Raw genomic sequence first — 72,089 nt, 5'->3', positions numbered from 1 at the left:
TCCTGAAACTGAAACATTTGCAACTCGACGAAAAGTGCATTTGATTGAATTGATTTTCTCGTCCTTTTCAACTGATTCTTATGTCAAAAAGGCCGCTTGTATGTGTCGGTCTCAGTTCACTGAAATTTACATGTCTTTTTCGTTGTATGTAGAATAGATAAGGATTCTAACCAAATGATCTACGGCAGAAAATTTTGCAAATTTTTGCGAATTTACGATATGTTGGTATTTTCTGCCAAGGTAAATATTTCATTTTGCATATGCTTGCATACAATTTTTGAAAGTTCTGTTTATTGCATTCATTGTTTTAGAGTCTAGATCGTCGCATGTGAGAATATTAAGAGTATTTTTGTAATTGATGATGACATCATGTTGCAACATATTATATACATTTAGTTAGAAGCTGCTTAAAATCCAGTTTGACGTATGTTTCGTCATTGATCAAAGTGCAGCCCTTCTGTTTCGTCAAAACACGGTCGTACAACAGCCTTGCACGCTTTTTGGCCATGAAATTCTGCTTCATGTACCAGTTCGGATGTTTACTTGCTTTGTACGACTTGTATCCTTCCCTGGCAAGGATGTTTCGTACCGTTTGAAAGTTGGCGTTGTACCTTCTGGCCACATCTCCGATCGAAAGACGGGGGTTGGCTTTAACGCACCTCAACACCTTGTTGCGCAGCTGACGATCCCTGGTTCCAGTTTTTCCATAGATCCGCTGATTCCTTTCCACACTCAGGGTTTCCTTGTAGCTTTTGAGCACTCGACAAACTGTTGTTTTCGGCATCTTCAGCACTTAAGCCAGTTTGGAATTGTACCACTCCGGATTTTCCAAGTGTTTGTGCACAATATTTTTCTTCTTTCGAGTTCCATTTGACGTTATTTCTGAACGCGATCGACTACTTTGATCAAACTTACACCAGTTGTTTTCTATAAAAGTTTAAGCAAACCACTGTCAACGATTTTCGATTCCTAACACTAGAGAGGCGTGCTAACGGAACGTGAGGGGCGTACCAATTTACTTTTAGCCAGCCTTTATAGTTCAAGAACTATAACTGTAGTTGTTCACCGTTTCGGGGTAAGAGGGGCATAGTGAGTAGGTTGGGCACAATGAGCATCCCTAAATCCCTTTATCCAGTCCCAAAGCTCTAATTGTTTGAAACAAATTAGTTGGTAGTAGTTTCAATATCACCATTGCAATGATTAATGACCAATTAATTTGTTTCAAACCATAAAAAATCCAAGGCTAAAGCACAGGATGCTCACTATGCCCTACCTGTTCACTATGCCCCGCCTTCTCATACGACTTGACAGCTCGTATAACTTTTTTGTCACATACAGTCACCCTAGTATAATGGGCCAGCTAGTCCCTAAGGTCTGTATCCACATCAATCCGGACACCTTCAAATTACTGTAGCTTTTGAAATATTTCGCGTTGGAGTGAAAAATTTCGCTGAGGTATAGCTGGGAGTCATTGATGTATGAAAAACACGAGCGCGAAAAATTGATTTACCTAAATTCACTGTTTACGGTGTGCTCAAATCGTTTTCGGAATGTTTGACGGTCGAGAGGAAAACGAGAAGTGATAAAAAGATTGGACGTGCTGATCCTGTCATGAACCGAAAGGTGAAGACAGCATCAGCACGTTCGAACGGTGGCTCGTAAAATAGAAATGTCACCTGGTTTTGTCCAAAAATCAAAACAGCATTTGGGGTTGAAGTCGTATAAAGTCAAAACAGTTCCAAATCGCAACGACAAACACAATTTGACAGCAAAATCACGGGATCGGCGTTTGTACTGTGAATTTTTAACGAAGTTTTCATTCGTTGATATGTAAAGGGCGAACACGAAATTATTGCGACACCGAAAATGTCATGCCAATTTTCTTATAATGTTTAGAATTAAACCAAAATTTTAGGGTAGTTTTATACATATATTTACTTCAAAAATCAAAAGAAAAGTTAATCGATGGAGCCTTGAGTGTAAAATTGAACGCATTTTCGCTTGATGCCCTCCATCAAAGTCTTTACAGTGTCATCCGGTACCAGTTTCTCAGTTTTTTTTTTCCATTTTCTTAACATGTCCTTCTCGTCTTTGACTGTCTTCTTGCTCTTCCGAAGTTCCCGCTTCATTATTGCCCAGTAGTGCTCCACCGGGCGCAGCTCCGGACAGTTTGGCGGATTCATGTCCTTTGGAACAAAATGGACAGAATTGACCTCATACCACTCCAGGACACTTTTAGAATAGTGGCATGATGCCAAATCTGGCCAAAATAGCGGAGCTTCGTCGTGCTGCTGCAAGAACGGCAAAAGGCGCTTCTCGAGGCACTCAGATTTGCAGATCTCGCCATTTACTGTGCCCTTTGTCACGAAAGGCTCACTCCTCAGTCCGCAAGAGCAGATGGCCTGCCAAATGAGATATTTGGAGGCGAACTTCGACATTTTCTTCTTCTTAAATTTGTCGTCCACATCGAACTTGCTCTTGCCGGTGAAAAACTCCAACCCCGGAATTTGCTTAAAATCGGCTTTTATATACGTTTCGTCGTCCATCACACAGCAGCCATATTTTGTCAGCATCTTCTCGTAGAGCTTCCGTGCCCGAGTTTTAGCCGTCGATTGTTGCCGCTTATCGCGGTTTGGGAAGTTCTGTACCTTGTATGTATGTAGTCTAGCTCTCTTCTTTGCATTCTGGACGTAGCTCTGCGACATGCCGATTTTTTTAGCCAAATCACGGCTTGAGACGTTGGGATTTGCTTTAATCATCCACTTCACCTTTCCCTCCGTCTTTTTGTTCTCCGGTCCCGGTTTTCTTCCAGCTCCTTTGCCATGGTCCAACGTCAACCGCTCCTGGAACCGCTTCAACACTCTGGAGACGGTTGAATGGTGAATGTTCAACATTTTTCCCAACTGCCGGTGCGACAGGTCAGGAAATTCCAGGTGTTTGGAAAGAATTTGTTCTCTCAACTCGCGTTGGTTCACCTCCATTTTCGTTGAATCGAAAAACACGACTTCGAGTTTGACAGCATGTACACAATACACATCAATGAGAAAGTGTGCAAAATTTGGTTGATTTTTACCCAATGGTAAAAAAGTTATGCCCTGTTGAATGTGTCGCAATAATTTCGTGTTCGCCCTTTACGATGAAATTTATGTCCTGGAAGATTTCAAGCAGCTTCTAGGGCTGGTTTTCTATTCTGCTTTGCCAAAAAATGCTACAGCTGAGTTTTTCAGGACGAAGAAGGCATCTAAATTCCCCAAAAAAGTACCTTATTTGGTGAGCAATTATGTAGCACGTGTGGCCGAAAGAGTAAATCTTTCGTCACTACTATGGCAACCCGTGCGCCATATTATCATTTACATCGGGCCGTCACACTACGTCAATCTATCCAGTGGAACAAACTTAACGAATTTTAAAGTTGATACATGTTTTGGAATGTACCAATAGCGTATCATAGCGTACCTTCAAGGATTTTGAACGTACCTCAAAGCTTCCCGGAAAACTCGCGTCCCGGTGGATAGACATACGATTTCAGCAATGACCAAGTCGATCGACCAGATGTTTACGGAAATGTGACGTACCAAATACGTACTTTACGAATCTGTAATTCATTTTTAACGTACCTCTTATTTTCTTTTAAATGCTTATACTAAACTTTTTAAATCGGTTTTTGTATGAATTTTGGGCACGGAATTTGATTCCATGGAAAAGTTTTGCTGATTTCATATAAAAAAACATTATACTTAAGTGCATTCTAGCCAATTTGAGGACAAAAAACAGTTTTTTCATTTGAATACCTTAAAAATATACCAATAATTATGGAGACGCATGGTGCTGCTTGGAAAACTTCGAGAAATGCCTTGACTTTCTGATCGGTCATGACCAATGTAGCTAACTGAAATTCAATTTCTGATAGTATTTAGCAGTGATTTAAATAAGTATTAATATTATTTTAACAATGCGAAAAAAAGCGATGAAACATTAGAGAAAACCTGATCAAATGATCAGATATCCTTCGGGGGTGACCCCAGCGTAGTGGTTAGCATCCATATTACTCACGCCAAAGTCATGAGTTCAAATATCACCCCCGGATAAGTCACGAATGACCCAAGAGCGTTAAAGTGACTATAATAAAAAAAAATGAATTTTTAAAATAATATTAATTATAAATTCTATCAGAAAGTGAATGCCAGTTAGGTACGTTGGTCATGACCGTTCAAAAAGTAATCAAGGCATTTCTTATGATGGAGTTTGCCAAGCAGCACCATGCGTCTCCATTTATGAAATTAACGGTTTTGTTCGAAATTGGTATATTTTTAAGGGATTCAAATAAAAAAAACTGTTTTTGGTCCTCAAATTGGCTCGAATGCACTTAAGTATAATGAATGAATTTATACATAAACCGCTTTAAAAAGTTTAGTATAATCATTTAAGTGAAAATATGAGGTACGTTAAAAATGAATTACAGATTCGTAGTACGCATTTGGAACGTCACATTGAGGTACTTTCAAAATCCTTGAAGATACGCTTTGGTACGCTATTAGTACATTCCAAAACACGTATCAACTTTGAAATTCGTTAAGTTTGTCCGGCTGGATAGATTGACGTCGTAACATTGTTAAGTTTTTTGTATGCCACCCTAAAGGAATAGAACGCTGTTTCTTTGACAGCGCTTATTTCAAGTGCAAAGCGTTGTTTGTTCTACGGTGGCTTTTTTTTTAGCTCAAGTTCAGTGCGTAGTATTCGAGAAGGGTAGTATATAAATTTAATTATGAATAATAAAAGGGGCTCAGTGGATTTTTAACCGCCTCGATGGTAATCAGATGGCAATTTCAGTACCGCCGCGCGCACTAGTGGTGACAGCGGTGGGATTAGACACAATCAAAAAGGAGATTTACCAGAATGAGTGCCTGCAGAAGCGATTGCTACCCTTCATCAAAATTGTCATATCGTCATGCTAAAACTGTGATGGAGTGGTACGAAGTAAATCGAGTGAATATGGTGCCCAAAACTGCAAATCCAGCAAATTTGTCCAGAGTTATGTCCAATGGAGAGATATTGGGCTCCGATGAAGTGGTAGTTATCTGAAAAAAGCAGGAATCAAAGATATCAAAGACTTCCAACAAATTTAGACAAAGACGGCTACCACGGATCCGAGGAGTCTGTACAAACCCTAGTAGATGGAATTAAAGGGTGTCCACGATGAAATTGCCACACACAAAATTGATTCGCAAAATTCGAGTTTTCATCCGATTGCCATCAAATTTTCAGGGATTGAGAAATAACTATTAAACTTCATTTTACCATTTTACTCGTATTTTATTTACAGTCCATACGCAAATGCCCGCACCTTGGCCTTAACCCCGGCCATAAGATTCTGCACAACCTGTGAATCAACCGTTTTTTGCATGTAAACCCATACTTTCTTCAGTTCCTCGACTGTCTTCACTACCTTAGGTCGTTTAAGAAGGTGCTGCTTCATAATCGCCCAGTACTTCTCGATGGGGCGGAGCTCCGGAGTGTTGGGAGGGTTGAACATTTTCGGCACGAAATTGACCTTATTGTTCGCATACCACTTCAGAACGTCCTTGGAGTAGTGGCATGAGGCCAAATCCGGCCAGAAGATTGTTGGGACGTTGTGGGCCTTCAGGAGAGGAAGCAGCCGCTTCTGGAGGCACTCTTTTATGTACACCTGTCCGTTCATCGTGTCCTGGGTCACGAAAGGTGCATTCCGCTTCCCGCACGTGCAGATGGCTTGCCAAACCAGGAATTTCTTCGCAAATTTGGACATCTTCTGAGTGCGGACATGCTCCGGAACGCTGAACTTATCCTTGGCCGTGAAAAACAGGTTGCCGGGGATCTGTTTGAAGTCGGCCTTCACATATGTTTCGTCGTCCATGATGCAGCATTCAACTTTCGTCAGCATGTTGAGGTACAACTTCCTGGCACGGGTTTTGGCGGACTTGTTCTGCTTCTCGTCGCGATTAGGGGCCTTTTGTACCTTGAACGTTCGAAGCCCAGCCTTAGTTTTGGCCTTCTGGACAAAACTTCGGCTTAGGTTCAGCTTCTTAGCCACATCCCTAACGGAGGCGTTCGGATTTCGGTTGAAGGCCCCAACTACGCGGTTGTGATTTTTGGTGTTGTACGGAATACTTTTTCCTTCACTTCTGGGCTTCCGATCGGTGGTCAACCGTTCCTCGAACCGCTTAATCACTCGCGACACCGTGGAATTCGCGATTCCCAACGTTTTAGCGATGGAACGATGCGAGAGATCCTTGTTCTCGTGATGAATGCGCAAGATTTTATCACGCACGAGCTGTTCTTTCGACTCCATTTCCGCGAGTTTTGATCACAGAACTTGCAGGATGTAAATAATGCACTATGAACTAAATCCACCCTAATTTTCATTACATTCTACCCAACGGTTAAAAAGTTAGAGCAATTTCATAGTGTGGCAATTTCATCGTGGACACCCTTTAAGCGCAAAGGTCGAAAATTATATGCAAATACTTCGTGAATTTTTTAATCATATCCCATGATCCTTAAATAAACAACTACAATTGAAATATAATGCAAATTTTTTGTTTTACTTAAGTTTTTATGTGTCTGGATTATTGTGGATACAGACCTTAAAATAAAGTGTTCCGAGACTAAAAAGTTCGTTACGTCAGTCTCAGAGCACATACATTTATATAATGTTTTCTAAGTGTGGGATATTTTCTATTTCCATTAACACCGCTCTAACATTGGTTTTAGAAGTCCTATTTCTGTAAGAAATGGATTAGAGTGTTTGTTATGCACATCAGTTAACCATCATTTCAACCTATTGGTCAGTTTTACGCATTTATAATTCTATATCATACTAAATTTTGAATGTATTTCAACAACTTGAAGTACAGATCAAAACATCAACGAGGACGAGATTATGGTATCCTTTGACGTCACAGCTCTCACCATTTGGAGGACTGGCTAATAACATAACGAGAGGATGCAACATGGAGAAACAAGGTTCGGACGTACCTTAAGCTGACCCACCTTTGTATGGAAGATAATTGCTTCTCTGCACGGGGAAACTTCTACAAGTAGACGAAAAGTGTCCCAATAATTCCCTATTTCCCTTCCTGTGTGCACTTTTCATCAAGTTTGCAAATGCTCGTTACAACTAAAATGCTGTTTTTAGGATTTTTGAAGCTATGAAATATTTTAATGATAATTCTTATCTAAAACATGCAAGAAGAGAAGGTACAGTGTTTGTATGATACATAAAACCTGACAATTTAGCTTTCAGAGGTTCACCATAGCGATTAGCTGTAACGATGCGATCATAATGAGCAATTTCAAGCCTGCTTTTCATGACTTACTTGGAGACAATCTTGAAGGAGAAAGAACTATCACCAAACCGTTGATGGAGGATTGTCAACGATATATTTATCGTAGTTAAACGGGAAGCCCTTCCACAAATTTTATATGAGATCAACAGAATTCACAAGGATATAGAAAAAGGTAGAAGAAGACTGAAAAGTAGCATTTCTCGATCTTATTGTTTACAGAAAACCAACAAGCACCAAAAGAGTTATCCTCTATACTTCCAACCATTCGTTCCAGCATAAAATGGCCACTTTCCATCACATGGTTCATGGGATGCAGACTCTTCCACTCAGCGAAACAGGAAAGGTTAAGGAATTACAGTAGCTCTTCGAATCAACGAGACTCAATCGAGACCACAATCGATAAAAAAAGCGAAAATTCTACAAAGGAGATTATCTACAACCTTCACCGCAGCAAATGTACCCTTAAAACAAGTGTCCGTTAAATTTGATCACAGCACCACCAACTATCGACGGAGGACATCAAGATTTTACGAACCGTATCTACACTATGGAAATTGGATGTTGCAGAGAGCCTCGAGATCAACAAACATCGGAATTCAACTTTACTCAACAGGGATCAAGCAAACGGACACACATGGATTTTCAAGCCACTACCTAGGACCAAGCTTGGCATACAAAGTTTTGGTCACGAACTGCTCATTTGCTAATAACCTTGCACAAAGTTGACGAAACATAGTTCTTTTTGAAGCAGTTGATAGAATAGAGTTAGAGCTTGCTATAGATACGTAAAAAAGTAGATTTTGATTCTAGTAATAAACTGTATTTGTTTTTGCGTTGTAAAAATGAAGAGGGAAATGCTTGCCTCACATCTCGGACTTTAAGTGTAAAAATTCATTAGTGTTGATTCACAGTCCGCATCGTGCTCTCTTGCCGTGCGGATCTATTTGCTTTTTGCTTAAGGAAGTGTTACTACTACCTAAAGCTACAACAGATTTAAACAGCACTTTTCAGTGCTCAACCTGTAAAAAATTTTCTACCTTGTTCAACTCCTCTTATTCCTCTTCGATCCTTGTTTGGACCCTACCCGAGGTAATCCTTCTTGGATATCGATTTGGAAAATTCCTCTTCGATCCTTCAGATTCTTATAGTAATCTGCTTGGAAGTCGATTTGGATAAAAATTTACTGCCGCCATGGCGCCTAAACGCAAAAAAAAGGGGCAAACTCTTGACCCCCCTTCTTATGAAATTAATTTGAGTAATCAATTTGATTTGCTCACGGATGATGAGAATGATCTATCATCCAAGAAAAATTCTAGTAAACTTTCCCGGCTCAATGCCAAGAAGGAAAAGATTCCCCCTATTGTGATAACCACTACCGATTTCCATGCTCTTCGCATGGAACTTTTGAATTTCGTGAAAGTTAAGTTTTCACTACAAATTGGACGTCGGGGTGAATGCCGTGTATTGGCTGAAACCTTGGACGGATTTAAATGTCTTCTCAAGTATCTTACTGAGAAGAAGCACAAATTTTTTACTTACGACACCAAAACTGAACGTGTGTTCAAGGTTGTCATGAAAGGACTGCCCAGTGGTGAATCCCTGGATCAGATCAAAGATGAACTGGCAAAATTACTTGGAGTTGTGCCACTCCAAGTAATCAAAATGAAAATGAAATCCCGTCCTGGCGATTCGCGCAACGGGATTTCTTATGATTTTTATTTAGTTCACTTCAAGTCTAGTGAACTAAACAACCTTAAGGCCTTAGAAAAAGCTAGCCTTATGCTCCATGTCCGAGTGAAGTGGGAACACTTCAGGAAGACTGGAGGAAATTTCCAAAACCTCACTCAGTGCCGTAAGTGCCAGGGATGGGGTCACGGAACTAAAAATTGCTACATGCCAGCTAAATGCATGAATTGTGGTGATTCCTCTCACGCAAAGGACGACTGTCCTGTGAAGGAAGATCCTAAGAAATTTAAATGTTCAAATTGTGGTGAAAACCACAAATCCAATTTTTGGGAATGTAAGACTCGCAAAGCGATCCTACAATCTCGTTCTAACCGACAGGTAGGAAACGCTCCACGTTTCCGACCAGGTACAAATTCCACTGCTGTTAACAACGGTCAGCGAGGAACAAATTCTACATTCGTACCCGTAGGTACAAATATCACCCCTGCTTCAAATGTTTCATCTGTACCTACTCCCCTCGCTGCTAACAATGTTCAGCGAGTTAATGGAGCTACCTATGCTGCTATTGCAGCGGGTAGAAATCAAAATACTAACCAACGTTCTAACGGAAATTTTGACAATTTTGACTTAGGAAGCATTACTGCTCCTAAAATGGAATTTTTACAGAATTCATTAATTGACATGATTTCTGATATGCTTAAATCTAACTCCATGTTTGATGCTATTCAAACTGGAGTAAAATTTGCTAATAATATTGTCATGACTTTAAAATTCAGTAATGGATTTTAAAGCATTAAACATTTTAAATTGGAATGCTCGATCTCTTAAAGATAATGAAGACGAGCTATTTAATTTTTTGAGAGTTCATAACGTGCATATTGCCGTTATAACTGAAACGTTCCTTAAACCTGGCCATAAGGTTAAGAAGGACTCAAATTATTTAATTTATAAAAATGATCGTCTTGATGGACCCTGTGGTGGCGTTGCCATCATTATTCATAGACGAATCAAACACAAAATACTTTCTTCATTTGAAACCAAAGTTTTTGAAACTTTGGGAGTTTCTGTTGAAACAAAATTTGGACAACTTACGTTTATAGCTGCCTATTTGCCATTCCAATGCGTAGGCCAGCAAAAGAATTTTCTCAAGGGTGACCTCCAGAAACTTACCCGTCATAGGTCTAAATTCTTCATTATTGGTGATTTTAATGCAAAACACCGCTCATGGAATAATGCTCAAAGCAATTCCAATGGTAATATTCTGTTTGATGATTGTTCTGCAGGTTATTACACTATTCAATATCCAAACAGCCCAACATGCTTTTCTTCTGCAAGAAATCCCTCAACTATTGATTTGGCCTTAACTGATTCATGTCATCTTTGTAGCCAATTGGTTACCCATGCTGACTTCGGTTCTGATCACCTTCCAGTAACTTTTGAAATATCCCAAGAAATAATTTCTAATCCCAACAGCTTTACTTTCAATTACCATAGGGCTGATTGGGAGCAATATCGAACATTTATGGAATATAACTTCGATCCAAACATTCCTTTGCAAACCAAAGATGAAATTAATTATGCTCTTGAATCTCTGACTACTTCTATAGTTGAAGCAAGAGCTGCCTCAGTACCAAAATGCGAGGTTAAATTCGATTCAATTATAATAGACGATGATCTTCAGCTCTTGATCCGTCTTAAAAATGTCCGTAGGAGACAATTTCAAAGAACACGCGATCCTGCCATGAAAGTTATCTGGCGGGATTTGCAAAAACAAATTAAAAAGCGATTCTCTGCCCTGAGGAACAAAACTTTTGAAAATAATGTTTCTAAATTAGACCCGAGTTCCAAACCCTTTTGAAAACTCACAAAAATTTTGAAAAAACCTCAAAAGCCAATTCCAGCGCTTAAAGAAGGTGGTAAAATTTTGATAACAAATTTGGAAAAAGCTCAGAAACTTGCTAAGCAATTCGAGAGTTCCCATAATTTCAGTTTGGGTCTTACTAGTCCTATTGAGAATCAGGTTGCTGGGGATTTTCTGAATATTTTCTCTCGGGAAAATATTTTTGATGATTCCTGGGGGACTGATTTGGACGAAGTAAGGTCTATAACTAAAAAAATTCAAAATATGAAAGCTCCAGGTGATGATGGAATTTTCTATATCCTCATCAAAAAACTCCCAGAGAGTACCTTGTCTTTCTTGGTAAAATTATTTAACAGATGTTTCCATTTGGCATACTTTCCTGATAAATGGAAAAATGCAAAAGTTGTTCCAATTTTGAAGCCGGATAAAAATCCAGCTGAAGCTTCTAGCTACCGTCCAATAAGTTTGCTTTCTTCAATAAGTAAACTTTTTGAAAAGATAATTTTGAATAGAATGATGCTTCACATCAATACGAACTCAATTTTTGCAGATGAGCAGTTTGGATTTCGCCACGGGCATTCAACTACTCATCAACTCTTGAGAGTTACCAATTTAATTCGTTCAAACAAATCTGAAGGCCACTCAACTGGAGTTGCTCTTCTAGACATAGAAAAAGCATTCGACAGTGTTTGGCATGAAGGTTTGATTGCTAAATTGAAAAAGTTTAATTTTCCACTTTACATTATGAAATTAGTTCAAAATTATTTAACTGACAGAACTCTGCAGGTAAATTATCAAAATTCCAAATCTAATCGACTACCTGTTAAAGCAGGAGTTCCTCAGGGTAGCATTCTTGGGCCTATATTGTATAACATTTTCACTTCGGACCTCCCTGATTTGCCTCAGGGTTGCCACAAATCTTTGTTCGCTGATGACACAGGCATTTCCGCTAAAGGAAGAAGTCTTCGTGTTATTTGCAGCAGACTTCAGAAAAGTTTAGATATTTTCTCTTCTTATTTACAAAAATGGAAGATTTCTCCCAACGCTTCCAAAACTCAACTTATAATATTTCCACATAAGCCTAGGGCTTCCTTTTTGAAACCTAGTAGTAGTCACATAGTCACTATGAACGGAGTTCCAATTTCCTGGTCAAACCAAGTGAAATATCTTGGATTAGTTCTTGACCAAAAATTAACTTTTAAAGATCACATTGAGGGCATTCAAGCCAAATGTAACAAATATATAAAATGTTTGTATCCTCTTATAAACAGGAAATCCAAACTTTGCCTGACGAATAAACTTCTAATATTTAAACAAGTTTTTAGACCGGCCATGTTTACGCTGTGCCAATATGGTCTAGTTGTTGCACTACCAGGAAAAAAGCACTTCAAAGGATTCAGAACAAAATTCTGAAGATGATTTTGAAGTTGCCTCCTTGGTACAGTACTACCGAAGTACATAGAATTTCGAATGTTGAGACTTTAGCACAAATGTCCAACAAAATAATTAATAATTTCCGGCAAAAATCGTTACAATCCTCAATTGCAACGATTAATTCCCTTTATACTTAGATAAGATTTAGTTTTAGTTATTTAGTTTTAAGCTATCAATTGTTATACTGACATGCAGGTTTGAAAAACCTGTTTAAAATACTGAATTGCCAAGACAGGAACAATGTAAAAACACTTAGATACATATCATAACAATTAAGGCTGGTAAGTTACTGTAGTAACTGGAGCACCTAGGTTAAAAATGAAATGTAATTTATTTTGAATTTTGAACAAATAAAGAGTTAAAAAAAAATAAAATTAGTGTTGATTCAAATAATAAGATTTCCCTACTCTTTGCAAATCTATAATAAAGGGTGTGCAACATCAAATTGCATCACGGAAAAACGTTGTAGAAAATAACCTAGTTGACCGATCTTTTTTATACCTTCAGACAATAACATATAGCCCATTAGTAAGCTATTGGCATATTTATTTTATTCAACTTCAATACCACAGTCGGCGCCGCCGGGATGTTCTGAGGCATAACATCTCTGATCACGCCTTCCTTCAGATGGGAAGTAAAGCCGTTTGTCGCAGGTTCATGAGTTAATGGGTCGATAGGTAGGGTCCAGGTGTGGGAGCTGCCTTCCTGGCACGTCGGTAGCATTGGTGCTCAGCACGGAAAACAAGATCGACGGAAAAAAACAAAGCAAAGGAAAAAAAAAAAAAACTTCAATAGCATAACCGTACGCTTGCACCTTACGCAAAACTCCACGCATTAGTTTCTGTAAAACATCTGGTTGCAGCTTCTTCTGTACGAAAGCCCACTTTTTCTTCATGTTTTCCTCAGATTTGACCTCCTTGGGATGCTTTCGTTGTGCCTGCTTCATAATAGTCCAGTATTTTTCGATGGGCCTTAGTTCCGGTGCGTTGGGGGGGGGGGGGGGGGGGGGGGTTCATATCCTTGGGTACGAAAGTGACCCTGTTGGCTTCGACCACTCCAGGACAACATTTTAATAGTGACACGAAGCTAGATCTGGCTAGAAGATCGTATGGCCCTCGTGTTGCTTCAAACTTGTGCTGGGCGGTGATAAACAGTAGCTTCGGAAGCTGCCGGAAGTCCACCTCGACGTAAGTCAATTCCATGATGATGAGACAATGTGGCTTCGTCAGCATCTGGGTGTACAGTTTCCGGGCTCACGACTTTCCCACCGTATTTTGCCATTCGTCACGATTTGGAGCCTTCTGCACTTTGTACGTATGCAGTCTCTCCCGGTCCATGGCTCTCTTAACGAAGGACTAGGACAGATTCAACTTTTTGGTCACATCCTAGACCCATCTCAATGCTTAGATTTTGCTTAAACGCTTTCACGACACGCTTGTGATCCTGATCACTAATAGAACATCCATTTTGACCGCATTTCTCCTTCCGTTCGATGCTCAGAGTTCCGTAGTAACGTTTAATCACACGACTCACCGTTGACTGCACGATTCCGAGTTGTTTTCCGATGTCCCGATGAGAGAGTTGAGGATTTTCAAGGTGGTTGTGCAAAATCAATTCGCGACGTTACTTTTCGGGTGACGCCTTTTTTTCCTACTTTTGAAAAACTGACAGCGATAAAAATACAGTGTAAGCAATACACTCATAACTACTTATACCCAAATTTTCAAGACAAAATACCGGATGGGTAATTTTCTACAGCGTTTTTTCCGTGATGCAATTTGATGTGGGCACCATTTAAACTATGATCCTAATCTTTTAAATTACTTTAAAGAAAAATTAATTTCAACAACTGAGTGAAAAGTTATTAACAAATGAGCAGTTGGTGTGTACAACTGTGCATGCCAAGCATGCCTAAGACACATCAAAAAAATCGGAAAACAAATAAAAAAAATCGGGATGGATCGAGCAATTATTATGTGTGAAATTTAAAAACTTTTCATAGTAGTCCCCAAACAAACTTCAATAGGTATGTATGTATGTAAGTAGCCACCATCCTAGCTTGGGTCTTGCCCTGCATGCGGCTCCACTCAACAGCAAGATCAAATTCCGTCATCATTCTGAATTCAACATACTGCTGTATGAAGGGCCAAAAAGGGTTGGACGGGCCCATAAGCAGAGGCACTTACGCGAAACCCGCGGGAATAAGAGAATCTCCTTCCAAAAATATGATCCAACAAAATGAATAACGAAATTCGCAATACATGTTAAGCTTTCCACGGGATGGTTTGTTAAAGAAGAGCGCGTCAAATTCATTGCAACTGTTGGAGTGAAATGTAACTATCTAAAATGAAAGTACACATTCCCTCCTAGACTCCGGTTGGCACTCCACTCCATTGTCCAGTTACAACTTCAATGATGCCCTGATGCTCCCTCCCCTCCCAGTATTTATTGGAATTTACATTATGAATTTATATATAATCATGTAATATATAATGAATATAAAATATGTAGTAAAATGAAAAATATAATAAAAAATAAAGATGTTTTACAAAATACAAATAACCTAGATTATTGGGTCCTATACACACACTTTTTGCTTTATGTGCCATGAAATGACATAATGCATCATTGTATGTTTTGAAAATATAATACTAAAGTATTGAATCAATAGACCGAAAATCGAGTTTCTTTGGACATGAGACATTATATTTAAAAGGATACTACCAAACCGACCATCAAACGCACTGCCCACAAGAGCAGACACGTCCCTTCGAAAATGCAATCGAGAAATGTACAAGAACAATCCTCAACTGGAACGTACTAACCAAATCAATATATCCCGGAGCGCATTCCCGATGTCGTCGAACGGCAAAAAAAAGGGAACTCGGTGAGAAAATTTGTGATACGGAATTTTCACTGAAAACAACCGCGAATTTCACCACCCAACTGCGAAACACGTTCAGAAGCACTTTTGTTACACTCTCAATATCAATTTCTTTCGAAAAAACTATTTTTTTTTTGCAAAAATAGTTGCAAGTGAACCAACATCAACACCAATCGTGCCAAGCTCTTTCACGCACCTTGCAAGTGCGTACATAAACTTTTAATTATATACCTACATGTAATTGTAATTGTAATTGTTCAGTGCATAGGCTGTGCCTTCCGCTAAGAAGGCTTATCTAGGGACCAACCCCCTAGTCTATACACCTACTGTCCTTCCCGTTGCACTCGTCAGCTCGTGCGATACTCTAGACACACATGGGTGGTCGTATCCGGGTCCTCCCCTGGGTAGGCTCGTGTCCGTCCAGGTTCTGGTACATTAACTTATCTATATGCATGGTAATTATACTTTTAAAACTCACCTTTTGATTATAATGTCGAAAATGCTGAAACTAAATAAAGGTTGGCGATCCATATAAGGTGTGTGCTGCGACGGAGTAGTAATTGAAGGAAATGAGGTTCTGATGTGAAGTATAGGTAATTCTAAAATAGGTAAATCAATTAATCATTAGCTGCTAACAGTTACTAATAAATGGGTACGATAAATCACTCATCGATGAGTATTGCCACTCCCACTGAAAAATGGGCAAAACCTTAATCATAAATGGATATTCGATTCCTACCGTGTATTTAAAGTTAAGTTAGAATCTTATCAAGCAAGCACACACCTTTTACGATTCTTATCCTACTTACGGTTTCCTGCACATTCGACTTTTCCTAGACACAAGCTTCGTCCAGTATACATTGGCTGTCTCCAACCGGCATGATCCTTTCTGTCTGCTTCCTCTTGCCGGTGCAAGTTTAATTCTTCTTTTCTTGTTCGAATTTTCTTTTTCTCCTATTGATCTTCTGGTCGTGTTCCCATTTGTCCTCAGGCAGTTAATATTAGTACATGATAGGAAGAAAGAAAAAATAGAACAAGTTAAGTGTGAGCCGCATGCATTGGTTACTTATTTGGGTCATGGTGTTGTCTTCCCTATTTATTTGCCTCTATTCGCTCTCATATCGCAACGTTTAACTCTGGATCAACAATAGAAAAGGGCCCATCAGCATTTGTAAACAAACCGCTCCAAAGCCCCCCACTCACAAAGCGAAGGCCACCCACGCAAACCAACACCATCATCGGATAGGGGAAACTTCCACCTACACGAAGATGGTGTTGGCCTGCGTGAGCAGCCCCCGATCTGTGAGGAATGGGCTTTGGACGGTCTGCCCACAAATGCCGATGGCCCCCCCTCCATTGTTGATCCAGAACTCACCCCCTTCCCTCACACTATTATGGTCGGAAAAGAGAACCCATATTTAGGAATCTATCGCGAACTGCGATGCAGAAGATATTAATAGCAAACTAATCTGGAACTGGTCTAAGACATATGACCCAGTGAGTATTGACACCTCACACTGTTGTGAATGAGCACGGACGCGAGATTTACTAGAGTATTAAATGCAAAACGCAAATTCAAAATAAAACTTGACAAGTCATCGTCAATCCCCTTATTCTTGGGCAGGGTCTGACGATGTGAATCTGATTTTGATCAGTGAACGGGCCCCATATGGTACATTTTCTCACTATGAACATGTCATTTCCAGCCTATCTGAACTATTTAATAAATGGAAACCATAACATGGGTTACGCTTCCCCTAAGCGGGCCCTCCGCATCCTATCTCTGTCTTATCTCAAATGCCAATGGTTTGAATGTATCAATATATACATTGGAAATGACGTTCAATCAAATAAACTCATACCCCACTCACTTGGCCAGGCTTCAGAATCGTCCAGTGGGCAGTGCGCTCTACACTCCAAGTTCTCTTTCTTTCAAATTCACCCCAAATTTGATATTTTACCCCTTTGAGTGTTGATTAATCACAATGAAACATTGTGACAGAGCATGGACTTGAGGTTACTAGAGTATTAAATAATCTAGGTCCTATTTAGGATTATATCTAAAAAATCCAAATTTGGCCAACGCCCACCATATCCCCAAACAAACTTCAATAGGATAGATTAAAGGCACCGACTAGGATTGAGCCCAGGCCTGCTGGGGTGAGAGGTAATCACGCTTACCACTACACCACCGGCACCACTAATTAATTAGTTTCCATAGTATTGGCGCATCAATATTTGAAGGCTAAGATTGCGTCGAATTCTAAGAACTTAATCTAAACCGGTCCGCAAACAAGTGCAAGTATCTCAATTTTCCATATGGAGCAAAACAAAGTTCAACCAGATCCTTTTAAACTATTTCACCATGTGAACGGATGTCTATCTCCATAAATCGCATGTAACCGGTCGTCATCGTCGCCGTTGTCATCGCCGTGTAGTCGAAAAGTATCCGACTGGCGCGTGCCTCAGTAGCTCGTGCGCTCTGCCTCTCTGTCTCTCTGGCTCCGGTAGTTGCATATGGTGCTCGGTCCAGCTCTTGCTCCTGCCCTTGCCGTTGTATATAAACTTATGTTTTAAGGTTACAACATTCAGTTGCTTTTTTGAAATTCTCACAACTTATTTTCGATTTCATTTGCGAAAACGACACCAGGAATCTCGTACGCGTTTTGTGCTGACGAACCGAATAGTCTCAGGCCCAGCCACCAGCCACCAGCCACTCGAGTGACATTTTATGTAGTTGGTCCAACCCCCGCGGAGGAGATCTCTCAATTATATACCACTACACTGCCAAGAGCGCGACAAGTGCCGAAAGGAAAACTCCGGTGCGCAGAGCAAGGAAATTCGCGTATCTAATCGGAACGTTCAGTTTGTTCTCGTCGTTCGGAAGGTTCGCGTCTTGAATTGCGTTTGAGTCGCTGTCTTTGCCGTCGTCGCCCGTGAGCATTGTGAAAGGGTCGTTTGTGCTAAATTCCCTAAAGAAAAATATTCCGAATAAACAAAAGGTGAGCAATTTTAAAAAACAAAAAAATCTTTCGGCTTTTGGTCAATGCCAAGTTCAGTCCAGCTTCCTGGGTTGCTGGCTGCACTGGAAACCAGCTTTCGAAGCAAGTGCAATTTTCGACGGTGTGCAATCGTTGAGGAATGGAGAGAGAGAAAAGCAATTCGCGCGCACAGTTGAACTAAATATAACTGTCGGACAGTGTGGAAGAATAAAGATGCTGGTGAAAGGATTCGTGTGAACGGCTACTGGATTTATCTATTGGATGGCAGAAGGACCTTGGGAAAATAAACAAGTCGCGTTCCATTCGGCACTCGGCCACATGGACGATGCTTGTGAATGTTCAAGTGATAGGTAAAATATGCAACTGTTGTCTTTGCAAAATGCGTCGCTGCAAGGTTGAAAGCTGAAGTCGGATCCGGATGTTGGTGCAAGCGCTGTTGTTAGTGGCATTCAGTGGAAGTTTGGACGGGAGGTTTTCGTAGTATGACTGAATAAGCAATTTTTTTTGTTTCAACATTTTGTCGGTGCTGCCATTAGATAATAGCATCTTTCATAAACATTATTCAACACGACATTGAACCTAGGGACGTTACTTTGTCTATATTAATCGTTGATTTTGTTATGAAATGCTTTAAACTAATCCTATTCACTTTGTTAACAGTCATAGTGATAAGCACAGAACAGATAGGTAACTCAGAGCAAACGGTTTCATCTGAAACTGAGTTCATGCTTTTCATGTAAATTTTGCTATTCTTTTCTATTTTCATTTCGCAGTGCACATGATGATTTTAAATCTTGTATAAATTGGTATAATTACCGTTAAAACATTTTGCCTACAGTACGCTCCTAATTGTTTGAACATGCAAAAATTAAATTTTCTTTTTAATTTCAATGCTTGGCAAAAACAATCATTTTTGACGTAATTCTAGCGGATTTGTATGAATACGTGAATAGGGTATTACATTGCTTTGCATAAAATCACTATTAGTATCACAATTTGTTTGAACCAATTATAAACATATTTGATGGGATGTTGGTGAAATGTCTCGTTTTTAAATATGGTGATTGCAAATGTGTTTGTGTAGCAACTATGTATGTATGTATAACTAAGCTACCTGCTGTTATGACTCTGCATTATAATTATAAGGTTCGATGCCTCCGCCATTTAACCATTCATGGTCAAGCAATTGGTGTATCTTTTGTTCAATTCAATTAACAACGAAAACGCAACGTAAAAGTTTAAAGTGCGCGATCAAAATGATATGGTTCAAAAGATCTGTCTGCAGGTTTGTGCCAAAGAGGAGTCTCAGAATTTTTTAGAAACTTTGCTGACAACGGATTTTTACATTCATCACTTGCTTTGCAATTTTGCCAGTATTGTAAAAATAATGTCTTATATTCAAATTTTCAATAAGCTACATTTTTTATCTTAACACAAAAAAGGTAAGATAATCCATCCTGCCGTAATACGTGATTTTATCATATACCGTAAGTGGGGGTGACATTGGGCCAAAAATTAAACATGTTTAGTTTTGAAAATATCTGGAATGTTAGGAAATGATGACTAAATTATGTTGCTTGCACTCCTGTGGTAAAGCGTATATAACATTATCATGTTGTTTTGTTTAAATAGTGTTCAAAAGTTAAGTGCCATAAATACCTTAAAAAAAGCGTTGTTTAAAATTGTCCATTGGTAATTACATATTTTAACACACTTTTATGTGGATAGACATGGATTAAACGTGATCCTTATTCATGTATATGATTGACATTATGATCATTTCCAAATGTACTCCTAATAGTTACATTGAATCTACTTATTTTGAAATTTATGGTCTCATGTATTTTTTGGCCCAAAGTCACTTCAATGGTCCAGTTTTTATAGATTTTTAGTAAAATGAGATTTTGATTTAAATCAATCATCTCTTCAACAGTCGTAAATATATTATTGATGAATATATTCGCATGCTTAAAACTAATTTCCTTGCTAAAATGTGAATTTTATAAGGAACGGAACTTAAAATTGTGTGTTTTTGGCCCAATTTACCCCCCAACTTACGGTACTATCTTCTTTTTTGCACGTTCGTCAAGTGCACCAGTGTGACTGTTGGAAGCTTAAAAATTTGCTGGTTACGACTGCGTGTATTATATGTAATTTATGTCATGTTAAATAGCCCACAAATATAAACTATTAAAACAAAACTTAAATCTGACTGCATTGACACCCTCTTGTGAGCAATATATAATTTAAAATACTTTTTGATGAATTTCTACTAATATTTATTCCTTAAATTAAAAAATCCACTAATAAGCTAAAGCTATACAAATATGCTAATAAAGATCATGTGTCAAATAAGCTGTGCATGCATAACATAGTTATAATCCGTTGCGTTTGGCTTTTCAATACTAGCAATCTTAAGTAAAAAAATAATTTAACGTTCTTTAACAAAACGGTAAAGTTTTCATTTGAGTCACATGATCAAAATATTAGGATAGTACTGTACGATTCTTGTTGTCAATTATACCAGTACCAGCAATGCCAGATTGAAAGAAAAATATTAAATCCTAGTACACAACTAACCTTGGATTAAAAACTGCTTAAGCCACTATTTACTGATGAGCATACAAATGTTACATGTAAAAGTAACATGATAACATTTATTTAATTGTCTCATTGAATTTTTCGATTAAAAAATCAAAGGCATTAAGCAAAGGAATGCAAAAATTATTATCACACACGAAAGGAATCGAAAAGTCTGGGAAAACTGGCAACAAGGCGCCACTGATTTGTTTTTCATGATAGGAGTAAAGAGTTACAGAGCTCTCGTCAACGCCAATTCCTATGTCGAGTGTGGTGGGACTAACTGCTACCAGAAGGACTGAAAGAACAAAAAAGACGGCAAGTTACTATATGCTACATGACAGAATCTGATAAGCTCGTATTCGCTTTCCCTCTCATAAATCGTAAACAGTGGTGAATGGAACGATTTTTTTCTACGACGAAATGCATTGTCATTTCGCTTTTTCTGGACGACGGTTTTTACGCATAAAAAGTGAAAGAAGGAAGATGTTTTGCTTTTTAACACAAACGCACACGACCATGAGAAATTCCATTGGAGTAAAGAAAGTTTCCCTGCCATTCCTTCGACATATCCTCTGACAACCCAAGATATTTTCAAATCCTACAGGTAGAGCGATCTGCATGTGTATTGAATATAGTTTTGAGAATTCAGGACGAATGAAACTTTGGAATTTTTTAATTAGGGGAAATGTCGGCTTCGGCAGTTCTTTCCCTTTTATCGCCAGGGGAGTAAATGAAGTCTTAGAGCATAGACTTAGAGTGTTAATTTTTTGCAGAACAATGCATTGGAACATGATGCAAATAAATACCCGCTGATGATAATAGGTAAAGAAGTGCTTAATCTGACATTCCCCCTATTTTATATCGTTAAACTTTGAATATGTTTTATTCTAAATGTGTTTTTGAACATCAAAGTTTACGGAGTTATGAAAATCGACTAGAATTAGCAGAAAAATCATCAATACAGTTTTTCTTTGATGTGATCAAAGAGACAACTCCACAATTAGCATTTTACCTTTAGAGGCTTGAAATGTAAAATATTTTACGTAGTGTGATTTGAAAGCGTTAGATTTTTCGAACATCTAGGATTGAGATTCAGATGTGTCGCCCCTCGATAATGTCACTATAACTAAACAAAAAAATGCTCATACCAAGAAGCAATGTTTGAAGAGAAATTGCAAATTTTTCTAAAATCTCCATACTGCAAAACAGCTTTATCCACGGCAGTTTGTTTGGGTTGCGAATGTTTTGGTAATAGAGCTAATAAACAATAAAGGCAGAATAAGCGCAGCGCTACAGTAACTCTCCTGGATTCTGGTAAAGTTGCCAGTCTTTTTGATATGATGTCTTCGGTATAATTGTACTTGCCATACAATTATGCTAATGTATAATAATACCGGCATTGAAAGCTCTCAATAAAAAACTGTTGAAGTGCATCTAGAACACTAAGCTTAGAGCACGCAATAAGCTTATATGCGATAAGCAATAAATCTAAATGCGAAGTAGAAGAAGATGGAGATGAATTCAAAACAAGTATATAATCTAACAAATGAATAAGATGTTCTCATCTTTCCTACAGACATTCTATACATAAGCACCAAAAGAAGTGTTCACACCTTTCAATATATGAATCTTGGGTATGTTTGAATTGTATATACCAGTAAAGCTGGTATAAATGGTAAAAGGTGGTATAAGTGTAAATAAATTTTGAGTGTAAAAAGCGTTCTCTCCAACGCTAGGTGTCACTACCAATTGAAATTTAAATGCCTCCGGTTCTGATTACCATGTTACCTATCTGTTCTGTGGTGATAAGTGACAACGGAATTTAATAATTTAATAGGTATTTGGATGTTTTCGAGTGCTCTCATATTTTTTTCTTCTTCAAGCAATTTATCAGTTTATTGATAGCATTGTTTGTATGCATTCGTATGTTGTGAACAGAACTGTAAAACACTATGCCCAAGAAAGTCGAGATGTTTTTCAACCCGAAAAATGTCTAGACCGGTCCTCGGTCTTGCTTCGTATCGGGAGGCATCTGAATTTTAATAATTCCCCATGTTCTTGGCGAAGCAGCATTGGCGTAACCATAACTGATTATATGCATACTATTTTAATGTTTGATTGAAATCGAGTTCATTTAATAAAAGTGATATCTAGGCTTGGCATGTAAAGTTTTGACTACGAAGTGCTTATTTGTTCATTTGCTTTCAGTTTATGAAAAGTGGTTTTCCGTGAAGCAGTCGATGGAATAGAGTTCCAGCTTACTATAGATTCCCAAAAAAAAAAAAAAAGATTTGCACTTAAGCGAAAAGCGGCTCCTATTTTTTTTACACTCAAAGAGAAAAAAACTTAACTTGGTGTGGATTCAAATGTTAAGATTTCTCAACTTCTTGCGAGCCTAAATTGCTTCAAATAATACCAAATTTCTACAACTCTTTATTGAACAAAATGTGCAAGTGGTGTGAAGACTGTGCATGCCAAGTATGGTGCTATATATTATTCTGGTAATAATGTGGGAACCACGAGGAGTGCGCACGTACTTTTGGTTGCACTATGAATCCATATCCAAACGATTGCTATAGACGAAATAGCGGGTTCATTTATCGAATCTAAATTTCGAGGGGTAAGAGGCGATCCGCTGGAATCTAATACAAAAGTTGTTTCAACAAGTTAACTTGCTCACCCCTAGAATGATAGATTAGGCTGTTATAAATAATAGCTACACAACACAAAATAAATTTTAATAATACATTCAAGAGACATCCAATTATGTCGAAAATCTCATAAAATTTGTATGGCCTCAAAAATAAACAAATGCAGTAAAAGCAGCGTAATATCAGTTCATGCACTGTATAAATGATAATTTTGTCCTTTTTGGCAAGTAATATTACACCATATTTTTGACACGATTGAAGTGCATCCACTTTGATGTGATATCAAAATTATATTTTTGCTGTGTACATACGTGACAAATCTCTAAAAAAAACACAGGTTGTAGGCTTTTAATTGTAAAAATAGATAATATCAAGCTGAACATTGCATTAGGTCCTAAGTAACATTGATCGAATCTCTTCTAATCTAATCTAATCTAATCTAATCTAATACAAACGCAGTCAGTACGAGAAAGCTGACTACCTATTTACCTATATAGGCTACCTTCAAATAGTATCTGTGAAGCAGGTAACTGCCTATCCCCTCGGCGGTATAAGAAATATATTTATTTACCTATGTATATTCTACCGCTTTACACAAAGAGGTAGCAAGCAAGTACGTGGTAAGAGTACCACACATTTTTGGAAATTGTTCTGAAAAAAAAAGTTCTTTTTTCAGAAAATTTAAGCGAGCAACCTGTTAACATTTGTTATAAGAGTTTTCATGTAAGTAGCAGTTTCTAATGCCTATTCTATCATTCAGTGAGCAACTTAACTTTTTGACTCCCTACTCTATGAGAAAAAACTCAACATCGAGGGGCACCAAGAAGTTATGATTGTTTTTTTATATAATAAACGTGTCGTACCGTAATCCGGGGCAAATTGATCAATAGTTAACGTAAATATCTAAATAAATTACTACAATAAACTAAACACTACTGGCATTTAATTCAATAGTTATGAGAACTTCATCGTCCTGCATGATTTCTTATAATATTGGATGTTTTGTTAATTTTTAGGAAATTTTAGAAATCTTAAATTTGAAAATATCGATATGGGGTGAAATTGTTCAAGCCTTCAAATGGCTTCCCAGTGCATTACTAGTAATTGTTCTTATTAGATGTGGGTTCCATGAATCCGATGCAGATGCTAAAATCTTTGTATAAAAAGTATGTTCAGCATACTATGCGTTTGTCTCCTTTCTGAAAACAGGCAACATAGTAGAGCGTTTCCATAGTGCGCGTAATTTCTGTTGACGAAGTGACAGGTTGAAGAGCAAGGACAACGGAGCAGCTAAGATATCGGAGCATTTGTTTAAGACAGCAGATGGAATAACACTCGGACCTGGTGAAAATGATGATTTGGTTTTACTCATCACAGAGAGAACCATTTGTACATCTACGGCAAAAACATCCATGTTTACGACGTCGGTTGGCACATCACGGACGGCTCGCTCAATTTCTCCTTGCGATGGGGAGTCATTCGAGAAGACGCTTAAGAAGTGCCTAGCAAATAGGCTGCATTTGTCCTCAGTTGTCAATGCTACGTCATTGCCGAGAAACATTTTTGACGGCAGCCCAGTTTCCCTCCTCTTCGTATTCACAAACGACCAGAATTACATACCTCTTGTAAAGAAGCTTGTTGTACTGGCGATAATCATTGCTGGCAATTGAAAAATTTCGCTGGGTAAGGGTACATCGTCGTTGAGTGAGAGCACGGAGAGCTCTAGATCGCACTCGTTTCAGGTTGCGGAGAGTAGCGTTAGACCAAGGCGGTTTTCTTAGAGATAAGCACTTCGGTACTGAAACACAAACACAGTCGCGCAAAAGGCTATTATAGCGAGCGGCTGCTGTATCGATATCAAGGTCATTCAACACGTTCCAGTTGATCCGGGACACGGAACGCGTCAGCAAACGGAAATCGGTCTTCTGGAAACTGACCCGAGTGGCAGTCATGGTTTCATCAAAACGAATTTGAGATCCGTTCGCGATAGATATTTCCAAAGCAGGGTGGAAATTGTCAAGAGGAACGATGACGTCAGGCGCTTCAGCGACGACACAGTCCAGAAGTGCTTTTTCGCTAACAAAAACCAAGTCAAGAAAACGAGACTGGAAATTGGGAACAAGGTTTATCTGGCTCAGTCCATGAAAAGTCGTGCCGTCAACAAGCAAGCAGCTGGCAGGAGTAGTTGAAGATGCAATCGGATCTGGAAACGCATAACCCTGGCCAGAGGGTGACCAGCTAAGCCCAGGCTGATTAAAATCACCAAGCAGAAGAAGCACATCCGTTATATCAGCCATGGACGATGCAAATTCTGTAGCATCCAGATGAAGCTGCATTGTGCTGCAGTCATGTCGACGTTCAGGGGGAATATACACCTCTCCAATGAGGATGTTCCGCGAAGTGAGGCTGACCTTAACCCAAACCGCTTCAATTGTAGTAAATAGTTCGTTGGCGATTACGCAGGAGGCGAATGCGTTGGAAACAGCGATGAGGACACCACCACCGCGAGTACGAATGCTGTTGGATGAATTACGATCTAATCTGTAGACAGTAAAAGAGTCACCAAACAGTTGCACTGAATTGATCCTCCCATCGAGCCAAGTTTCCGTGAATACATAAACGTCATATTCCCCTTCAAGCGCAGCGAGATAAACAATGTTCAATTTAGTCATCATGGGCCCCCTGGTGTTCTGATAGTAGACTCGTAAACCGCTAGAGGGTTCGGTGCGAGGCGTGTCAATGGTAACTTGTCCAGGATCCGAACGAGAGAACGGTGAACTATCAGGCAGCGAAAGATCACCTGGCGTAGAAAGGCTCGAAGTGGTGGCTATAAGCGAAGATGAACTGAAACCAAGTGGCGGATCAACAGTTGAATTCACATGGACGAGTTCATACTTGCCGTAAACGAGTGGTTGGAAGACCCCTTCACTAGGCCCGCACACAGGGCCGAGACGGCTGCAGGTCGCTGGCGGGAATGGCTCGACTGTGGTGGGGGCTCGGGGGCTTCCATGATGCCAACAGCAGTGCGTCCCAGTAAACAAACAGAAGTTGATTCATCATAATGGTGTAAGTCGTCAATCTTCGGCAGGACTAGATCAGAGGATCTGGATGCTTCTTCCGGTGAATTTTCTGTGGATCGTCTCGGTTTCTGGTATGGTGGGGCTGGTATACTGTTAATGTCATCTTCAGACCACAATTGTCGAGGAGCAGACATATACAATGGCACTCTGGAAACCAAGAATTTTTCAGACAGAGCAGTTGTTGCTTGCTGATTGTACTTGCCTACAGTTGGAGTTTGGAAGACCCCCTCTCCTGACTCAAACGCAGGGCTGGGACGACTGTTGAACGCTGGCTCGACTGCGATGATAGGATCAGGGACTTCCACAAGGCTAGTTGCAAGTGTGCGTCCGAGTGTCGAGTTGAATAAAGCAGGTTGTGCGTTTATAGGAAATGATCGGCTGTAGGCATAATACATTTCAGGAAGTGGATTGTTCGAAATAATGTCTTACTTGCCTGAGATAGGGTTTTGGAAGACCCCTTCTTTAAATCCAAATACAGGACAGGGACGGCTGGAGGTCGCTGGCAGGAATAACTCGACTGTGATGGATGCATTAGGGGCTTCCATAACACATATGACAGGCGTCCGTCCCGGTGTCTAACTTGGGTCAATCACGAAGGAGTTTATTGTTGAAGTTCGATTAGAAGTGATAATCGTTTCAGGGACAGAATTATTCAGAAAGCGATCATACTTGCCTGCGGTTGAATTTTGGAAGACCCCGTTTCCGGACGACTGCAGGTCGATGGCGGGAGAGGCCCGACTGTGATGAGGGGATCAGGGGCTTCCAAATTGCTAGTGGCAAGTGAGCGTCCCGGTAATCGGTTGATAAAAATGCGGTGTTGAGGTTCAAGTTTCTGACCCGGCAATATCACTCCGTCAAAGATGATTGATGACTGGAATTGGCGGACTTTAGAGTTGTTTGCGGTATGTTCATTTGTAACAATCCTTGAGGCTTCCAAAAAAATTCGACTCTGCGGTTGTCCACGAATTTACGAAATAGCATTCCTTTGGGCCATGTAGAGGACGAAAGTGCTTTCGAAGTCAAATCTGCTGACACACCGACTTTGAAAGAAATGAAAGACATGGTGCTGACGTCTTTGTTCTTTGAAACCAGTCGGATAACTTCAACATCGTCGGTTGACAAACGATTTTTGGCCAGCTCACCAATTTGCTCAGGAGTAACATCGAGAGGGATCCGAGATAGGTAAATCCAAAACTTTTCTATCGGGACAGGCACATTGAAGTGGCCTAGGCTTGGAGATACAGATTCACCAGTAGCACGCCGGCTTCCTATGGTTCTTGACATAAAACCAGACCGTCTGGAGGAAACTGGAGTGATGGAAGCAGTATTGGTCAACTTCGTGAAATTGGACCGAATTTCAATTTTCAAGTCCTCCAGAATCTCTTGTTTCAATTTCCCCAGCAACTCCGTATGAGTACTCAGCTGTTTCTCCAGACCAGCATCATATGCAGCCTTTATGTTCTTACTATGCCGAATGTCTGACATTATGCTCGCACAAGATTTACACATCCAGAATAATTGCCTGTTCTGGTTAACTTCATCCAACAGTTCACTCGGCAAGTGACAGCATTTTGGGTGAAATATCACATTACAGAACCCACGACAGGCAATGGTTTTTTTTTTATGGATGTCATTGGCGCAAGCATAGCAAATTACACTCATTTTGCAGGAACAAGACGGCACTGCAACAATCACTGGAAAGCAATGAAATTTCAAGGTAGGGCAATACAACGGTAGAGCCCAGACGACAGCAATTACACAATATGCGTCCATTTACGTCATATCGAGCATACGCATGAAATATATCAATAGTTTTGACTTGAAAAATTATATAAATTATTAATGGACCTGTGGGATGCGATCTAAACAAAGCTAAAAATAATGATGTTTCAACATGTTTTTAATATTGCTAATGTAAGTGGAAGACGTCACTTATGTGTAGAACAAGTAAACATTTTTCACTGATTCTCTGAAAATGTATGGCTAACATCACATTGCCACTTAGTATCAAAATCCAATGTTATGCAAGTGCTAAGTGATTTTGGGTGTCATTCAGAATGCAGAACATGAATACGGTCAAAAGTTACAATTGAACATGGTGGCACCTACGCAACTTTCTCATCGCACGGCAATGAAGTTTCCGCAATTTGTTTACAGCGTTAGGAAGCTACTTATGTTTCAACAATTTCCTGAAGTTCTCGAAACTTTTTCTAAAATGTATTTTATTTCTCTACAGTTTATGGAACTGTCCTAAGGTTCTATGTTCTTTCCTGAAATTCTAGAAACCTCTCTAACGTGTTTGAAATTCTTGTGAAACTTGTTGTACTGCCATCAATTTAACTAAACTATCCTAAAAATGTCTTAGCTTCTGTGGAGTTCACTAAGCTTATGTGAAGAACTGAAACAATTTCTTAACATCTCTGCAGTTCTATGAAAACCTAGAAATTTACCTAAAAATTTGGGATATTCTAAATATGTCCCGCTAATTTTTTGAAATCCATGGAACTTTTCTTGAGTTCCAGAATTGTTGGAGCTTACGAAACTTCTTTGCAATTTTTCCCACATTTTTCTAATGTTCTGTAGTCAGCCCGGGCGATCCGTTTCTAAAAAAACGTGTGGCTTAAGCGCCACTCCACAAGGTAGACCACACGCCCAATGTATATTTGCCCGGTTGAGACTCTCCTAAGGGCGAGCCCATCAAAACTCCTAGAAAGGATTAACGGATCAGGCAAGCTGGTGTTCAATTAAACGTCCAAACGGGAAAACCCTATTATCTCCATCAAATCACAAACACGATAATCACTCAGAGAGTCGGTGATAGCTCACCCATACCCAGGCATGGAAAATCATTTGCATTCATTTCGTGCTTTCATTTACATTCATTTGCCCCTAACTTTTTTCATCAACAGAATTCTGCAAAATAATGCAGAGAACGTTTTGTAGGTTTTGTTATTAGCTACAACTTTTGTTAAAAGCTCAAATACGTATCTCTTATGCATGATGAACCAGAGCGAACAGAAGTCACTACTGTTTTTCATTGAATGTATTTTGAGTTCCGGAAAAGCGTGTCACGAAAACTCGGCGCTTTTCGCTCATCAGTCTTAGACTGGCAAAAAATGTCACTCCGTGGCGCCCTCGCCGGACGTCACACTCTAAATTAAAAAAAGGCTTGACGTGACGATGATCGTTGGCTTACTTGATGGCCATAGTCGATGACCTATCGACGGTTTCGACGCACTCGCTTGTGATCGTCGATGGTGATCCGATGAATGGAGCTCGCTACAATGGCGTTTCATACGCCGGTGCGATGGCGGTTACTCTGCCGTGGTAGGTTGACGAACCGATGGGTGGACCGTGTCCACGTGGAGATCCCGCTTCCGGCCGGTTGGCGATTGTCGGAGAAATTCCGTCAGTCGGGGAGAAGTATCTGCGCTTGGGTACGGAGATTTGCTGCGAACGATTTAAAGAAATACGGCTACACCAGAACAGTGAGCATAAGCACGAGCACGGACATGGACAGCATATATTGAACACAAAATCACCTGTAATTCACTAGCCTGTCTCCTGATCGCACACAATTTTCTACACGCACACTTATTGTACAGTTCATAAAATGTTTGTGGAAATCTCGGATCTTCCCTAAAGTTCCATGGACTTCTATGAAGTTTTTAAAGTTTTTTTTTCTGTATATCTCTGGACTTCTGTGAAGCTTTTGAAGTTTTCCTGAAATGCCTTTACTTCCATGAATTGTATGAAACTTTTTTGAGTTCCTTCTATTTTTCTGGAATCAAAACGGTATTATTAATATAGTCCTAAGAATTTCAACGAAGCTCTCACTACTCGGATAAAATTAAAATTGTCATCAATTGCATGTTACTAAAGAAAGGAAGCTCATCTCTGCTTCGAAAAGTAAAAAAAATCGATATACTTCAGAGTACCACCAAGCGGTGAAGAGTACGCTTTTTACACGAAAAATATAGCGGAAACTGTGACGATCCATTCAAAATTTTCTGGGTTGAAATTTTCAATTTCTGTGTGAAATTTTCAATGGATCTTACCGAGGGGAGGATTTACTCATAATTACTCTGGATAACTCTGGTTTGCTGCGAGAACACATACAGTTTTGGTTCCTAGCATTGCAGCTGACAGTTCATCGACGAAAAGAAAGCACAATGAAAACAAAACCCTAGCTGATCACAAACATCTTTAAAGAATCAAGAATGATTTTTCAAAGCGATGAATGTGTTTATATGTAAAAAAATCGAACGGCGCATCGACGAAACTCTCAGTACTAACTACCACGCAAACCAACACCACCTCTCTCATCACCGCAGCTCATCAGTTCAATGATATCACTTAGTTCTAAAGCACTTAAAAAATTTCAAAACAGGACTCATTACTCCACTTACGAATTTAACAGCTACCGCGTAAACCACACACGTAATAACATGTACCTACTAGACTGATGCAAAATTTGAAATTTTTGCTCCACAGTGCTTAAACGGTTCCAAATTGGGTCCTGCTTAGCCGCCCAAAATTTGAACTGCTTTAGTAAGAAACTGACTTGGCACAAACCATTTCAGGCTTTTATGGGAATTACTATGGGAAAACTTATGTTTTTGTTCATATCTATCTAAAAAATCACCATATCACTATGCTTTTAAAAATGATAGCAAATTTTCTCAGCTGCAACTTTGTTCAAAACTACTTTTCGATCAAATGTAAGGAATAAAAGTTATTAACGATTCAAGTCACTGATGTCTTATGATTATGCTCATTCAACTGTTAGGCAGGCAACATGGGTGTTTCTGGTGCGAAGAATAAATATCATGCCTACTATGTCACACTGCAGAATACAGTGTTGTCCTCAGAACAGCTGCTTGATCATGCCATTTTGATCCATTTTGAGAGTACGAAACGTCAACGTACTGATTTAAAATGTAAATATGTTTGTTTTCAAGCGAAGACGAACATTTCATGGTGCTGGGGGAAAAGGAGGCGGCTTAAATCATTTCACTTTTGGCTACGCTCCAGTGTATTTTTTGGGTGTCCAATCATCTATTTCAGTTTTTTAGCTTCTGCATGTTTTGTTATTAGTTATTTTTATATCGAAATTCAATGATTTAAGCAAACCAAATTCATACACTCATCCTCGAAATGAAGGATCCTATTGCAAATTTTCATGCAAAAGTATGCAGAATTGTAATATCTCGTGACATGAACAGATTATGTAATGTGGTCGCCGGAAGGTTTTTTAAATTGTTTTGTAATTTGCATGTTACCTTATTTTTCGAAAAAAGTTTTTTCCCAAATGCATTGCGTCTAGAAAATCATCTAGTGAAGGAAAAATATAACACAATTTATGACCGGGCGACTCTTAGACATGGACAAATAAACGATTGAGATTTTGACGAACGGTTATGTGAGAGTCAAATCTTCCAGTGACAATGCCACAAATAATCTGTCTCTAATACGTTGAATCACGTAAATTCGCATTTTTCAGCCAAACGTCTACCCCAGTCTTGATGTCAAATGTACACACTTAGAAATAACTAATTTTACACGTGACGAAATCCATCAGTGTCATAAAAGATCAGACGTAAACAAATATGTAATGTAAAATTAAGTCCCCCGAGACTTGAAAGTTCGTTACTCGACGAAAAGTACGTTCTAATTGATTTGAATTTCACGTCTGTTATGACTCAATTTTATGTCAAAATTGACGCTCGTAAATGTCAGTCTCAGAGCACCTAAATTTACATCAAATTTTCTAAGTGTGTATATTTGCCAACCGTCCATATTCCAAACGTCCCCCTCTTCAGTGGGCTCCCCCCACCGCTCCGAAAAAAATAATTACGTTTTGATTTTTCTAAAAAATATTAAAAAAAAGGTATCAAATATCTAAAAAATCACATTTTTTATAATTTTTCAAAGAAAATTCTCATAAAAACATTTTTTGTAAGTCATTATAGCGTAAAGTTGGACTCAAAAAAATCACAAAACATCAACTTTTCAGTTTTGCTGAGGGTCCAATTTTTTTCATGATGAGATAGAAAAAAATATTTTTGCATGTAATTTTTTACAAAAATTTAAGGAAGAAACTGATTTCTTGGATTTTTGATAAGTTTTTCCAATATTTTTAGAAAAATAAAAATGTACTGAAAATAGTTTTTTTTTTCGGGCCGGTAATCCTCCCCTTAATGAAAAAATGAACTGTAAAAAAGTAAGGCAGAATCAAATTGACTCTCAGTTCATCAAAAATGTCAAATATCATTTCTAGAAAATGCCTCGAAAACCACACATATATTAAAGAAGAAAAATCTTCTACAGAAAATCTTTCTCGAAATGTCTTCAGAGTTGGTTTGATTTAAGTTAATAAGTTTTTTTTTTATTAAAGTCCCTTTAACGCTCTTGGGTCATTCGTGACTTGTTCGGGGGTGAGATTTGAACTCGTGGGATTTAACTCGTGAGAGGTATGGTTGCTAACCACTACGCCGAGGTCGCCCCCAAAGTTGATAAATTTTCATTCACTTGAATTAGCAACTCGAGCATCTTTATCGATGACAAGACAGTAAAGAACCTTCAATATTCACCACCTTGACGGTCCCCAGATGAAACCTTGCCAGTGCGTGTGGGTATATCATCAAAGCTTATGCTAAAACCGTTAACCACAGGTTGTTCGATTCTGCTTATTTATGACGCACACTCACACTATCAACTGCTGCCAATGTGCAAAACCAAACGGCTAACTATTTGTTCAAGGTTTGTCACACCAGGGTGCATTAAACCTGCGATGATCTCGCTCGCAGTCGTTCTGATACCCAGTTGCAGCCACACGATTAGAGATGTAGTGCACCGCCTTTGCTGTCGCCTGTCTCTCGACGAAGGGCCTTGGGTTGGTTTCCATTTTTTTTCAGCTACTACTGCTATTCTTAGATCAGTTGAGAAATTCACGCTTAATGTCAGTCTTGTCAGCGTACCAAGATTGGAAAATTATCTTTCTTGGAATAGCACGTTCAGTCAGATTCGGTTTCGCGTACATGGAAAGTGTTGCAAATGTGGACGTTTCACAAGTTTGACCATCAAACCGGCTTCCCTCGCTTTCGTTTCGTTGTTTGTTTGTTTCATTTATCAGTATGTCTCCTCATTAGTTGAGTGCGGGGTCACCCTTGAATGGTTATAATGGACGACTCCGAAGCGAGTACTAATTGTCAGGTGTCAAGGGTTCGCTCCAAGATCGAGGTCATTGGCATTTCCGGTTAAAAGTTTACAGCTATCGAATTATAACTGGAAATCAGAGGGTTCGACAATCATATCAAGGAAAGACCTACTTCTACTTAATTGCAACTTTATTTGTTGGAGACTTTCAGGCTAATAAACGCTTGACCTAGGCTGATTCGTGCGTCTAGCTATAAACCGGTCCAGAATGTCCGATTGCAGAAAAGAAAGAACCGAACCAATATCGAGGCCTTTCAAACTTGAAAAAATCACGATGTTATTGCTAATGGTATAGAGATAGGGTAAACGCTCCTATTATTGTGGGTGTTCCTATAGCATTTGAACTAAAGTATCGTACCAAAAGCATAATTTCCCTGTTAAAATGAAATAATGGATTTATTTGATGTTTTTTGCTTGATAGGCCCAAAATGGGCGCTTGCCGAAGTAGTTCTCTATCCTATTCAAAGCGATCAAGAGTTAATTAATAATCAACAAAGCATCCTAATACACTAGCCACCCCACAATTTTATCTTTTTCTTCTTCACATTTCAAGATTATTGCTTAGTAGTGCCGGTGGTGTAGTGGTAAGCGTGATTACCGCTCACCCCAGCAGGCCTGGGTTCAATCTCAGTCGGCGCAGCCGGGATGTTCTGAGGCATAACATCTCTGATCACGCCTTCCTTAGGAAGGGAAGTAAAGCAGTTGGTCCCCGGTTCATGAGTTGATGGGTCGATAGGTAGGGTCCAGGCAAATATATCATATTAACAATATGATCCATTCATGCCTTTTTCAAATGTTGCAATGGCAACCCGCAAAATATTGCTTCACGCACCATCTAGCGTTGAAAAAGGTCAGCAACAATCATTCAATTACAATCGAGGGGTGGGAATATAGCACTTATTACAGAAGTAAGAGTCAAATTATTTTCATTAATTACATTGTGTATATTGCTTTAACATTTATCTGACATGTCACTGTTGTCATCAAATAAAATAAAATGCTGAAATACCTACATTCATTTGAAAAATTAAACAAATTTTCATTTGGTTTACCCCTCGTGACGATAAACAAATACATTGGTAGCCTTTTTGGCCACAGAGGTGCTTTCATCGCTAAAAATTCGGTTCGCCAGCCAAGTGAAAGAGTGGATCATATTGTTAATATAATATATTTGGTCCAGGTGTGGGAGCTGCCTCCATAGCGTCGGTAGCATTGGTGCTCAGCATGGAAAACAAGACCGACGGAAAACAAATCAAAGGAAAAAAAGGTTATTTCTTATCGTATATTAGTCTATTGCGTGCTCCCCGCATTTTATGATGATATCACCATTTTCAAATTAAAAAATAATCGTAATGACAGCTATTCATACAAAATAATCCGCTAGAGATAACTTCATCAAGATTCATAATTTGTTTGTTCATAAAAAAAATCACTGGATAACTGTTCAAAACACAGTTTTAACGTACGAAATGCAATACCTCTTAAATTCTGCTAGTGTTGTTGCACGTTTATTAAGTCTAGGCATCGAATTGAAAACATATAAAAATACAATTAATTCTGTGAAGCACAAGTCAAAAATGCGGTGTTCTTATTTCATCCGCGTTCCTAGTATTATATCTTTGTAAATTACTTCCTTTTTCAACTCGATCACACAAATATCGAGACATGGAAGCATGGAGAGAGAGAGCAGTGGAGAAAGCTCAGGTCAGATAATCGAAACGTTCGTGCTTTGAGTCCTGTCGGCAACCTTTTTTCATTTTTTTTTTTCGTAATATTTAATTTCACTCACTAATACACTCAACATTATTTTGGTCTCCAATTTTGTTGCATTGGACCACAGCTCAGTATATCGCATCCTCCGTTCATGATGTCTCCATTAACATTCTGTGGTAATGAATCACACATTATTATAAGCAAATGTTACATCCCTCGTTGGGTGTATATATTGCTTTTTTGAGGTCAGTTCTGGAACATTGTAGCATTAATTATACTATATTATATAAGAGCCATTCCAGCTCAAGTGGGTACACCACCTGTGGTCGATGTCACCAAGTTGAGCCAAACTTGGCCAAACGCTTATTTTGGCATTTTTAACAAATGCCTTTTTTTGATTTTTCTCTGAAGTGCCTAGATCCTTCTCGACTACAACCCTGGATTTTCGAGATTTAAAAAAAAATATCTATCAGAAGAGATTACTCCACAACCAAATAAGCTATTCTTAATATTAGAACCACAGACAAACAGACATAACTCTCGTAAGTTGTTCATCGAACAAGCATTTAACGGTCAATTTAAAAGTATCGTAGTTGGTAGTACCGCCACCTGTGGCGCGCATAGTCAATTCCCTTGCGTTTGACGTTTACACACTACCGCCATCTGTTCAGCGTACTACCCACCACAGTGTATTCAACAGATGGCGGTAATGTTTTAGCGACGATGTTTTACAGTGATAAATATTCAATATGTTATGTCTGTTTGTCTGTGTTAGAACGTTAATTTGAAGTTTGTTTAACGTAGATTCACATAGGTGTACATAGGTCCACCAGAAAACCTCAAAACTACCACTCACTCATCTGGTCATATCTCAAAAACTATTTGTCCAAATCATTTGCCCTTGGAAACAAATCTAGTAGAAGAGTTTTCCAAAGCGTGATGAAAATTGGAGCCCAAAATATTAAGAAATAAAAAATGCCGCCCATGGTGAAAATATGCTATTTTTTGATAATTTTGATACCTGCCGGTAATCAGGCTGTTTATTGTAGTTACTATAACAAAAACAAAATGTGAGTACACCTTTGTGAATTTGCATTAAAAAAAACCTTCAAATTGACGTTCTAAGACTACGAATAGCTTATTTGGTTGTGGAGCAATCTCTTCTGAAAGATGCAATTTTTAAAAATCTCGAAAATTCAGGTTGTAGCCCAGAAGGATCTAGGCACTTCAGAGTAAAATCAAAAAAAGGCATTTGTTCAGAATGCCAAAATAAGTGTTTTTGACAAGTTTGGCTCAAATCGGTGACATTGACCACAACTTTTTAAAATTCGGTACTCACTTGAGCTGGAATAACCCATAAACCATTCATTACATCACATATGATTGTTAAACTCACTCTTACATAGCTCGTTTGGTACGGTATGTCCACGCATCCTTCTAACCTAACGCGTTATCTAACCTAATAATTTTCCAGGATGCTTTCTCGTACTGGCTGCGTTTGTGTTAGATTAGATTAGATTAGAGTATATTCAGATTGCTGTCGATCTCTTATCTTAAATTTTTTATTAAACAGGCTTTCTGCTCACTGTCGATCTCGATGGAACCTTAAAGGCACCTCAGCGGGAGTTCTGCAATGCCATCTTTCGAACATGCCATCTATCATCTTGAATCTACAATTATGATTCAAGTTGAAAAGACATAGAGGTTTTGGGCCTACAGGAGAAGAAGTAGTAAAATTATTTTCACTTCTGCGGGTTTTCCCTTAGCTCAGTCTCAGTGGCAGGCGCAGCTACAAAGCAAGACCATGCTGGAAGTGGCTGGGGGGGGGGGGAATTTTTCAGGTTGGAACATTCTCGACTTCCCTGGGCATAGAGTATGATTGTACTTGCCACACAATTATGCTAATGCAAAAATGGTACTTGCATCGAAAGCTCTCAATTAATAACTGTGGAAGTGCATCTAGAACACTAAGTTGAGAGCACACAATAAATTAATATGTGATATGCAATAAGCTTGAAATGCGAAGAAGAAGAAGAAGGGTTTTCCCCTCTATCAATAAAAAATGTTAATACACAACATAATTCCTTCCTTTTAATCAGCTACGGGTGTGACAACGATGGTGAGTTCACTATGTTATATCTTCATTTTAATTTCAACAATCTTATCTTCCAGCAAGAGCGTTTGCTAGAGCGAACAGTAATTTCAACATTTATAAAAAAAATCTAAAGAAATCGTTTCTTTCAGTCAAAATTCATATCACAAAAATCATCTTATTTTTCTTTTAGTAGTTCAATTCATATATTTAATGGAAAAAGTGTTCGTTTATTTTTTTGGTTTGCCGTCCCTTCCGCTTAACCCCTTCCATTAAATTTTGCACAGTGGTCTCATCGACCTTATTTGCCGCCGAACGCCAGTTAGATTTAAACTACTGCCCGTTTTCCATGGATTTATTAGTTTTCTTGAGATTCCGTTTGACCAAGGCCCAATTCCCTTCGATAGGGCGGAGTTCTGGGCTGTTGGGAGGGTTGTGGTCTTTAGGTACCACAACCACGTTGTTCGCATCGTACCACTCGATTGCCTTTTTCCCATAGTGACAGCTCACAGGTCTATTTTGTTGCTTTAGGAATGGTAGCAGACGCTTTTCCAGGCACTCCTGGACGTAGATCTCTTGATTGATGGTTCCTGTAGTAAAGAAAATGCCGCATTTTAGACCACACATGCGTATGGCCTGCCAGACGAGATATTTTCTCGGGAACTTCGATAGTTTGATGGTTTTGAAAATTTAAGCCATCTTCACTTTTCCTGATGCGGTATAAAATCCTGTCCCGGAAGCTGCTTGAAATCCGCCTTCACAGAAGTTTCGTCGTCCATGACAACACAGTCGAACTTTGTGAGCAGATTCGTATACAGTATTCGGGACCACTGCTTTGACGAGACGACGTGTTTTGTTTGTAATCTCGGTTCGCCACCTTCACCTTCTTAAACGTCGACAACCCGGCTCATTTATTGGCCCGCTGCACAGTAGTATGGGAGACATTGAGCTTGCCAGTGACGTCTTGCATGGAGAGGTTAGGATTCCGCTTATATTTCACCGCCACCTTCTTCGTCGTCGCTGCCACTTCCGGATTACGATTGCCGCCACTTCCAGGCTTCCTGGCGGTCAACAGATGCTCTTCGAATACTTTTAAAACGTTTGTCACGGTCGATTTTGCCATATCCAGCAATTTAACCAACTTGGCGTGTAAGAATCTCTTGTTGCGTGAGCAAAATTTTGAAACGCTGCTCCTCTTGCTTGGACGTCATTTTGAAAACTGGAGAGCAACCGGTGAAAACTCATCATAGCAACCATTGTATATACACTTAACTTCCAAATGCAGCATTTCAGTTTTTTTTTTAATGCGTTTTAACAGAAATACACCAATTTGAAGTTGACTAGTTTTTGCGCGTTCCAGACTTTACATTTGCTAGCAACACTGACTGGGTGTATCCTATGGCTTACCTTCCCTACTAACATAATTCCTTCACGGCGAATGAGAACGACCCAAATTTCAGTTTAGTTCACTCATAATCGCCAAAAGTGCAGGAACTCAGTGATGAGTTAAATTTGTCTCATGGTTTCTTGTGGAAAACCTAACAAATCTGCCGGAAAATGAGGAAATTGACGAAAATTTTATTCAGTCTCGGAGTAATACCAATAGACTGAGTGAATCTGAAAAAAAAACCTGGGAAAACATGAGGCAAATTTACTCATCGCTGAGTTCCTGCACTTTTGGCGATTATGAGTGAACTAAACTCAAATTTGGGTCGTTCTCATTCGCCGTGAGAGTGCTTGGCAATGAGCTCGGCAAATAAATTGTTGGCATTAAATATTTAAAAATCAATGCTTCGATGGCTGAAGCAAAATATGCAAAAACGTATTGAAATTATACTTACCGAAGATTTCGTACAATGCACAGTGGTGCAGAATGCAGATTTAGGTGGAATGATATGTTTTGAGACTGAAATTTAAACTTTAGACTAAAAGTCTCTTCTACAAAGTTGTTCCTTATAGATATGCCCTCATTTTTATGACAATGAATTCTAGGGTGGTTCCTATTATCATTAAAATCAAAAATCTAACTTATTTGTTTGAGTAAATTAAGGTATACATGCTGAGCTAATTTCAAGCAACTTTGTTGAAAACAACTTTTTTGTATCCCTTCAATTGGCCGATTTAGAGCTATTTTCTTGAATTGAGTTTTGGTGGCTCTTTTGCTTATTTTGCTCTAGTTCTCTTATTTCGAATTTCTCAGCAAAGGTGTCTTCAAATAACTATTAGATCTTAAGAAGGCGCAAATTTGAAAGTTAAGAGATAGAAGAAAAAAAATTCGGCAATGTTGCTCACAATAAACAAAGCAACAACTTTTTCAAACAACACATGTTTTTATTTTATAAAACAAAAAAGTTAGTTTTGAAAATTCCCTAATTTGAGGACCACCCTGACGTTTGCAAACACCAAAAGAAAGGAATTTTTAAGAACAAAAACTTCTTCGAAGACACTAAATGTCCAACTATTGAAACAAATGTACTAGCACATTTTATTTAAATTTGTCATTAGAGTGTTTTTATGAAATCCATCTTTTGTCAATAACTTTTTTATTTGAAATTTCTCATGAAAGTCATCTCCTAGAGACTTTTAAAACTCTTTAAGACGAATGTTTTATACCCAAATTTGTTGCCTGTATCTCTTCTAACAAAAAAGATGTACCCGAATATAGTAAAAAATATGAATAAATTCAAATTGATTTTATACGAGTTTAAAAAATAACATGCCTCCAATTTTTTCATATTATTGAGAATAACATACGCCCTTTCAAATGCCGTAGAAAAACTTTTTCTTTTGTTTGCCCCAACCAGAGATATTAACATTTGAAAAGTGCATATATTTAGTATAAAAACGTCAATAACTCTTGATCGGCGAAAGGTATTGACAAGCTTTGTGCAGCGAAAATTTGCGCCTTAAGATCTAAAAGTTATTTGAAGACACCTTTGCTGAGAAATTCGAAATAAGAAAACTAGAGCAAAACAACTGTTTTTTTTTTAGAGCCACCCTAACTCAATTGAAGAAAATAGCTCTAAATCGGCCAATTTAAGAGATACAAAAAAGTTGTTTTCAACAAAGTTGCTTGAAATTAGCTCAGCTATACATCTTTGCCGAAGAATGTATACCTTAATTTATTCAAACAAATAAGTTAGATTTTTGATTTTAATGATAATAGGAACCACCCAGGAATATTGTCATAAAAATGAGGGCATAACTATAAGGAACAACTTTGTAGAAGAGACTTTTAGTCTAAAGTTTCAATTTCAGGCTCAAAACATATCATTCCACCTAAATCTGCATTCTGGACCACTGTGCAATGTTACATCATCCTGCTGAAGCGCTCAAAGGATCGGTTCCATATGTTGAGCCACTTGCACTGTACACAACAGACACTACACAGTTTTATTTTTTTTTCAAGAGGCTTCCGAACTCTCAAATATTTTTAGCGCTTTGGAAATGGCGGATGAAAACTGAAATACTGAATCTCGGTACACAATCGATGCTAAAACGAAATCTCGGCATATCACATTACCGAGATCAGCGAAATCATCGTTTGCGGTTACGTGTAGCCGAATTTCGGAAAATATATGAAGTATGCCAAGATTTCAGTTCGCAGTGGTGCTGGATCTCGACTAAAACTGTTTTTTTTTTTGCTGAATTCTCAGTAAATTATGATGATGCCGTGTTGGCTCGGTTATAAATATTGCCGAGCTCGAGAATAATTTTTAAGTGCGAACGAGTGCAGGAAAGCAATCACCTTAGCAATCTGTCGAAAGATCCAACAATCCAGCTTCTCGGTAATTACGAGGTTGTGGATTTCCATCACAACCTACCTGCTAGAATTTGTCGTGCTCGAGCCAATCGAGCCAATGTTGACAATATTTGGATACTTCACGTGCGTCGACAGGTACACTTTTATCGGAATTTTCCGCTTCTCCTCGGTCTTAATCATAAACTGCGACACAAGCTTCTCCTTCAGTATGAACTTCGATATCATCCGAGTTGCGGTAGCTCAGCTTCAGATACCCGTACGCGCCCTTTCCGATGTGCTACACCAGCGTGTAATATTATCTGTACTCTTCTTCTTCTTCTTCTTCTTCGCATTTTCAAGCTTATTGCGTATGGCATTATTAGCTTATTGCGTGCTCTCAACTTATAGCGAATTCGTTTATTATTCAGTTCCAACCTGGATCGGGTATCAAGATTGGGCCTGCTTGTTTTTTGACAAACGTCAGTTCGATCGTTTGTTTTTAAAACCCAGCTCAGGTTGAGTTTCGCACTGATAAAAAGTTCGGTTTCGCACTGGGTTGGAACTAGTTCCCACCCCGATAATAAACGAATTCGCTATTAGTGTTCTAGATGCACTTCCACAGTTATTAATTGAGAGCTTTCGATGTCTGTACCATTTTTGCATTAGTATAATTGTGTGGCATGTACAATCATACTCTATGCCCAGGGCAGTCGAGAAATTTTCCAAACCGAAAAATTCCTAGACCGGACCGGACCGAATGCCGACTGAGCTAAGGGAGGCCCCAATTATCTGTACTCTTCGTGGATCAAATCTTCATCGCAATGCGACACAAGAGAGACGAAACGGGCCGATCCGAGTGCTGCGCAGCAACAGTATCCTTGCTGGCCTGCCAAAACAAAATGTCCACCGTACTAATCACGTCAAAAACGTCAACGTCAGATTCTGATGCCAATCCGCATCCTCCAGATTTTTGTACGATTAATCCGTATTCCGGCTTTCCCAGATGCCGTAAACCAGGCCTGCCCAACCTTTCCAAACAGTTTTTTTTTTTAAATGGCTGTATCTACATTCGATGGACATGTTTAAAGCTGTATTTTGTATATGTTTCATTAATTGTGAGCTAAAAATCATAATAATGAATACAATTAGGCCAGAATGATATCATTGCTGTCGTTGGGCAGCACTGCAGTAGACCTTCCTCCCGCACGGAAGCGTCTGATTCTAAATTGCGTACATTATGTCGATCACGTTGCCATCGCAATGAATCCAGTCCACACGGAATCGGAAACGTTCCAATGGCCGAATGTCGTGACTGTTGATCTGGCGTTGACCTGACCATTGTCTTCCTTGGTTTGACATACTAAAACAAGAAAAGTACCGGGTTGCCAAACATACAATTATTCACAAACAAAGTCAGTCCGATGATTGGCACTCTCGACACAGCGCGGCTCACTTGAGGCACACTGAGATAAATGTTGGCGCAAAATAATTGTGTAGAGTGACCACCCCTTGGTCGGTACAGCAGCTTTAGGAACACTAAGTATCAAATATAGCAACTATAGAAATACCGTTAAATAAAAAGTAAATGTAAGTAGTTGGATTGCTGATTTGCTAGGAGGAATGCTTATTTGATCTGATATAAATAAACCAAGTTAGTTCCTTCACTATTGGGTAACTTACCCGACAGCCATCAATATTGCAATTTCAATGCGTTTCCGTGGTGAATGACTTTCTTAAAATCGGCCCAACCTTACTTCCATGTTAACTACGTCTTTCCTTCCAATATCCTTCTCTCAGATCGCAACATGTGGACATCACCGTTATCCTGGACCCTGATGGTGTTATTCTCCATAGACACTGTACGATCACTGGATCTTCGTAAGTTGCATCTAATCAAGCCGTTGTAAAATCAAGAAAGAGAAATTTAACCCAACTGCTTCCTTCAAACCAACTTCAGCCGAATACCTACACGTCTGTCACCGGGACGACCCGAAGCTAACCGAGTGCATGAAGGAATCGATCGAAACACTGCGACCGTACCTGGCCCGTGGCATTCCGGAGCTGGACATTCCCGCCATCGAACCGATCAACCTGGGCGATCTGATTGTGGCTGAAAGCGTTCCTGGTCAGGGAATTAGCATCACCGCCAAGGACATCAAAGCCTATGGGCCGGGCAACTTCCGACTGAAGAAACTTAAGTGAATACCGAATCACTACTTGTTGCTTTAATTCCCTTCTCCTCTGTTCTTCTGTTGCACAACTCTAAGGCCCCATACTAACGATTACAACCCATTGCAGTGTTGTCGAGTACGGCAAAGTGTACACCTTCGAGCTGGAACTTCCCCACCTGTACGTCGAGGGTCGATACGTAGTGGACGGCAGAATCCTACTGCTACCGGTGAAGGGAGCCGGAAAGTTCACCGGAAACTTCAGTAATTATTTTGAAAAATGGTTTCCCTTCATCATTTAAAGCTCTAACCCTAACTAATTCATAACCGCAGCCCAGGGATTCGGCAACGTGCGCATCAAGGGAGACCGAAAGGTGATCAATGGTAGGAACCATCTCTCGCTTGCCAAGCTGGACATCAAGATCAAGGTTGGTGACGGTAAAATCAAGCTGGAAAACCTGTTCGGTGGAGATCGAGTTCTAGGTGAGAAAGTAGCATTTGTTGTTTGAATGGAAGAGGCACAAACTAAAATGGGTTCCAATTGTACATTTTAGGCGAAATCATCAATCAGACAATCAATCAAAACTTCGCCCTGCTGAGCCACGAGCTGATCCCGCTGATCGAAAAAGCCCTGCAGAGGATATTCAAGACGACGGGAAATAAGATCCTGGAAAGGTTCCCCGAGGAGGTGTTATTCCCGTGATAGGGTGAATGCAAATAAGCGCTAAAACAACAGGAAATTGGAGTTTTACTGATAGTAGGAGGGAAATCTGATACAAATGTGTGACATAAAAATTAAGGTTAAAAATGAGCAAAATGGTGATCAAATGTAAACTTTTGTAATTTATGACGCCGGATGGGTTGACTCGTTCGGCGAGAATGCTTTCGAGAGGTGTAAATACAGTTAAAATTGCGACTTTTTTTTAATAAATGTAATAAGAAATTATTATACTAAAATTTGGTTCTATGATCTTCTGGTGAAGCACAATGAAATTCTTTAGAGGTTCCGTTGATGTTTTCTGCAGCTTCGAGAATTTCAACTCACTTTCCTGTTATGGTCGTCTGTTTCGACCATTTGGTTTGTTTATTATAATTATTTTATAATTTTCTTGATTATATTAATGTTAATAATAGTTATTTTTACTGAGTGGTGACTGCTTGCTGATAGCCAGCAACTTTCTACTATCTTCCGTTCTTTTTCTCTTCAATACATTGATGATGTAATCTTCCGTAATCAAACACAAGTTCTTGACTTCTGTTCTGTCTGGCCTCCTGGGGTCATCACGATAATTGTCATCACTTCTTCATTGAGCACTTCAATCGCTTTCGCTAAAGCACCTTCAGCTACCACACCTGAGTACGTACTGCTAGTCATCTCCGATATTCATCCTGGTCGTATTTTTGGAATGTTCTGCTTCGTGCACCGTCCTGTTGTTGTTTCTCTGGCTGCTTTCGGTCCTTCTACTTGGGGCAGGGCTTCATCCAGTGCTTCTCCATCGTATATAAAAATCCCGTCATAGAATCTATTCCCCTTCCGTTTGAGTAAATGCAGTGCCCACAAAAAGGCATCGACCGTTTCTGATTTGAACCAACATTGGTAAGTCTACTTATTACTGTATTAAATTTGTGATATCCTATAGTGGAAACATTTGATGTCAGTCCCGTGATACAAACGCAGCCTCATTTGAATTTGTCTGTTTAACCGCAATTATCAAAAAGCTTGCTTATTGCGCTTTTTGCAATCTAAGGCTGATATATTAGCTAAATTAGTGCTTCTGATTTCATACTAAACGTATGTTACGTTTCTGAGCGAGAGTCGCGAAGAGAGAAAAATTGAACGTCAAATGCAGCCAGACGGCTGCTGTCACGAACTATCATTGGGAGCCAAGCAATTTTATGATGCTTTTCTTACAGTTGAACAAGAATACACAAGGCGATATTGAAATCTTGCGTACAGTAATTTTTGACTTACTGTCGTTTCCAGCTATTTTATTCAATGGGACACCGTTTCTTTTTAATTGATTCAAAATACACACAAGTTAATATTGTAAGATACTATTAACCAAGGTTTTGTCAAAACATCTAGTGGCATAATGAAAAACCAAACACAAAAGAACAGTTTTTCACTGCACACTGAACAATCTCAAACAATCACTACACGCTCAAAGCAAAACACGCTATTTTCCTACGGCTGTTTTGATTTGATTTCAATGGCACAAATTTTCAGGGCAAGAAGAACAAGTATACAATGAATTCCATGTGTGCTATCTGCTTCTCTCTCCCAGGTACGTATGATATACGTATATTACAAAAACGGCGAGTAGAGCACTTGATTGTTATTTGGATTTTCCTCTTTAGTTTACATTCCCTAACTGAGTATTTAACACTACCAAGCTTACTTCGACTTGCTTGCTATAAAAAATGATTTTTCAGAATTTTGTAATTCGCTTTCAGATAGTCAAAATCAACGATTTTAGAACTCGCGAGTGTTCACTCTGAGTGAATCATAAAATCGCTGATTGTGACTCTCTGAAAGCGAAATTGACAGGTTCCATGTGCCAAACACATACTTTACAACCTTTTATTTTAACTTACAAGAACAAACTAACATAATGACATTAAATGATTTTATAATTCCGAAAAACGTTTTTTGATAGCACGTGAGTGGAAGCAACCCTGAACCTTACTAATGCATTTGAACCAGTGTTGGCAAAATCAGAAATCAATTGATATTTTTCCGCTCTCATGTGCACGCAATATCACGCGTGATATTGGAACAAAATATCATGCTTGTTGATATTGATTTTACAAGCTCCTATGATATTGCGAGACTATTCACAACGTGCAAAAATCAAGCTGAGAGTTGCCTCGACACAAAAATGATTTCGTTGCACATCGTTTACTTAGAAAGAGAAAGTATAGTATGCTATCTTTTTTACTCTTCACCGATGACAGACACGAAGCGACTGCTGCCAGCCGTTATGGAAGTTTCGGTTGCATTCGGGTGTAAAGCAAAAATTATGAAACTCAATCTCACCACAGTTTGCTGAGATTTGCAGCTGGTGAGTTTTGTTAGCTTGATATTCCGAGCTGCGATATCACAGCTTGCAAAATCAACCGCAGTTATTTGCTTGTTGATTTTTGTCCACGAAAATCAAGCGTGATCTTGGGCGTTGGTGAGATATTTTTCCAACACTGATTTGAACAAATTTACACTGTGCTTCCAGGCTAAAAATGACCCCAATTCACTAGAAAGATTAAATTCTGATAAATTATTCATTGCATGAATATCTTCTTTCCATAAACAAATAGGAGGAATATCAATTGGACACATATTTTTTACAAATTCTTATCTTAATGACAAAGCCACATAGGCAGCTACACATCTGCCTCCTCAGAACTACCATAGCGTAGAATACCATTAAGTTTCTTACAAACACTATAAGGGTCTGTTCAGTAAACTACTTACTTTTAGGGAGTGAAGTATTGGCCACACACTTAGAAATAACTAATTTTACACGTCCCGGAATCCACCTTTGATATAAAAGATGAGACGTAAACAAACATGTCATGTAATATTAAGTGCTCCGAGACTGAAAAGTTCGTTGCTCGACGATAAGTACGTTTTATTGAGCTATATTTCACGTCTGTTATGATTCAAATTTGTGTCAAAATTGACGCTTGTATGTGTCAGTCTCATAGCCCTCAATTTACATGATTTTTTTCTAAGTGTGATGTATCCAACGTCCATACTAATTTTCGAAAAAAAATATTGTATAAGCGACTGTCCCCGCAGTGGGAGAGGGGGTCCAAAATCTCAAAATATGTTTTCATTGGTTATGATTAGCCCGTGGATTGAACCGCACCATTTAATCTGAATTGAGTTTAATTATATTAGCGTGTACCGAGCAGCGATCGCCAAACGACACTTAACGGACCCCTTCTAAGTGAATCAGTAACGCCTATGCGTAGGCTAGCGGAACCATAATACATTATGGTATTAACCTGCGCACGGCTGCGGTGACTAATTCAGTGAGAAATTCACTTTTACTCAATTCTATGGCAAAATCTCGAAACCCGAAGCTACTCAGTACTGACTCACCAACTGAGTAACCCAGGTTTTATTTTTTTTTTTAAACTAAGTAAAGTGACTTCTCTCTCTGAGTTAGTCACTGCAGCCGTGTGTATTAGAACTGTTCAAACTCGTTTCGGTTAATGGCCATGAGGAATGTATTCATGAATAAGTGTTTAAAAGAGATAACTTCGTAGTGTCTTGGAAAAAGTTGTTGAGCTGATAAAATGCAGGTCATAAACTGGTTTTCCAGAATTGTTTGTAACTAAAATAGCAAACAGCATTTAATTCCACTTATTTAATTTTGGTATCCATGACAGATACCTATTTCGACTATAATGTGGAATTTTCATTAGTGTCATTCCCACTAACGACTTTACAAAATCAAACCCACTAGGTAAAAATATCAAGATCACAGGTATAAAAATGAACTACAACGCGTAGAATCGGCACTAAAAATAACCAAAGATTTAAGTAAAGCAAAGGAGAAAAATCTTTAAAACTCTCTGATAAGGAGAATCCCCAAAGGCTTGGTGGCCATCATAATGAAGTAATCAATGTAATACAAGTAATGATAATGTTTTATTCAAGCATTCCGCTAACAACCCAATTTCACCAAACTATACCTGTTGCTTATGCAACTAATAGAGAAGTCAGCTCCGAAATTTTAAACGTATTTATTATGTGTTGCGTTAAAGTTTCCTAAAAAAATTATGCGTTTTAAAATACAATGTTTACTATGATCTTATAACTTAAGTTTTGTAATCTTCTTTCATTTTTTAACCCGGAATGGGATCTATGTAATGCTAGACTTAGGGAATCCTGAATACAATTAATAAAATTTAGGAAATATTCAAATTAAACTTTTAGTTAACAAATTTACCGGTTTGTGCAGAATAACTATAGTTTTCTTTTCTGTCTAGAGGCGGCTCAAGGCAGCGTGCAAATCAACTTAACCTATAACAATTTCTAGCATAATAAATTTCATTTTAATTAGCACTTCAATAAACAAAACTGTTATTTGTTCAACTCACTGCATGTGTACATGAACAAATTTAGGTTTAAATGCAAACAAATTTAGGTTTAAATGTAAATATATACACAAAAATTAGACAAATAAATTTAGATAATCTTTTTCGACATCGTGTCACACCAATTCAGCATTGTTATAAGCACTCTTTGTTCTTCTCCATGATCTCGTTTTGTCAGCTTTCGCTTGTTCAGTTGGTACCGAAGTGTTGATTTGGAGGTAGGCTCATAGACGAGGGGCGTTCGCAAAAATATCATTTAAGGTCTCTCCCGGTTTCCCCGAAATCGTTGCAAAATCAGGGTAGACTAAATCGGGAAAGCACGGCATATCATTATAACACAAACGAAGTGACAGACGACTAACTGGCGAAGAAATCAATTAAAATAATGTGGTTCGCTGTAATAGAATTTTCTTGTAGAGCTTGTGCCATCAGCCACAACATAGTTGATTTTGTGTGCAATATGATCTTTGACAGTGTGCAAAGAGTGTATCATTTTGTCATTTTTTTATGCATTTCAGTTTTGAGTAGAGTGAAAGAGATAGAAACAAAACATTCTAATACATTTGGTGAAAATGCTAGTACAATCCAGTAGTAGTGTTGCCATGTGGTACAATCCAGTAGTAGTGGTGTTGCCATGTGGTACACTGAAAAATTGAAATAGCAGGTTAGTCACCAAAGTTTTCGAGCCGCTCCGTCTGTCACTTCGTTTGTGATTATAATGTATCTTCTTATTTACTTTAACTATTATAAACAAATAAAATGCTTAAGTGCTTTATTTCTACATATTGCCCTTTGTCTAAATTTTTCATTTCTTATCGCATGTTTGATATCACTGAGAGGTTAGAGGGATGAACTAGCACAGGGTTAAAATTCACTCTAATAAAAAAAACTGAGCTGTTATCTGGATGCTTTTCAGTTTTGATTTATTATTCTTCCAATGTTTTATTTTCCTTTATGTCTTTTGCTATCATTTCCTAATTGTTTTTCAATCAATTGTTTATTTTCGCTTACGTTTTTTTTTTTGCTCGTTTTGTCAAACATATTCTTCATTGTTTTCTGTTTTAATATCTATTGTAATGTGGGTCATTCCGTGCCAAGTTACCGAGAAAAAAAAAATCAAAAGTGTAATTGACCACTTCCAATTAGACCAAATTTTAATGAGGATGTTTGTTTTGGTCTGGCTTTTATCAATCCTATTTTTTGTGCCGATCGAAGCACTCCTCCGTTCATTGTGTCTGCCATTATAAATGGTTGAGAATTTTACCACACTGGCATATCGCCTGCTAAACTTTTCGGTGTAAATGGCTTTGATCGCTTCAGGAACATCCTTTCCTTTGGGAAAAGTTTAGAGCTGCGGTTCTGGCAAAGTCTGATAATCGAGTCTCACGTATGTCTCATCATCCATGATTATACAACACAATTTTTTCCCCACCATTGAGTCGTACACCTTCCGAGCTATCGTCTTCACAAATGAAGCCTGCTTTTTGCTTCGTTTTGGTTGCTTTTGCTTCCGATGGGTTTCCAATCCCAATTTTATCTTGGCCCGCATGACATTTGTTGCCAAAGTATCTATCGTCTTCGCCACATCTAGCACTGATGCTTAAATTGATCTCTTATATATCTTCCGGTTGTGAAAGTCCACTCACGGTACACCATTTGTGCACAATCCGTTTTCTTCAACTCGGGGGCAGCTTGACAACTCCAGTATATTCCCAGTGTACCCCGATAGTTTGGTGCTGGTGGTTCTATCAAATTCACAAATTTCAGAAATGTTATCTGAATAGGGCGTATTCGGAAATGATGTACAGTAAATAAGATTAAAGTTTAAAATGCATTGTCGCACGCCCGCCAAACTGGACACGCGACGTCCGACGTCAAAACTAACATTAGCGACATATGAACTCCAATGATGCCAGCGACAGATTTTAAGTCTCTGTAGTATGCACAATACTTAATCAGTTTACGATTTTTTTATTTGATATAGCGTATGTATTTGAGCAGCTATTATCGTCGATGATGAACAAAGAAAGAATGGTTTTGCAGCGAGTAAGAACGTTCTAATTATACGCAGCTAGTACTGAAAAAAGTACAATTTGAGGTACTAGCTTAACAGAGCAAAACCATAGAGGTAACTCTAAGACCAGAAGCACAAACGAAGTGACAGACGGCTAACTGGCGAAGAAATCAATTAAAATAATGTGGTTAGCTGTAATAGAATTTTCATAGAAGCTTGTGTTATCAGTTACCAGATGGGCTAGTATTTTTGTTTTGATTATTTGTTTATTTGTCTGCATCAACAGGCTGTGATGATTTAAGTAACTTATATAGGTAAATCAAAAAATAAAAACTAAGAATACAATACATAAATAAAACATACAATCATTCACGGTTAACTTTGCCAGAAAAGAACGATGAGAAGTATCTTCGTAGCAGCTGTCGAGGCATATTGAAATCGAAGATGCCCGAGACTCGATTGAACACTCGTTGCAGCCCACCTATTGCACCGTTCATGCCATAGTTTGTGCGCTGAAGTGGCAATCTCAGCATAACGTTGTTACGTAGCGCACGGGGTTGGACGTTAATGTTGACTTGCCCCAAGATTGCACTGCAATCAATTCTACCTTGTAAAGTGTCCGCAATGAACAGGGCCCTAGAGGTGTCTCTTCTAGTTCGGAGAGGCTCCAGATCAATCAGCTGGCAACGATTTTCATAGCTGGGCAGATGAAATGGGTCGCTTCAAGGCAGCTTCCGCAGAGCGAATCGAAGAAAACGGCGTTGAACGGACTCAACTCTCTCAGCACCATTGTTGTAGTTTGGACTCCAGACCACAGAACAATATTCCAGAATGGATCGCACCAAGGAACAGTACAGTGACTTCAAACAGTAGATATCTGAGAAATTCTTTGCTATCCTGAAGATAAATCCCAATGTCCTAGACTCCTTGTCGACAACGTACGAGATGTGCTGCTTGTACGTAAGTTGAGAATCCAGAATAACACCCAGATCTTTCACATGGTTCACACGGTCGATTACAGTGCCGATAAGTTTGTATTCAAATGTGATTGGTTCTTTCTTCCGAGTAAAAGTGTTCACTGAACACTTAGTGGGTTAACCACCATTCGGTTCAAATTACACCAGCTGGCAAAGGCTTCAAACTGACGTTGAAGGAAGTGACAGTCATCAATCGAGCGGATTCGTAGGTAGATTTTAAGATCGTCTGCATACGATAGTCGTGGGCCTTCGATGACCAAGTTCACGTCATTGAAGTAGAGTAAGAAAATCAAAGGTCCCAGGTGACTTCCTTGAGGTATTCCTGACGTAGCTAGATAGATATTGGACCGGTTGTCACCAATGGCAACCATCAGTTGCCGATCAGTGAGATATGAACGAAACCATCGCAAGAGGTTGCCGCTGACCCCAAGTCTATGCAACTTGGCAATCGCGATGGCATGGTTTAGCTTATCGAAGGCAGCTGACAAGTCGGTGTATATTACGTCTGTTTGAGTCCTCTCTGCCATGCTTTCCGTAAGATACGATGTCAAACACAGCAGATTTGTGGAAGTAGAACGACCAGAAGTGAAGCCGTGTTGATCACCACTTAGATACTGCTTACAATGAAAGAGTAGAGGCTCCATGATGACTAACTCGAATAACTTCGAAACTGCACTCAACGACGTAATTCCACGATAATTGTCCACATCCCGTTTGCTGCCCTTTTTGTGGATAGGAAACATATGTGTGAATTTCCAACAAGATGGAAATGTACCACTCGAGATGGACAATCGAAATAGGTGAAGCATGGGCATCAGCATGCTGGCGCTATGCTTTTTCAGGAATACGGATGGAACGCCATCGGGTCCTGGATTGAAGGACGACTTGAGTTGTGATGCGGCAGTGGAAATCATCTCGACGTTGACATCCATCGCACCCAGTGTTTGACCGTACAGTGGAACATAGGGTAACGTGTTCGTCAGTTAATCTCTCATTCGTGAAAACACTGGCGAACTTCTCAGAAAACGAGCGACAGATCTGCTGAGGAGTGGAAGCAACTGCTCCATTCAACACCATTGAAGAAGGTAGGCCGGATTCCTTGCGCTGCTCATTTACGTAATTCCAGAATGACTTCGGGTGCGACTTGAGTTTCCTCTGAATCCCTCGTTGATATCGCGAATAGCATCGACGGCAAACTCGCTTGAACTCATAATTGAGCCTAACGTAGTGACGTTTCAGCGAAAGCGTACGATACTTAGTGAATTTTCTTAATGCGGCTCTCTTGGTCGACTTCAACCTACGCAGTTCACTCGTCTGCCAGCGAGGATGAAAAATTTTACGGTGAACTATTTTCGGAACGTGCCTGTCAATGACATAAGCCAAGACATGTGAAAATGTTTGCGCAGCGGTTTCAACATTATCAGGATCGAGGATGCTCTCCCAATCTATACTAGATAGCACGTTGACGATACTACGGTGATCGGCTTTCCGGAAATCGTATGACACGGTCGTGGAAATGTCGTCAAAGACCCGATCGTGATTGTCAGCAACAGTGACAACCAAGGGAGGGTGATGATGTACTTGCTTTACTAGTGGAGAAGGTGCCGTGGAGATGAAAGGAGCGGTGTCCTGAACGCTAACGAAGCAGAGGTCCAGGCTACGGTTGTTTTCGTTGACTACGTGGTTTATTTGAGATAGTGTTACTGTACTATAGCAGTCGAGAAGGCTAACTGATCCTGTATGAAATACAGAGTGTACAGGGTCTGGGTAGAGAAAGCCGCTGTGAGATGGTTTCCAGGAAACGCCGGGTAGATTGAAGTCACCCAGAACGATTATCTCATCAGTTGGTGTCGCACTCTCCATTATGGTGAAAACGGACCGGCAATGGGTATCGATAAGTTCGTTGTCACGAACCCGGTCAGGTGCAATATACACCGCACATAGGTACAGTGTGCGATCGCTCAGTTCTACGGCCACCCAAACTTGTTCCACACAGTTCCACAAGACGTTTTCAATAGCTCTCGCCTTTATCCCGGAACGAACTGCCACGAGAACACCACCTCCAGTAGATTTTCGACTGTTTTTCGGATTTATGTCACAGCGGAAAACCTCGTATTTGGATCCGAACACCTGGATGGAAAGCGTTCGAGAATCGAGCCAAGTCTCGACAAAAACGATGACATCGTAGCACCGGTCCGATACAGCTAAGTGGTAGTCAAGAACACCAGAATTCATTCCGCCTGCGTTTTGGTGGTAGAAAATGACGTCGTGTTTACTACGGTCGGTGGTTGCACGAGGTAAGGCGTTTTCCCTGGAAGTCATGGAAACATCAGGTGGCGAATGGACATGAACAATCTCAAGTGGATACTCGCCGTAGTGAGTAGGTTGGAAGACCCCCTCTCCACATCCAACCACAGGCCCGGAACGACTATGAAGATCGGAGGCGGCAGATAGCAGGACTGGGTCAGAGTTTAGATTAGAACAAACTTGATTTTGTGTGCAATTAGCTTTAACAGTGTGCAAAGAGTGTATCATTTTGTCATTTTTCTATGCATTTCAGTTTTGAGTAGAGTGAAATAGATAGAACCAAAACATTCTAGTACATTTGGTGAAAATGCAAGCACAATCCAGTAGTAGCATAGAGGTAACTCTAAGACTAGTAGGTCCCGAAGAAACGTGCTCAACTTTTTGGCTCAGCTCTGGTACTATCTTCGGTCCCAGGCTTATCGATTCACCCCTCGAAACATAGGAAAATCCACTAACCCCTCATTTTATCTGTCAAACTTTCATAGCGAATCAAAACAAACATTGTGTAGTACTAGAATTTTGACTAGAATGCCAATTTAAAATCGTTAGTTTCGTATTGATTGTTGGTAGTAGTGTTGTCATGTAGTACACTGAAACATTGCAATAGCAGGTTCGTCAGGTAGATAGTGTTTTTGAGCCGCTCCGTCTGTCACTTCGTTTGTGCCAGAAGGTCCCAAAGAAACGTGCTCAACTTTTTGGCTCAGCTCTGGTACTCTCTTCGGTCCCAAGCTAATCGATGCATCCCTCGAAACCTGGGAAAATCAACAAACCCCTCATTTTATCTGTCAAACTTTCATAGCAAATCAAAACAAACATAGTGTAGTACTAGAATGGAGTACGTTAATCAATTTAATAGGGACCGATAGGCTAGTCCAGTGTGAGCCAATGTAAAATCGTTAGTTTCCACCGGTTGGTACAACGGCGTACTTTGTATGTACGGCTTTTAAAGGCCTTTGCATTTAAGCTAAATATGTGATATATTATTGAATTTGACTACAATTTCTTGCGACAACGCATGCAAAAATCGTCAGAACTCAATTTTAAGTGTTATTTTCGAAAATTCTGATTAACAACCACTTCACTTATATGATCACTACATTTTCATAGTTCTTCATGGTATTTGACACTATGTCCATAACTGTGTAACTAAATAATAGAACAAACACATGCATATGGACTCATCTGTTTATTGAGGCTTCAAGTTTTAAGTGGAATAGAGCTTTTTAATGTATCACCAAGCCAGTGAGTCCCACGAGTTTGAGAGGAAACATCATCAAACCCGATTGTTTACATCAGAATAAGGATTTTTCACAACACAAATTAAAGCATTTTTCATTAAATATCTTGTCAATTTCCATCGGTAATTGTCTTATTGTACGATTTTACACAAATTTAAACTGATTTGCACCTAAACTATTTACACACAAGAAATCCGGAAAATCATAACCACTAAGGCACTCTTATAATTTCCTGAAAATCAGTAGGATCCTTGCAAATATTAGGTATATGGTACAGAATTAAATTTTTACTAATGATCAAGTTTTGGGGCAACTCAGATGAATCAATTTATCAGAAAAGGTGAAAAAGGTTTCGCTTCCTATGTCTCATGGCAGAAATTTCTGCTCATAACACTATTTTTGACGTTCTCCTATTCACCACCAGAGGCTGAATCGATCGCTTAGTCTCTATCAAAGATGCGTATGGAAACAATCTTGTAAATTTTTTGTGGATAGAATTCTTAATGCCTCCAAAGTTTTCGGAAAATTCCTCAAGCCAAAGTTTTAAATAGAAATCCATGCATAATTTTATCAGGATATTACAATGGATGCTTACTGTATTCTGCTCCAAAATAAGTTCTGATAGTTCTCAAAAAACAGGTTGATGAATGTTGCAGATGCTCATTATGATTCTATTGTTAAACCGTTCGTAATATGTATTTCCCAACGTTGCAATTTTTGTGGTTATTTATGAGTATTTTCAGTTCAGTTTCAGAAATCTTGCATATTAGAAGAACACATACGACCCATGGCAAGCTTTCATCGCACAGCTATGATAAAAAAAATAAGTCTAAGGCTAGTTATATTCAAGAGCAAAATAAAATAGAAGACAGCACAGTATTATTTTTACCATTTGATAATATAAGAAAATGAACCTCCATGGATTTATTTCATTTCACCACGAAAATCATAAATTCGCTCTTTTCACATAGCATTCTTGCCTGTTGTTTGACATCCACACATGATTGAAAAAAAAGTTGGTTTCCCGTAGAAAAATACCATTGCGGTGGTGAAGGACAATCCCTTTGTTTACGTTGTGTGGCGACATCTACTATTTGAAAATGGGTACGTGAAGCTAAGGTTATCTGTCACCTTGGCGGGGACTTCTCGCGTCACTTTTCAAATAGACCAATGTAACACATCCACCATTTTGAGAAAATCGAAGTTGAAGTTCGACAGATTATTATTTTAACTGTTTAAAAACAATACATTTTGCAATACTATTTTTAGTGTAGTCAGTGTATAATGACGTTGAAAATTCAGAAGAAACGGTAATATCACAATTTTACATTGAATTTCATGCTACAACATAGAAAAAAAACCACATAGGACGTTTTGACAAGTCGAGTTGTACATCGGACATGTTACATTGGACGATTTTTCTCAAAGACATAATCAATGAGTGTTACATTGGACGTTTTGTCTACATGATACAAGATTCCCTTTCACAGATTTCAGAGTATAGTACCTAACTTTAGATTGGCTCCGCCTTTGGGAAATGAGCACCAATCATGTTAAGCAGTCCGAATGACCGAAGTAACAATCATATACCCATCATTTCAAACTGTACATTGGACAATTTTTGATCAATGATTATCTTAAATGAAAGTAAATTTGGATGGATGTTTTTGTATCACATACAATGATAGAAGAGCAATAGTTTGTATCGCTTAGCTCGATTTGTTTACATTTGTTACATTGGTCTATTTGAAAAGTGACGCGAGACTTGGTTTTCACGCATTTTCACATTTCCTCGCAAAATATAAAAAAAAAACTGAAAACACGTATTGGAGTACGATGTAAACGTCAGGATGCAGCCAGAGTTTTGTGAAATATTGCACGCAGTTTGAAATGACGGTATTTAAAATTATCGGAACGGTCTATAAAAAATCTATAAAGGGTAAATGGCTCTAATGTTGGTCTATGGATCTAAGATTGGGCCCATCGCTAAAAATCTGCTATTTATCTATTTTATCTAGATGAACGCGTCATTGGGACGGTCCTCATGGATATTTTGGCACGCTATTGAAAATTTAGTCGATTGCAGGATTTTTGTATGGGCCCAAATTAGGGGGATATACGCCGACATTACATCAATTTCCCCTACATATAAATAAAGAAAGCTAACTTTTTATAAAAATAACTGAATTTAGTATTCGAAAATTCACGCGCATAAACTTCCACTCGTAATCGACTCGATGCAAAAATCGCGATTTAGGCCTTAATTAAAGAGATAAACGTGATTAAGGCTTTCAAACCTCCAAACTCATAAAATCCAACCATGATCGTTGTCCAATGGTGCGGATTTGTACATTATGAATTCAAATTGCACTAGATTCAAAAATGGCAAAAAACGACACGGAACTCGTCCAACATTTTCAAAATGTATACATTCTGCACATGGCAGACGGGCCAGAATCATTCTCCACGTTATTCACCGACAAACCGACATGCATGACCATCGTTCCGCGCACATCCTCCTCCAGCGTTTACAGCCACTCAAAAACTCTGTATTATTGAGTGAAATGAAACCTGTCGAAAAATAATAGAAAAAGGTTACCGACTGGACTCGAACCACCAACGTTGCAGTTATTAGCTCTGTGCTTTCTTCACAGCTCTCTCCATGCTTCAAAATGTACTGTCGTATATACTGTCTGCGGCTTGGGTGGGGCTTTGGGTAGTGATGAAACGTCGCTGGAACTATTCCACAGCTGCAGAGAGTCAAGTCAAACGCGCATTGTTTTGCCTGTAGATTTGAAGAAATACTTCAAATCTCCTCATACATTGTATGAGCGAGGTAAATAAGTGTCCGTTTGACTAAGTGCTGTCGGTGTCCTTCGCTCATTTTCAATTTCTATTCAATTTTCATACTGCCGTACTCTAGCGGAACTATGCACCTACCCTCTTCAGACCTTTCTCTAGCAAATAAATTATCACACTAAAGCTTCATGTTCGATAGCATTTCGAACCAACTCTGAAAATCGTAAACTTCACGTATGAAGTAACATAAAAACACTTCAAATACAATTGTACAAGGCAAAATAAAAATAAGTAATCAAGTGAAACAGCAGCCAAGATTTCAGAAAATTTCATTAATAGCTCTTTAAACTTTTTTAAAGAGAAAGAAATACACGAGGTGATATACTTTTGTCCGATACCGGTGATTTAATATACAGGCTAGGTATATTTTTTGAAAGGATCCAAATAAAAATTAACATGAATTGCTCTGTTTATTAATCAAGTACAGCGAAGTCTTGTATTCAATTCGCTCCAAGTCCACTGCCCTCCTTAAAGGCGAACTTACAACATTCATCCCAATCATGACCATGACGATCATTGTCCGAACTGAAACTGATTGCTCTTCACTCCCGCTCGTAAGTCGGTGCCAATATTTGCGTAACGATTACCGACGTAACCTGCGCAGAGCTGCGCTTTTCTCGCACTGCAATCAAACTTGCAAGTATATACCAACAGCAACCGGCAAGCATTTCGCATGTATACTCAGCATCATCACCAAAACAGAAAGTAACAGCTTCAACACCTCACTATTGGTAGTAGTAGTACACCCCAAAACCACACATACCTACATGACTTGCGCAGATTAGGTAACCCTAACCTCCAGGTGTAAACAATTTAAGAAGTCCTGTTCGAGCGCTACATAACCGAGAGCCTCCAAAAAGGTCTTGTCTCGCCATAGCCCAGCTACCCACTCGCGTCGGCCATTAAATTTCATGTTAAGCGTCGTTGGAACACAGACGCTGAACATAATGGCATACGTCACGCCATCGAACAATCTACTGACTATGGTTACAAGAAAGCCGAAATTCACCCAACGACCCAGTGTTGGAGAAAATTGAACATTGAAAAAAAAATATCGCAAAATCATGATCAACCGATCAACGACGGGGGGATGAGGGGGGGGGGTGTGCTGCCTTTCTTCATCGTCTTTGACTTCGGCGAAAAAACGAATGTAAACAAATGAAAACAAAAACTCGAGGTGGAAAAAATAAGTCACACGAGGGCAACGTTCCAGTGATCCACTGGGCGCTGCGAGAAAAGTAGGTGAAAATGTTTTATGCTCTCGAGCGAGACGCCAGCAACGACGCGGTCGAGCCTCCACACATGCGCGCGAGTCTTTGGTTTCTGCTTACCTCGGGCCACTACAACCAGTGCGGTTAGAAATCCGTGAACACCCTCTTTTAACTGTATCAACTTGACATCAAAACAGATATTGAGTTGATGCTAAAAGTAGCTAATTTTTGGAAATATTTGTTGACCTAAAGAATATTTAAAAAGTGATAATATTATTAAAGTTACAAGGAAATCTCCAAGAAGGTGTCCGGTTTGTTCGTGAGCAAAAACCCGTAAAGTTAACAACACTTACTACAACATATGGATAGGGATTATGCAATGCGGCGCACTGACCAAGCACGCGGCCAAGCATCGCGCTCGCTCGCACTGTTATCGGGGAGTTATTTCATAATTTTGTTTCTACCATCAAGGGATAGAGTGTGGCTATTTGGTGAAATGTACCTAGCTGATGACCAACGTTGTAGTTGTCGATGCCTGATGGTTAGAGTGTACCTTTAGCGCAACGGGAAGAATGATGTTCATCTGGGAGGGAGAAACAGACTCGGAAAATGTGAATGTCAAGTGAAGCCAGAAATGAGCTGTCACAAACTGTCAGTGGGAGCCAGCAGTACAAAACATCAATCAATGGGAAGTATTGATATCGAATACAAAATATTTTCTTGCTTGAAAACAATTTGCACTGCAAAATTTTCGTTTCTTCAGTTCAGGAATCGGTATGTAATTTAGCTAAATTGTAGTGCATCAAGCATGTTATATCGTAAATTTGATAGTTTTCTCAAAATGGAGGGGGTTGTAGAGATATTCAGGTACGGTTACTCTAAATTTTCGGGTTCGTGTCGGGTACGAGTATACGAAGAAAATATTTTTGAGTAGCATTGAGGGGCACGCAAAAACTTCAACTCCGGCACAGGAAGCAGCCGTAATTAAATTAATTCCATTCATTACAGGGGTCAGGTCGGGTTCGGGTTCTTGAAATTTTTATGAATTGGTTACGGGTTTGGTTCGGGTATTCAAATGTCTATATCCGACCATCTTTATGGGATTGTTTGTTAATGTGCTTAGACGTGGTCAAAACATCATACTCTGGCTCTGGGATTCCCACATCATTCCGGTACATGATATTACCTACGCGTTTATTATTATACCTGAGCAACTTGAATGAATTTTCATTCTCACTAGCTCTAATCCTTGAGCCCGAATGAGTTTCTTCGTTACACGCTGTACCACAGACCGGTTCACTTTGTGGTTCGAACTTTTCCTCCAAATCTAGATCGTTCCTGGTGACTTCCGGGTCTGAATCCTCTTCAGTGTTCTGTTCATCTTTTTCATCTCCAATAGCAACCCATTCAGGCACCACAGCAGCAAAGTTCGCGTAGTTATGATCCAGAAGAGCCGGCGAAGAGTAGAGGGGACGGGATTTATAAAAGTCCAACAACCGATCGCTCTCTTCCGGTTCGTCTTCAGGAGGTAGCAAGAAAGCTTCAATCGACGGAACGGCATCTTTATTTTCGTTTTCTTCCCATTTTTATCGACGCGGAAGCAGTCCTCTAAGAGATGGGCCTGCAAATAATTAAAAAAAGATCATAGCAACATTGATAAAATGCAAAACACTTGTACCGTCAACACTTACGCTACAGACTCGCGAGCTTGGTTTAATTTCGCCGGTTCCGGAATCCATCCGACAGAACTTAATCCATTGGGATCTTGTGATATAATCAGTAGGAAAGCGCAAAACACCCAATCCAGGATAATTCCTGTTGTTCCGGCCGCAGTATTTCACCTGACACTTCATTTTGGCTGATTCACTACGAGTCTCTACAAGTGATTTTTCAACTCCAACTTTCCACAAGCATTAAGTCATCCGACGGTAACACGTAAACAGCAGAGACACGAAAAACCGAAACCCCTCATTATGGGAACAAATTACTTGATAATTTTTATTTGCCAAGAATTTTCTTGCGCAATATTGTGATGGATTTATTAGATTTTGTGTGTAGTATTTGCTTCTCCCTCCCAGATGTTCATTAACCTTTACTTTTTTTTCAATTGAAAATAGTTTTGATTTCCTGATGGCATTTCAAATAGCCTCAAGTGTATTTTTAAGTTCATGTGAATGCTCTTAGCGGGGACAAGGCAGCCCCAATGATGATTTATGTTTTGCATATCAAAAAGTTAATCCTAATTCTTCTACTGGTGAATGTCAAATCCTGTGAAATAGGCCTGTCGAAAGTACGGCCCGCGGAGGTTATTTTTTGTTTGGCTCGTGACGAGGTTGGAAAAAGTAATCGTTTCCGATAATCTAGGGGCATCCCACTGTATAGCTCTAGTACCAATTAAGTATTTCCAAGTATCTGATAAGTATTCTGAAGTTTTTTTTAAGTATTTTAAATTTTAGATATTTTAATCGTAGTGACCGGTTATTAATGTTTGTTGGTGTATGTATATTCCGTCAATGTATTACTTACAGCAGGCTTTCAACCACGTACGAAAGCATACCCTTAATATTAGTTTCAATCTATTTTAAATTAAATGAAGTAGTGTAATTTTTTTTTTCAATAATGCCTTTATTTTTCCAAGCTAATTTTCTGTAGCTTTGCGGAGCCAATATTCATTGTTTAGATAAAAAAAAATTACCTAAACCAAGCGAGAGCCGATTACTTGCGGCTATCTCGAGCTTAGGGGCAACAAATTGTAGCAAATGGATGGCAAGGTAGGGATTGATAACGCAAGGTTTGGAGAGCTAGTTGCTTCAAAAGAGTTTTCACAATTGGAAGCACTAAATTAAAAATGTTCCTCGTCGAGTCAGAGAGGTTGAATATATTGAAGATGCTCTCAACAATTCCAGAAAACGTGAACATGGGAGCATGTTCTAGCTGATTTTTCAGCTGTTCTTCTGGCTGAAAAAATGCGATATCTGGGGTTTTAGATGATCCCGGAAGTGACGGAAAGTTTTTGTTAAAATTACAAGATTTAAATCCCGGTGGTGGGGGGTTTCGGTACATTTCCGCTACCTCTTAAATTTGCCAAGGTAGGTTGAGAGTCCATACGAGAGGTCTTACGAGGATTTTGAGTGAAGTTTTTTTTTAAATCGCTTTCTCGTGTTGCCTTTAAAGACAAAGGGACTACGTTCACCAACCTCTGAGTCAGAGCCCTTATCATCATCTGGCAAAATGGTAGGGTAATCATGTTTATGAGTAATTATTTTAATTCTACTAATGAAATAGTTTATCAAAATACATTTTTCTTTCAGCGAACCATTTGGAGCAGGGACAGCTGGTGGATCGTAGAAATTATCCTATCTGAAGTATTTATGATTTTGAACTGACTGTTCAGTGCGATATGGTGCCGTTGTCGTCCAGACTTGCAACCAGATTCCAAACTGACCTTCCTCACGTACCAGTTCGAACTGCCAAAATAAAAGCGTATGTTGGGCATCATTTCGGCTAAGAATTACCGCAAGCTGCATGAGTGTGAAACTCTTGACTTTAAGCAGGTCAAGGGTGCTAGGACTGCGCTGGTTATTTGCCAGAGTGCAATTGCAATACAATAAAGCATAACTGCCAGCAATTCGTTGGGTGAGTGGACTCGAAATTGAACTGATTGCAATTGCCACTGATGGTCGTATCGTGCCACATTTTGAAACTTACATCGGTAAAGATGAGTTACGACGGACTGGTGAGGGAGTTGAGTGAGTATCCTGATAGTATCCAAAGGCTTTATGTAAAATCAACGTGAATTTCTTATCTTTAGGCCTTAAAACTAGTAAGGATATGATAAGAAATACACTATTTAGTTCAAAACCGTAAATTATTTGTTCATATTTCGTTTAAAATAATCCTTAGTTTAAAATATATGAATTTATTTCAAACCATTCTTTATATTAATGTTTCAACACATAACAACCTTTTCTGAAACGGTCAACCAACAGTAGATGTTTTGCAATCCAACATCTCTGTGGCTTGTGCTGCATTACTCGACGGATTTAGTCTGCATGGCCTAACACAAATCAATACACACTAACACACTAGGGGGCGACCCCGGCGTAGTGGTTAGCATCCATACCTCTCACGCCAAAGTCACGAGTTCAAATCTCACCCCCGGACAAGTCACGAATGACCCAAGAGCGTTAAAGTGACTATAATAAAAAAAAAAAAAAAAAAAAAAAAAATCAATACAATCGACAACCGAAATGGTCGCCTCTTGGATCTAGCTCTGATGAATGATACGACACTTGAAAGATGCTCAATATAAGCGGCTACGGAACCTCTATCTATTCTCGATGCTGATCACCCTCCGTTAACAGTCGAATTCAACGTTTCTAGAGGTTTCGATTTTGCGGACTTTCCCGAAGATCCAGGTTACGATTTTTCCAGGGCAGATTTCGAAGGAATGGTGGATGCACTTTACCATACAGACTGGGCACATTTGGACACTTCCGGAGATGTGGACAATGCTGTTGAACGCTTCACTCGGATTATGCATAACATCATTGCTGATCATGTTCCTTTGCGTAGGCCTAGCCCGAAGCCAGCTTGGGGAAATGCACATCTGCGACATATTAAGCAGCTGAGATCGAGAGCATTTCAGAAATACTGCAGATCTCTTTGTCCAATCGCTAAGCAGGTATTCAATCGAGCTAGTAACAGATATCGGACATACAATTGCTTCTTGCACAAACGCTACACTCTACGTATGCAAAACAATCTTAAGAGAAAGCCAAGGATTTTTTGGAAATTCGTCAACTCCAAGCGGAAGGATAATGGATTACCTGTTGAAATGTTTTTGGGCAATCATTTCGCCAGTACCTCATCTGAAAGTGCGAGCAATTCGCTAATCACTTCAAGGGTGCCTTCAATGGTTCTACGTCATCTCCAGCTCAAGTCAAAAATGCTAGCAGAGACACGCCACGCAACGGCTGTTCATTGGGAAATTTTCAGATTTCTCTCCAACAGGTTAAATCTGCCATCGATAAATTGAAACACTCCACATCACCTAGCCATGATGGTATTCCGTCATGTATCTTGAAGATATGTTGTGATGCTATGATTAACCCTCTGACCCTCTGATTAACTGTTCAACATTTCCTTGCGTGAGCGTAAATTTCCCTCCAACTGGAAAACTTCCATTATGTTTCCAGTTCACAAAAAGGGCGATAAGCGTAACATTGAGAACTATCGTGGAATAACTTCACTGTGCGCCTGCTCGAAGATTTTTGAGATCATAATCAACGACATGCTGTTCACCTCCTGCAGGAATTATATTTCTTCAGATCGGATTCTATCCCAAGAGATCGGCATCTACGAGCCTCGTCCAGTTCAATTTATTTTGCTTACGTAAAATGGATCTTGGCACACAAGTTGATGCAATGTACACCGACCTAGAATCTGCTTTTGACCGAGTTGATCATGAGATTTTGCTTGAACGACTTGAAAGACTTGGTGTTTCTTCAAACTTGACCTGCTGGTTTAGATCATATCTTACGGACCGGAGACTCATTGTGAAGATTGGACGTAAATGTTCTGCACCGTTCACCAACATATCACGTGTGCCACAGAGGAGCAACCTGGGTCCCCTGCTGTTCTCAATTTTCATCAATGAGTTATGTAAAGCACTGCCCCCTGGCTGCCACGTTCTATGCTGATGACGTCAAAATTTACATGGTGGTGAAATGTCTTCAGGACTGTGTCGCATTACAGCAATTAATAGACCGTTTCACTGAGTGGTGCTCCAGAAATAGGCTTACGCTAAGCATTTACAAATGCAGCGTTATCTCGTTCCACAGAAAACAGAAGCCTATCATACATGACTACAACATCGCCCAGCAGCCTCTTGAGCGTGTTTATCAAGTACGGGATTTAGGAGTTATCCTTGATTCTGCGCTAACCTCCCGTTTACATTACAACGATATTATCTCCAGCGCTAACCGACAGCTTGGATTCATCTTCAAGATAGCCAACGAATTCCGTGACCCTCTCTGCCTTCGTTCGTTGTATTGTGCTCTGGTACGGTCGATACTGGAATCAAATGCTGTAGTTTGGTGCCCGTATCAATCAACGTGAATTGCTAGGATCGAAGCGATCCAAAGGAAATTTGTAAGGTACGCCCTTCGTGATCTTCCATGGCAAGATCCGCTCAATCTGACACAGAACGAAGACCGCTGTAGACTGCTGGGTATTGAAACTCTAGAAAAAAGACGATCCACTGCGCAAGCGGTATTTGTGGCTAAAATCCTTTTAGGAGACACGGATTCACCTGATATCCTGTCCCAGTTGAATATTTACGCTCCAGAACGAATCCTTCGCCAACGTGATTTTTTGAGACTCAAGTCCCACAATGCTTTATATGGTCAGCATGGTCCCATCCATTTCATGTCAGCTAGCTTCAACCAGATGTATATGTATACCTACTGTTCGACTTCAACGCTTCTGCCGCTACATTTAAGCGCCGACTCTCGGATAGACGGTAGAATAACAAGTACACTCAACGATTTCATTATCCAATGATCGTTCGATTTGGGGAATTGGTGAGTAACTGTCCAATTTCATTAGACTGATAGAGTTATGCTACTTGATACTTTTGTTTTGTTCCTGGTTTTTTAAATAAATGAAAAGATATGGGGTTTTTGCGCCTGCATGAGATCGGCTAATTTTTGTAGCCAAGTCATTCAGGCTTTTCCCCATCAAACTTTATTAAGACTGTTAGTCAGATGAAGAACAAAAATAATAATAATAATAATACCTGATAAAATCAATGAGAAAGCTGTTCCAAAATTAACACAAAACGGATATGTTGGTCCAGCACTAATAATAAGCCTTAAGCAGGGGAGCATCGATGGTACCAAATCCGAGGAAATGTGATTCACTTTTACAATAAACTCATTCCGCAGCAATCTAGGTTGATGCAGCTTTCCGGATGTCATAAGTGCGGATGGTGCGGAAAGCTTTCACAACTTCTTATTGAACTTCAATCAGCGTAAATGTCTAAAGTTATCGTTCAACGGTCAAGATCCTAATGGTCGAAAATTTATCTTGGTTTAGAGGATTTGCTTCCACAGTAACTTTCCAAATAGTTCTCCCTTTAAATAAGATTATTTTTCATCGGTAGTTCTCCTGAAATAAAGCAAATTTGCATATTTAAAACAATTAATTTTCCTTAAGACTTTGTACCTATAGTTGCGGTAGTGTGCTTATAATAGTGGAACCCATAAGAAAGCAATTCATTCCACTATTATAGGAACCAAAGTTAGCAACTACCACTACTACTGGAACAGTGTTCCTTTTAATGGAGGACAACTTTTCGCATAATGTATTCAATTTAATTACGATGTAATATTTTTCTAGCAAAATAGAGATTTAAAGCTATTGATTGACAAGTAAGCAATTGTATGTACATCGTTTATCTATTTGTCAATAAATAAATTGTCTTAGCTCCTCCACTACTAGCTCACGCACTCTAGTTGATTTTTCTAACTGCGCACACACAAAATCCTAGATAACACCAGGGAAATAATCGGAAGCAACGGTGGTAACAAACTAGCGCTACATATTTCTTAAGTGTTTTAAAGTACTTTAAGGTATCTTAGATATCAGTAAGAACTTGTTAAGTATAATGCGAGAAATACAAAGTATATATTGGGATGCTCCTAGCCGTTAATTGTTTTCATTTCAGCCCATGAATCACGATTCAAAGGAGTTAATGCTTTTATAAACCAGCAAACACTTTTCTCATATGGGGATAATTATCAATTCATGTAGGAATTGACAGCCATGACCTATATAAAGGATCTGGGACTACAATACCAACCTACTGCTGGTCGAGTTCCATTAACAGTAGGGATGTCATTACCGAGTATATTTTTCAAAAATCGGTTATCGCTATTGAGAAATTTTATACTCTATGATTATTCAATTTTATTTTATATTTTATAATTTTATTATCATCATGAGAAAATGCTGCCAATAATCAGGAAATAAGCACAGAGAAAAAATCTGAATTTTATTGGTGATGTAAAAATATGACGCTCCATTTATGTGCATCATAGTAACATAAATGTACTCGGAAAAAAATCCGTTCCCGAAAACGGGAACGGACCGTGAACTAAAAATCACGGCCAACTATCCAGAACAAAATTTTCTCATATATACACCGTGAACTATGGTTCACGGCTGTGGTTCACGAATATGGGAACTCTTTTTTTCCCGTGTACACTTCTTTTTCGATCTGTGTGCAGTATTCCTGCTATTATTTATTCAACCTAAAAGATTAAATTCATCGTAGCAAATACCAAGTAACCAACAAAAACGCTTATTTCGCTTTTTCCTATATAATATTAATATTTGATTTATTTAAAGTTCAGAATCTCTATATAAACCTTTTATCCGCTAATCGCCCGACGTTTTTTTTTTTTTTTTCCTTTGGTTTGTTTTTTCCGTCGATCTTGTTTTCCGTGCTGAGCACCAATGCTACCGACGTGCCAGGAAGGCAGCTCCCACACCTGGACCCTACCTATCGACCCATCAACTCATGAACCGGGGACCAACGGCTTTACTTCCCATCCGAAGGAAGGCGTGATCAGAGATGTTATGCCTCAGAACATCCCGGCGGCGCCGGCTGGGATTGAACCCAGGCCTGCTGGAGTGAGAGGTAATCACGCTTACCACTACACCACCGGCGCCGTTGTCGCCCGACTTGTTTTTCATTTGAGAAGGAAGCAAATTAGTTCTAAGCATAATAAAAGATGAACACGGAAATATCTGGATACATTAATACCTTAATTTTGATATAAGTGAACCAGTTTTTAAGAATAGGATAAAGTCAGTTTAAGCAGTTTGTATGGCTATAATGTCAAATATGGTGGTTTAATAAATAAATTAAAACGTTGCCATTAAGGCATTTTTCGGATTTTTTTTTTTTCGAAATTTCACTGAATCAAGCTTGATCACGCCTTCCGTCGGAAGGGAAGTAAAGCCGTTGGTCCCCGGTTCATGAGATGATGGGTCGATAGGTAGGGTCCAGGTGTGGGAGCTGCCTCCCTGGCGTCAGTAGCATTGGTGCTCAGCACGGAAAACAAGATTGACGGAAACAAATCAAAGGAAAAAAAAACTGAATCAAGTCAATAGTGTATAGCTCACAGTAGGCATTGGTTGTCAGGATAAGTTCATTTGTTTACATCATTGCTTGGCCGGAGCAAACACGTCTCGATTTGATCCTGCAGGCTCGAAACGAAAATCCCGGTCCATACACTCCTGGCAGTTTTCGATCAATTTTATACCTCGGTTGACCGGAAGATTGCCCAGGAAGATTTTTAAACTAAAAATAAAGTCAAAATTCCCCAAAAAGTAGCTTGTGAATGTTCAGCCAGAGCAGCCACTGCCATTTCCGAAGCCGAAGAGAAGGAGGATGTTGAAGTAACCGGTACCAATGCTTCCGGTGAGTGTGAGCCTCGTCCGGACCTCAAACCCATCAACGATCAACCAGACGAAATCGAAATGAAAACCGGTCAGGAAGACGAAGAACAATTCTCTTTGCATTCCCACGGCCATGTTAAACCAAGCAGTCCGCATCGTGCTCTCTTGCCGTGCGGATCTATTTGCTTTTTGCTGAAGGAAGTGTTACTACTACCTAAAGCTACAACAAATTTAAACAGCACTTTTCAGTGCTCAACCTGTAAAATTTCTACCTTGTTCAACTTTATTCCTCTTCGATCCTTGTTTGGACCCTACCCGAGGTAATCCTTCTTGGATATCGATTTGGAAAATTCCTCTTCGATCCTTCAGATTCTTATAGTAATCTGCTTGGAAGTCGATTTGGATAAAAAATTTACTGCCGCCATGGCGCCTAAACGCAAAAGAAAGGGGCAAACTCTTGACCCCCCTTCTGAAGAAATTAATTTGAGTAATCAATTTGATTTGCTCACGGATGATGAGAATGATCCATCATCCAAGAAAAATTCTAGTAAACTTTCCCGGCTTAATGCCAAGAAGGAAAAGATTCCCCCTATTGTGATAACCACTACCGATTTCCATGCTCTTCGCATGGAACTTTTGAATTTCGTGAAAGTTAAGTTTTCACTACAAATTGGACGTCGGGGTGAATGCCGTGTATTGGCTGAAACCTTGGACGGATTTAAATGTCTTCTCAAGTATCTTACTGAGAAGAAGCACAATTTTTTTTACTTACGACACCAAAACTGAACGTGTGTTCAAGGTTGTCATGAAAGGACTGCCCAGTGGTGAATCCCTGGATCAGATCAAAGATGAACTGGCAAAATTACTTGGAGTTGTGCCACTCCAAGTAATCAAAATGAAAATGAAATCCCGTCCTGGCGATTCGCGCAACGGGATTTCTAATGATTTTTATTTAGTTCACTTCAAGTCTAGTGAACTAAACAACCTTAAGGCCTTAGGAAAAGCTAGCCTTATGCTCCATGTCCGAGTGAAGTGGGAACACTTCAGGAAGACTGGAGGAAATTTCCAAAACCTCACTCAGTGCCGTAAGTGCCAGGGATGGGGTCACGGAACTAAAAATTGCTACATGCCAGCTAAATGCATGAATTGTGGTGATTCCTCTCACGCAAAGGACGACTGTCCTGTGAAGGAAGATCCTAAGAAATTTAAATGTTCAAATTGTGGTGAAAACCACAAATCCAATTTTTGGGAATGTAAGACTCGCAAAGCGATCCTACAATCTCGTTCTAACCGACAGGTAGGAAACGCTCCACGTTTCCGACCAGGTACAAATTCCTCTGCTGTTAACAACGGTGAGCGAGGAACAAATTCTACATTCGTACCCGTAGGTACAAATATCACCCCTGCTTCAAATGTTTCATCTGTACCTACTCCCCTCGCTGCTAACAATGTTCAGCGAGTTAATGGAGCTACCTATGCTGCTATTGCAGCGTGTAGAAATCAAAATACTAACCAAAGTAGGGGAGAATGGTATACAACGCACCCCCTGGGCAGAACGCACCAGCTGACTTTCATTTGTGTTTTTCATGGCTTTTACGTAACTTTTTTGTTATCTTATCAAGCAGCACTTCTAGCATAGCATCTGAATTAGAAAATCCTGCATGATAAATCCTAGAATTGGATTAAAAATTCCAAGAAAAACTAAAAACAAAATGAAAAAGTGCGTCTTACCCCGGGGGTGCGTTATGTACTGTTCTCCCCTAATTCTAACGGAAATTTTGACAATTTTGACTTAGGAAGCATTACTGCCCCTAAAATGGAATTTTTACAGAAATCATTAATTGACATGATTTCTGATATGCTTAAATCTAACTCCATGTTTGATGCTATTCAAACTGGAGTAAAATTTGCAAATAATATTGTCATGACTTTAAAATTCAGTAATGGATTTTAAAGCATTAAATATTGTAAATTGGAATGCTCGATCTCTTAAAGATAATGAAGACGAGCTATTTAACTTTTTGCGAGTTCATAACGTGCATACTGCCGTTATAACTGAAACGTTCCTTAAACCTGACCATAAGGTTAAGAAGGACGCAAATTACTTGATTTATAGAAATGATCGTCTTGATGGACCCTGTGGTGGCGTTGCCATCATTATTCATAGACGAATCAAACATAAAATTCTTTCTTCATTTGAAACCAAAGTTTTTGAAACTTTGGGAGTTTCTGTTGAAACAAAATTTGGACAACTTACGTTTATAGCTGCCTATTTGCCATTCCAATGTGTAGGCCAGCAAAAGAATTTTCTCAAGGGTGACCTCCAGAAACTTACCCGTCATAGGTCTAAATTCTTCATTATTGGTGATTTTAATGCAAAACACCGCTCATGGAATAATGCTCAAAGCAATTCCAATGGTAATATTCTGTTTGATGATTGTTCTGCAGGTTATTACACTATTCAATATCCAAACAGCCCAACATGCTTTTCTTCTGCAAGAAATCCCTCCACTATTGATTTGGTCTTAACTGATTTATGTCAACTTTGTAGCCAATTGGTTACCCATGCTGACTTCGGTTCTGATCACCTTCCAGTAACTTTTGAAATATCCCAAGAAATAATTTGTAATCCCAACAGCTCTACTTTCAATTACCATAGAGCTGATTGGGAGCAGTATCGAACATTTATGGAATATAACTTCGATCCAAACTTTCCTTTGCAAACCAAAGATGAAATTAATTATGCTCTTGAATCTCTGACTACTTCTATAGTTGAAGCAAGAGCTGCCTCAGTACCAAAATGCGAGGTTAAATTCGATTCAATTATAATAGACGATGATCTTCAGCTCTTGATCCGTCTTAAAAATGTCCGTAGGAGACAATTTCAAAGAACACGCGATCCTACCATGAAAGTTATCTGGCGGGATTTGCAAAAACAAATTAAAAAGCGATTCTCTGTCCTGAGGAACAAAACTTTTGAAAATAATGTTTCTAAATTAGACCCGAGTTCCAAACCCTTTTGGAAACTCACAAAAATTTTGAAAAAACCTCAAAAGCCAATTCCAGCGCTTAAAGAAGGTGGTAAAATTTTGATCACAAATTTGGAAAAAGCTCAGAAACTTGCTAAGCAATTCGAGAGTTCCCATAATTTCAGTTTGGGTCTTACTAGTCCTATTGAGAATCAGGTTGCTCGGGATTTTCTGAATATTTTCTCTCGGGAAAATATTTTTGATGATTCCTGGGGGACTGATTTGGACGAAGTAAGGTCTATAACTAAAAATTTTCAAAATATGAAAGCTCCAGGTGATGATGGAATTTTCTATATCCTCATCAAAAAACTCCCAGAGAGTACCTTGTCTTTCTTGGTAAAATTATTTAACAGATGTTTCCATTTGGCATACTTTCCTGATAAATGGAAAAATGCAAAAGTTGTTCCAATTTTGAAGCCGGATAAAAATCCAGCTGAAGCTTCT

General features: G+C 39.2%; 1 protein-coding gene across 1 annotated transcript; it reads left to right on the top strand.

The window, feature by feature from the left end:
- The first annotated feature begins 17,917 nt into the window (after window positions 1-17,917).
- On the top strand, window positions 17,918-44,347 carry Jhbp3 (Juvenile hormone binding protein 3). Its single transcript, XM_065225597.1, has 6 exons — window positions 17,918-18,192; window positions 43,069-43,149; window positions 43,229-43,469; window positions 43,570-43,703; window positions 43,773-43,922; window positions 43,994-44,347. The coding sequence occupies exons 2-6, from the start codon at window positions 43,077-43,079 to the stop codon at window positions 44,140-44,142; spliced, it is 747 nt and encodes a 248-aa protein (XP_065081669.1). The 5' UTR covers window positions 17,918-18,192; window positions 43,069-43,076; the 3' UTR covers window positions 44,143-44,347.
- Window positions 44,348-72,089: the final 27,742 nt, after the last annotated feature.

Source organism: Ochlerotatus camptorhynchus, unplaced genomic scaffold (assembly GCF_037179485.1).
Source record: "Ochlerotatus camptorhynchus isolate MF236.1 unplaced genomic scaffold, CSIRO-AGI_Acam_v1.1 ptg000232l, whole genome shotgun sequence".
Lineage (NCBI taxonomy): Eukaryota > Metazoa > Arthropoda > Insecta > Diptera > Culicidae > Ochlerotatus > Ochlerotatus camptorhynchus.
Note: the sequence above shows the minus strand (reverse complement) of the source record. Positions and strands in the feature narration are given on the sequence as shown.

Coding starts and splice junctions, on each gene's coding strand:
- Jhbp3 (XM_065225597.1), top strand. CDS start 43,077: ATGTGGACATCACCGTTATCCTGGACCCTGATGGTGTTATTCTCCATA. Junction 43,150..43,228: donor TGTACGATCACTGGATCTTC/GTAAGTTGCATC, acceptor AACCAACTTCAG/CCGAATACCTACACGTCTGT. Junction 43,923..43,993: donor CGGTGGAGATCGAGTTCTAG/GTGAGAAAGTAG, acceptor TGTACATTTTAG/GCGAAATCATCAATCAGACA.